The sequence below is a fragment of the Coffea arabica genome, chromosome 7c, assembly GCF_036785885.1.
Source record: "Coffea arabica cultivar ET-39 chromosome 7c, Coffea Arabica ET-39 HiFi, whole genome shotgun sequence".
Taxonomy (NCBI): Eukaryota; Viridiplantae; Streptophyta; class Magnoliopsida; order Gentianales; family Rubiaceae; genus Coffea; species Coffea arabica.
This window is the reverse complement of record NC_092322.1, coordinates 16,553,295-16,614,242: the sequence shown is the minus strand read 5'-3', so window position 1 is coordinate 16,614,242 and position 60,948 is coordinate 16,553,295. Positions and strand designations below refer to the sequence as shown.

At 34.7% G+C, this 60,948-nt stretch overlaps 3 protein-coding genes across 15 annotated transcripts; all 3 read left to right on the top strand.

Annotated features, from left to right (window-relative positions):
- Positions 1-1,404: 1,404 nt before the first annotated feature.
- On the top strand, positions 1,405-14,738 carry LOC113700050 (probable LRR receptor-like serine/threonine-protein kinase At5g63710). Of its 5 annotated transcripts, XM_072058284.1 has the most exons (12): positions 1,408-1,731; positions 2,410-2,673; positions 3,232-3,405; positions 4,373-4,502; positions 4,605-4,676; positions 5,328-5,471; positions 5,660-5,731; positions 5,832-5,897; positions 6,736-6,806; positions 6,895-7,038; positions 9,309-9,650; positions 12,346-12,657. In XM_072058284.1, exons 3-12 carry the CDS (start codon positions 3,294-3,296, stop codon positions 12,561-12,563), a joined length of 1,371 nt encoding a protein of 456 aa, XP_071914385.1. In that variant the 5' UTR covers positions 1,408-1,731; positions 2,410-2,673; positions 3,232-3,293; the 3' UTR covers positions 12,564-12,657. The 5 variants fall into 5 exon arrangements, with proteins under 5 accessions (XP_027076276.1, XP_071914385.1, XP_027076275.1 ...); XM_027220475.2 differs by lacking the exon at positions 2,410-2,673 and having other exon boundaries at positions 1,405-1,731; XM_027220474.2 differs by lacking the exons at positions 1,408-1,731; positions 2,410-2,673 and adding an exon at positions 1,825-2,234.
- A 3,258-nt stretch (positions 14,739-17,996) lies between these two features.
- LOC113699368 (uncharacterized) lies at positions 17,997-26,062 on the top strand. Of its 9 annotated transcripts, XM_072058281.1 has the most exons (5): positions 18,006-20,408; positions 21,054-21,111; positions 21,196-21,267; positions 22,075-24,986; positions 25,119-26,062. In XM_072058281.1, exon 1 carries the CDS (start codon positions 18,160-18,162, stop codon positions 20,080-20,082), a length of 1,923 nt encoding a protein of 640 aa, XP_071914382.1. In that variant the 5' UTR covers positions 18,006-18,159; the 3' UTR covers positions 20,083-20,408; positions 21,054-21,111; positions 21,196-21,267; positions 22,075-24,986; positions 25,119-26,062. The 9 variants fall into 9 exon arrangements, with proteins under 9 accessions (XP_071914384.1, XP_071914382.1, XP_071914381.1 ...); XM_072058283.1 differs by lacking the exon at positions 21,054-21,111 and having other exon boundaries at positions 17,997-18,241; positions 18,818-20,408; positions 21,196-24,986; XM_072058280.1 differs by lacking the exon at positions 21,054-21,111 and having other exon boundaries at positions 22,559-24,986.
- Positions 26,063-52,638: 26,576 nt separating this feature from the next.
- On the top strand, positions 52,639-58,743 carry LOC140010574 (protein FAR1-RELATED SEQUENCE 12-like). The gene is made up of 6 exons (XM_072057865.1): positions 52,639-53,170; positions 53,375-53,439; positions 53,575-54,078; positions 55,397-55,462; positions 55,547-55,678; positions 58,654-58,743. The coding sequence occupies exons 1-6, from the start codon at positions 52,639-52,641 to the stop codon at positions 58,741-58,743; spliced, it is 1,389 nt and encodes a 462-aa protein (XP_071913966.1).
- Positions 58,744-60,948: the final 2,205 nt, after the last annotated feature.

Here is a 60,948-nt window from a genome sequence, read left to right as displayed (position 1 = left end):
AAAATATCCATATTTTGATGGCATTTTTGTCCAAGAATATCTGAATGGGGCCAAAGTATTTCGTTGAAAATGTTGGAGGGGGTAAAGTGAAACTTCACCAAAAGTTGAAGAGAACTTATTGCGATTAATTGTTCTCTCATCCATACTTGTTAGCATGTTAGAAGCATGGGTCATAAACTAGTTATTGGGACAATTCAAGGATACCAAAGAGGCTAAGATCATTAAAAAGTAAACTTTTTTTTTTCCTGCATCCCATCTTGAATTCTTGTTGTTTTCTTCGTGAATTAAAAATGCATCATAAATAAACTAATGATATTAATAACAATATGAAAATAAAAGTGTTACTGCTCAGAATTTTCCTCCCAATTGAGCAAGTCAAGGCAAAATTGGTACACCTATTTTTACTGCATTTAACACTTCATAAACAAAATCATTTCATTGCAAACAGAATCCCTTTTCTAACTGTCTTGCATTCAGTTGTTCACTAGAATTAACTACAATCACAGTATAGTTCTCAAATTAGTAAAATTTTCTTTTCTTGATATGAATTTCTTTGGATTTGAAGTTTGTATTGGACTTTCAATGGATGACACTTTAAAATGATACAAAATATAGTGAATTACAAAATCTTGTTTTGTCTACATTTTATTACTAGTTTTTAGTGAATTCAAAAGCCTTGTAGCTTTCAATAACTAATGTGACATCTTAAAAGTTTTGCATTGCATAATGCCCCTTTATGCGTAGGATAGTGAAACAACCAATACAAATATGGCATCTATATCAATAATGGATGCTTAGACCTTGGTCATCAAAATTCTTCTATCTAAAGTAGTCAACCCTCAATTTCCCATCTTAAGTGTCCAACAATTTGAGGTGGGCTTAATGGAGAAAGCGAAATTAGAAAGAACTTTATTCAAGTTGTGCAAAGTTGTGCATAATTTGATTTGACAGTAAGCACTCAGCAAGGCTACATTTTCTTCTTTTTCTTTTGTTTTCTTGACATCGAAAAAAGTCTAATGATAAGAATAGGTTACGAATTTTTAAAATTAGGATAAGTTGTAGACTTTAATGGGAAGTACAACGATTCTTGTAACAAAAGTGGAAGCTACATTTCTTCCAAGGGAAAGTGTTGGAGCCTTATCTGTGTTGGCTGAGAAAAATTGCCTCTGTTTGCATGAAAGGAAGGGGAAAAGAAACCATCGAAGAAAAAAAAGAAAAAGAATGAAACAATTGGCTTTGCTTTAAAAGGTTGCTTTCGTTGCCTAATTGGCCTCCATGGTCATATGTGACGTTGACAATTATCTGTTATAGAAGTATTGGTGCATGAATAGACTCTGTAATGGAAAGAATGTATTCATGCTAAAGATGATTCTGAGTCCTTCAATGCTGTTAAGCATCTGAATTTAGATATCCAAAAGGTATAAATCAAGGGAACAATTTGTTTTTGTATTAGTAGTGGGATTGTCATTCAACACCAACTCATTCCCAAGTAGCCCCCTCTGAGCCTCAGCCATAAGCACTACTCAGCCATTGGCCTTTTCAGAATTTCCCTTTGCAATTTCAATTCCCGACTTTTTCTTTTTTACTCCTTTTTTTATGAATGCTTTGTGGGTCCCAAACACTAATCCATCAGCAGTTTCAGATAATCTTTCCATGATGTCTCTTATCAACTCTTCCATTTTGTATTTCTTAATGAGTCAGTCTGAACCTGGACAAACATGGCTACTTCAGGTCTGTTTTCTTCCTAATCCTTGTTAATTTGCTGGACTTTTATTATTGGCATTCTTGAGCTTTCTTTTTGGCTGGATAATATAGTTCCATCTTTTATAATGTAAAAGCCCATAATCGTTTTGTAATACTTTATGTTTTTTTTCCTATGCATGACTTGTATTATTTTAGTTAGTAGTGACGCCCATCACTTAGTGTTGGAAGCTGCATGTCAGTTTTCTGGCATTTGTTGCTCCAGTGGCTCTTCCCTGTGTTCCCCAGTTGAATCTTTTATACACATGGTTTCATTTATTTACTGATGTATGTCATTTTTTAGGGTAGGTCTGATCCCTTCATTTCTTCACTTTTCTATCAAAGTGCTAATGCATGTCATTTTTAGCACTTTGATAGAAAAGTGAAGAAATGATGGAATCAGAGGCTCTATTCAAGTCAGTGTGTGGTTTTGAATGTGTGAATGAAGGTTTACAATGTTTTTGATAAGCCTTGTTCCTCAGCAATCTGCCTTGGTAAATGCTTGCTTGTTAACTTAACCAGGATCCGAGCTGTGTGCATTTTTTTTTTTTTTAAGGGTGGGCGGGGGTTTGAGACTTGATTATGTTCGTCCTTTCTTTTGGTGTCTTCCCTCTAATTGCTTTTTGGTTTATTCTAAGTGTTTCTTCCTGATTGCATTTTACATGGCAGTAAATAAAAAGGTTGCGTATCTCACAAAGACAAGCATAAAAAAGAAACACAGATCTGCAACTACTCTTAGTACTCTTTTCATAAGGCAGTTGATTAAGTAGGGAAAGTTCAACATGCTGCTTAAGCCACGAATTCAGCTCAGAAAGGGAAAAGAATTGGCTTAGATGAGGAACAGATGATGTTTGTGGTCAGCATAATCTGAAAGAGACTGAGGATACTTGTCACAGTAATCCATATATGTTGGCACGGGCAACGGTACTCAGGGTCATGGTCTAGTCTTTCTTGTAAATGAAATCATTTGTACATGGATTATGTTATTCACTTTAGCTTTGATGGAAATTATGTATTGATTGTCGAAAGACGCTGTCCTTTTTCAGGTGTAGACATTCATATATCCCTTGTTCCTAAGGTCCAAGCAATATTTGAAATTTGTGAACATCTCAGAGTACAGATTCCTATTATAAGTTCTAGTGATCTGGACAATCTGAGAATGTGAACTCCTATAATCTTGACTCAATTAATTATCAAGCACCTGAATGACTGTTGTTGAGTTATGAATATATCTCATTTAATTCAGAGATGGCTTAAATGTGTATTTTAATTGACATCAGTGGAAAAATAATGAACATTGCTGTTGTGTGAAATACTAGATAAGCATGATGCAAATAGTTACTTCAGTAATAGTTTGCAAAAGAGGTGTAAGCATGAGCAAAGTTCTATGATGAGCATCAGTGTTTTTTGTTCTTTTTTTTTTCTTGACAGACTTTTTACATTTTATTGATCCATGTTGAAACATTCTGTTTGAATCTTCCTTTACTACAGAATCTCCTAAACGAGGTAAAGGATCAGCCAATGCGCCCTCCTTGGAAGTTAGAACGGGTCACATGAGTAGGGCCTTTTTCCTTTGGTATTCACATTTGGAGCTACTGGCCGGTTTCATATTCCTCCTACTTTTCTCCAGTGGCACTTACTCAACAAATAAGCCTGATGTTGAAGGTATGTCTCAATCTGTTTTTTGGCAAAAGATTTGTAGTTTTATGAATGGCAATGATGTAAGCAATGCATTGTTTGGTTCTTATGCTTGGACTGCTGAATTAGAAACTGCAGGATCATTTTCTGATACTCACCAATTTGGATATAACTCTTGCTAATCGCAGCTTTGGCTTTCTTTCAATCAAAACTTTTGATGTCTTGTTTCTGTCCTAGCATCAACAAGTTCATACTTTTCTTTAAGACTCTTTTTCCATTAGTATATTCAATAGAAGGGCACATATCTGCTTTCATTTTATGAAGACGCAGCACCAATTGTCCATGGCATCAAAATTATGAAGAAGAAGAAGAATGCTAGAGAAGAAGCAATACAGTTGATTGATATGTGATCATTTTTTACTCATCCTTTGATGCGAACCTTCTGTCCTTACATAGAGTTTTTTTTAAAAAAATATTTGATGTTAAATCTCTAGTGGAAATATATGAAAGTTTTTTAAATGTTTGTGCACTTTGAAATATTGTTGAGTTCTTCTATAAGATGAGAATAGAGGAGAATTGAGTGTTGATATTGCTTCCACAATTCACCTTTCATCCAGGATTGAAGCATTACATACAAATGTAACATGCTCAGAAAAAGTAGCATGAAGATCATAACAGCTAATAACCTGAAATTGGGATTGAAAAGCATAGGTCTAATTATTTTGGACAAGACAAGTTCTAATAGTACCAAATTATGTGTCAAAATTTTGATCATGTAATGATCAGAAAATAGAATGCAGCTTGGGTTTAACTGATTTTGTTGCAATGTAACAACACGTAACCTTATCGGAGTTATTTCAGTAAAGAAAAACCTTGTTACCTATATCCTTCTTATATCAAAAGGTCCTGCATTCTGGATAAACACAAGTTTCAACCTGTCAGCACATTTTCATTCTTTGCTGAGAGATAATTATCATTTATGCTAATGTTTCAGGTGAAGCTTTAATGGAATTCCTAACAGCTTTGAATGATTCCAATAACAGAGTTGATTGGGATTTCCATTTTGTGAGCCCTTGTTTCAGTTGGTTTAATGTTACATGTTTAAATGGGAATGTCGTGGCTCTGTAAGTTTTCTGCTTTAAAATTGTTATTAGTAATCTAACGTTTTATTCCTAGTTTCAACACTTTTCTCTATCCACTTACTTTGTGAACAATATGCTGTTCAGGAGCCTAGCTTCTAAAGGATTTTCAGGAACTGTCTCGCCATCCATAACCAAACTAAAATCCTTGGTTACATTGTACGTTTCTGCATCTTAGTAAAGTTTCCACTATGTTTGTATCTCTCTTAGTTTTGGAAGCAAATGTTTTGTTTGGCAGTTTCTACTTCTGTAAACTTTTATCTTGATTTAAGTGGTGCTGCTTCACTAGGTTTCTATTTGCTTGTGAAAATAGGCATTTGTCATGCATGGGACTGATTTGATAATCTCATAAGAAGGGACTGGTGAGGTTTGTAATCCTAGGGAAACCTAAGTCCTTTATCAGCAACAATGCAAGAACTTAAGGAGACATCCTATATTTACTTTGCCCATATTGGAAGCATGGCGAAAGTGTTGTCTTAGGTCATAGTAAGTGATTGAAATCTTTAAGGGTCAAGGACAGAAACAAAAGAGTATTCTTGCTCTTGCTATGCAGGGACTAATCAACAGAAGTTGTTCCAAACTCACTAGAAAATTCATATGTTGCACCAATATCAGAACTGCAATTTTGATGCTTAGTAGGGTATTGACTTAGTTAAAGGAAGTGGTTAAATTTTTTTATTAAAATAAGTAATTAAGCTTTGATAAGTTTGAGGGAAATTATTTGCTCCTTGCTGGAGTTTAAGAAAGATAAAGATTTCATTGTGTTTCACATTCTATTGATGTAACTTACATGCCTCTGCAATCATGCAGGGATCTGCATGATAATAACTTGTCTGGTGATTTGCCCGGTTGTCTTAGCGCCATGGAGAATCTGCAAAATCTGAATCTTGGACAAAATAAATTTATTGGTCCTATACCAACCACTTGGGGCCAATTTTCAAACCTTAAACATCTGTACGTCAGGCGCATTTCTTCTTCAGCTGCTGTTAAACATTCAAGAACTCCCTACTTCTCTGTTTTTGCTTTCAAGATCTTCAGTAATTTCTTCAATTTTGCATATCTGTCTTATGTTGAAAATTTTCTTGCAACGTTGTTCCCCAATTACTAATTGTGCTGAACATGTAGTTTCACCTCTACATCAGGATACTGAAGGAAAACCGCTTAAGTGGACCCATTCCAGAGTCACTTGTTAATGTCGCTAGCTTGATGCAATTGTAAGTAATTTTTTTGAGATCTTTAACTTCTCTTTTATTGTATGTGCAGTTTCTTTTCCTTTTGATTATTCGGGTATCACCTGCATTTATTGGATTGTAGGGATCTCTCATCCAATGACCTAACTGGAAGAATTCCAACTAAGTTGTTTTCATTGCCCACATTCAAGTAAGTTACCACCAGTTTATTTTCTCCTCTCGAATTCTGACGACTAGGTTTCCATGATCATCATTTCTCTTCAAATGTTTACCTCTGACTGTTGACTCCTAAACTGCACACTAGCTTCATATGGTCATAACTGGAAGTTTTCGTGCTTCTTTGGTTCATTAAATTTAGAGGTAATCAGGATTGTCCTTGACTGTTTTAATGTTAATCCTATCCTGCGATTCTCCTCTATCAGAACATACAATGAAGCCTTTCTAATGATATTGTTCCTCAGATTTTGGTTTTGGTAGGGTATGTGAAAAACATTGGTCTCTGGTTTTAAATTAATTCTCATTGATTTTGGCATAGAAATTCTCAGCTATTAATTTAGATCTCAACATGTTAGATTTTCAAATATTTAAGCTTCAACTTCCTCATGTAAGTGGTGAACTGAAACTAGTTAAACAGTTTTACCTGTCACATTTACAATGGCCTCCACAGCCTCCACTTTATCATAAGTTTCCAACTTCATCTAACAGCTAGTGCTCAAAAATGTACGATAGATTTTAGTCAAGAAAGAGAACTACCAGGAATGCTCAGATTTGACGAAAGAGGACGAATACTTTACCTTGATGGGTTATAGAATTGAAACTTACTTTGCCTTGCTATTTGGACATGATGTACATGGAGAGTATCAAAAGAGCTTAATGTGTGCAGCATTGTAACCATATCATTTCCAAGCATTATCAGGATATCGCCAAAAATTATTATGTTTTTTTTCTCATACTGCTGAGAATTCTTTCTTGATGTTCTGTTCCATTCCCTCCAGTGGTTTATTTTTTTCTTATGGATTATAAATCAGTTTCACAGGCACACATCTTAGTTGTGGCACAGCTTTCCAGCAACCTTGTGTTTCAAGTTCTTCTGTTCCAGGTGTGGCTATTGGTTGTATAAGTTGGATTCCTTTCATTATTTGATCATATTTTTGGACTCATGAAACTGATCTCTCGATTTTCATTAGTTTCTGGCAAGAAAAAGAGGGTCCAAGTTGTAATAACTGGTGTTACCTGTGGTTTATTCGTTCTTCTATTGCTGGGGGGTGCTTTTCTACACCAGTTTCATAAAGTACGGAAGTTCAAACATGATGTATTTGTCGATGTTGAAGGCAAGTTTTCAATTTTCCATTTTTTCAGATTAAATTTTAAATAATCACTGCTTTTGGCTTACTTTGTTAATGTTGTATCTAGTTGTGTCTGCTCCAACTTCTCATACCAGGAGCAGAAATGTTTCTTAAGTAGGCTTCTAGATTTCGAAACCAGATCTTGAGATGTCAATATATTATAACAGATGGGAAATCTTGAACCATTCAGTCTTGGCTATTCCAAACTGGTGGTTGTGGGGATGGCTTTGTAGTGTAAGATAGGTAAAAAGTCTAAAAACTTCAGGTTCAAGGGGAAAAGAAGTGAAAGAAATTGATAAAACGTAGTGAAGGAATTGCCATGACATGGAACGTCTGTGATGAAAAATTAGCTGTAGCGGAAAAGTACTGCAGAAGTCATTTTCTGAATTTAGCTTTTTTACTGGATTTGTAATGCAGAAATTTCAACTCAAGACCTTTAACTCTTGGGGCTGCTATCCCAGTCTTTGTAGTCTTGTAGCCATTTTGCCCCTCAAACTCAAATTTTACATATGAAACATCTAATACACGATATCTCGAGCCAGTTTCTGGAAATAAGCATCATGGTGTTTTGCTATACTTTTATTGATATCTTCATAACTTTACAAGTACAAGAAAAGGGGGCAGGCGGTTGGCCTAAAACCAGTAAACAGAAAATCAACTCCTAGCTAAAAATTGCTAACAGTAGAAGCTATACGAGGATGTAACTAGGAATGTTGGGTTCTGCACAAAGATTTAAAACTTCTTGTCAGGTCTTGAAGCCTGTCCAACCAGATTCCACTTGTCTCCCCATTTCTTTAATCTGGTCACCTATAGAATCAGGAGGATAAACACAATTCTTAAATACTTATAGGCTCCTGTAATGCCATGAATAATGTAGTACTTACTGCTATTAAACTTCCTGTAAAGTAAAATTTGAAACTTCTGCCAAGCATGATATAAATCCTGTGGAAAACATTTAAGATGGAGTTGCAGAATAGAATAGCTCTATTAGACATTAGTCTACATCATGAAGATGCTTTAAAGGAGATTTGGATAGTCATGAGCTTATTTTTTGTATGGTATCCGAAATCTAGAAATCCAAAGATGTGTCACAACTGTGGAGTTTGTTTCCATCCATCAATGGTTATTGGTACCTAAATAATATACAAAGAGATAAGCTTCAAGATTTTTGTGAGTGTGATATTAATTTGAGCCTTTAACTGTTAAAAAGTACATGAATCATCTAAATAACATGTAATTTAAGTAATGCCACACTTAAACAAGATATCACTGCAACATCCTGGGAATATTCTTAATGTATCTCAATCTTTCAGTCTCACATTGTGATCCTTCCCCTTCCTGTCCCAGTTGCAGCCTGCTTTCAACTTGACTACAATGTAGAGCTGCTCTAAGCTTGGTAATTAAGCCAAGGTTAGATGCTATCCTTTGTCAGTGGCCTACATTTGGTATTAGCAGAGCTTTGGAGCTTGTCTACTAAGGACAAATGACACTTCTCAAATTAGTTTCTTAGAAAAGTCAGGTACTCAAAGTGAAATAAAAACTCAAATCCAAATAAATCATCAATTGTAGCTTAAAAAAAAAAGTGATTTGAAGTGTTAAAAAGTGCTATCAGTTGTGCACGTGCAGGAGACAACACTTGGCCTGTGATCGTTTCAGACTTTTGTGATATCTTTTACTTGAAAATCTCGAGAACTTTCATCTAGGAACGTGAAATCGCAAGTTAATGTGCCATGTACTATAATATGAGTCTGTTGATTGCATGTTCACCTAAAATTAGCTTGAATATGACTATATACTGCTGCTGAAAAAAATGAGCACCACCAGATGATGTAAACATTAATTTTTCCAACACAGCATGCTTTTTTGATTCATTTTTGTTGTAGTTGTGAATTAAGGTAGTACAGGAATTTTCCAACTTACCCGCCATAAGCAATAAAATAGACAAAATACCAATAATTATATAATTAGATAAACAAACAGAGAAGTTCACTTATAACTATCTGTTTATTAAGTATTAGATGAATCATCCACTATGTACAGCTATAGCCAAATATTCATACTGCTGAATATGCATTTAAGATTTGTTTACCAACAAGCAAGCATTACCTTCCCGCTTAAATTGACAATCATTTGTGGATAACAATCTCTTCCGTTTTAATGAACTTTCAAACTGGCATTTATGACTTCAGGTTACTAGAATATATTTTGGAAAGCTTTGACTCAATGTCCGGCATTTGCATCTTTTGTCTCTTCAGGTGAAGATGAATGCAAGATTTCGTTTGGACAACTGAGAAGGTTTTCTTGGCGCGAAATCCAGCTTGCAACAGACAATTTCAGTGAGAGCAGTGTTATTGGACAAGGAGGTTTTGGAAAAGTTTATAAAGGCATGCTTTCAGATAACACAAAGGTTGCTGTGAAACGCCTAACAGACTATCACAGTCCTGGTGGAGAGGCCGCATTTCTTAGGGAAGTTCAATTGATAAGTGTGGCAGTTCACAAAAATCTACTCCGGTTAATTGGATTTTGTACCACCTCTTCTGAGAGAATCCTGGTTTATCCTTTCATGCAGAACCTCAGTGTGGCATATCGCTTAAGAGGTATCTTGTACAGTCTCTCTTTCTTCATTTTTCATGGATGTTAATACTTCAACTTGCCTCCCTTAGTCTGGATAACTAATATTTGACTTAATGGATATGAGAAATGGAACTTCATTTGAACATTGTTTGTGGATGCGTATTTATAGTAAAAGTTGCAAACAATTGCTGCAGTTCTACGGTTTGGAGGAAATATTTGCTGGCAAGTGCGGGCAAATTTGTTACATTTACTTCCCCAATTCCTAAATGGAATCAAAGCTGCAATGAGTTTGAAAGTTTAGAAGCTTTCTAGCCCACTCTCTTGCATTGCCATCAAATTATTATGTTACATGTATAGTCGTGGTTATTGATTTTTTTTTTGTTAAACTGAATATGACTAAAGACCAATTTTTCAAGTGTGCACTTCCCCTTTAACTGCCAACATTAATAGCCTCTTTACCGGTATATGTTATAAACTGTTCTTGTGTAGGCACTGGTATTCTTCCACAGTTTAACCAGAAGAAGAATGCATTGATTGTTTTGTCATCTGAAATTGATGTCAATATTGTACTCAATTTAATATTCTCTGGACATAATTTAAAATGGTTTTTCCAGGAGACTTTCCATTAATTTTAGTCGTTCTACCCATAAATAAGTCAACTATTGGGTTTAGTTGCTTAATTGGACTAAATTTGATTATGAATTCTTCAATATTGTTACTTTTTTGTTGCTAGATTGCAATAATAATTTCAAAAGAAAGATACTTATTCCATAACAACTGTACCAATTCGCTGAACTTTCTACTGTGCCAGCATCTGCAAAAAGAGAAAGGTCTTACTGGCTCATCAAATTGTTCCCAATGAACTTTGTTCTAGCCTAGCAAGTTTAATCTCTATCTTTCTTTTCTTTTCTTTTCATTTTCAAGATATCGTGGAAGTTAAGATGTAAAGTGTGAGGGGCTCATGTCAGATCAGACTGGACAGGGATAATTGGTTATGTATTCAAAAGTATGGAAAAGGTTGTGTATGTATTTTAAAAGAAATTAGTTGAAGTAATTAAGACTGCTTTCTCAGAACGATCTTAGGAGCAATTTCTAGAGCTCTGCCAAATGTGTTCTGGTAAAGTATCTTATGCTTGGAAATGATGGATTATTACAATTAGGTGTGGAAGAAAGGAAATATTAAGTAAGATGCCTAGTGACCTATGAACAACGTTGAGAAGTGATATTCTTTTGTTGTTCTGCATGCACTGATGAGCCATGGGATCATGTGTTGCAGAGAGAATGGTGTTAAGAATGACAAGGCTTCTTGCTCATGCTGGAAGCTTCTTTTTGTGTAATAAGTTTTCTGGAGAGTTCAACAAGCCCTTGTAGAATTGTTTCCACATTGAGCTTACGACATGCTTTTGGTGTTAGAATCGTTTCATATTCAGCTTAAGTTCACCTTAGAAGTATGCATGGAGTTCAGATGCCTTTGAAATTTGTACTAGTAAAAAAAAAAATTAATTAAGCAAATGTGAGCGACGAAATAAAAAAAAAATAGTAATATTGGGAATGAAACGAGGAGTTTCATGTACCATTTTCAGACTTGTGATTTCAAATAAACATGCTAATACATGAACTTTTTGTTCTGTGATTGGGATAGATATTGAAACTTGGAGATATAGTACTGAGAGAAGTGAAAATGTGTAAAGGGTGCCCTATGTTGACTCAATGCCCATTGAGTTGCTATCTTACCCTTCTGAGATTGACAATGTCAGTAAGACATTGTATTCCCATTTCCAACTATTTGAATAGGGTACTGGGAATTTAAGGACAAGTTCTTTTTCTTGTTTTCCTTTTCTCATAAATGTTTGAAAATGGAATTTGAGGTTAATTTTTATGTAAATTTTACTGACATATTTTTGATAGTTATACAGTTGCTATCTTTCTCTTTCATTAAGTTCTCAGTTTAGAGGTCTTATAGTTAGAATCCCTTTCTTCTGATTTATTTCCTCCACTGACATGAACCCCAGTTGAGTCATGAGTGAATCGACAGTTACTCATCTCGTGTTTTATGGAATCAACACCCTTTTGATCTAAACCTGTATTGGATCTCAGCATGTTAGCACGTTAAACAGTAAGCAAAGTAGTCTACATTGAAGAGGAAAGAGTTTGAGTTTTAGCTGGTGATAAGCCGGATGAAGGTATGGTTGCCGTCGCATCATCATGCCCCTTGTGCCTCAGGAGACAGAGTGCTAAAATGGCCAGGATAACTGATTGCTATCCCTCAAGTTTACAATTAGTTTCTGTGCTGTTGTCTTTTTTTTTTCGCCTCTAACAATGTCTGTTCAGTTTTACAATGCTTGAAAGTCCTGTTCATCAAACAAGATGATGTCTTACAAAAACTTAATTTATATATGGAACAATGAAGATTCCTTTCTAATAGCTTCTCATTTTGTAGAAGTATCCAAATTGTTTATATAGAAGAATACATGAGAAAGGAAAAGTTCTTAAACAAGGATGCAAGTATAAATGGAAATCTTTTTACTAGCGTCTATCCTCTGTAGCAGGTTTCATTTTCTGTAGAATTTTGTGACAATACCCGTTTATATTAATACACAATTAGTTTGAAGGATACAGAGCAATTGTTGTATTTGCTAGTTATTATTATGCATAACCTGTAATTCTATGAATGACTTATCAGTACCTGTTACGTATCTATTTTTTATCCTGTGATAGACCTCAAACCTGGAGAGAAGGGATTAGACTGGCCTACTAGAAAAAGAATAGCTTCTGGTACAGCACATGGCCTGGAGTACCTGCATGAGCATTGCAATCCGAAAATCATTCACCGGGATTTAAAGGCTGCGAATATCCTCCTGGATGATGACTTTTACTGTTATGTTCCTGTTATATTCTTGTTTGTAATTCATGATATGACAATTATATACGGGTAGAGTGTGAATAGAGAAAATGAGAAATAGGCCAACTCCTTGATTTATTCTTTCTCAACACCTTTTGATAAATCTTACGCCCCTAGTTTGTGGGAGATCTTGCAATGTTTTTTTAGCAAATGCCGTAATGAAAGGGGTGAATTAGAGTTGCTGATGCCCAAGTGCTTCTTATACGAATTCATGGGCATAAACTTCAACAGGTTAGGAGGGGTGCAATTGAGGTTGCTTTTTGGTTAGGTCAGTTTATAAGAGAGGCAGTAGATAATATTGAGTGGATTGGAGAAATTCCTCCCTGTTTACAATCCGTAAGGGATTTGGCTAGATTGAAATAATGAGAACCAGAATTATTCTATCAAAAAGAAAGCGTTGGAACATTTATAATTCGCCTGTTTGATCAATTTATTTAACATTATTCGTCTAAGTTTTTCTTACTTTGACAGAGGCAATGTTCAAGGTTTTCTTGAAAGGCAACTCAATTCAGTGTGTGCTGCTCTGTGTGTGTGTGTGTGTGTGTGTGTGTTTTTTTTTTTTCCCTTTTCCATTGGATTTTATTTCGTCCAGTAGCCTTAACTTGTGACGTGTGTTTCTACCTGTTGTATTCCAGGTTTGAGGTTTTTTCCCTTATTCCTGTGTTCTGCCTTATATTTATTGGGTCAGTAGCCTTAACTTGTAAATTCAATATGGTTAATTGGATTTAATTCCTCAAAGTGGAAGTCAGCCAAGAGTATTATAGCTTTGTACTACTCGGGATTTGTACTAATTTAACATCCAACAGAATTCTGAAGCCATAAGAATGCCCTTGCCTTGGCTGACTTCAAGTAATCAAGAATCGTCATTAATCCCCTAGACGGAACAGGTTAATGGAAGAACTGTCATTAGAAAGAACAGGATAGACTAGTACGGATAGAAAGCTTAAAAATCATTTTGTGCAGTGTGCAAGTAGATCTTATACTGAGGAGCTGAAACGTGGAATCTGAGTTGCTTCTGGATTTCCTACTGTGTTTTTTCTAATCTCAGTGTTAACTTTCTTCCTCTCAGCTTTTAGTTCTCCAAAAGGATCACCTTACACATCCTTGCAATTGACATCTTTTGTGGCACTAAGTCTAGATTGTACCAAATGCTGTACCATGTAATAGTTTGTATCTCTAGCAACAACCGAGTCCAGAAGACCTCGATCTTGTACTTTTCAAGAATAAACATCTTGTGCAAACAAAATAGCACGCCTGGCTTTTTACTCACTGTTGGAAAGCTTTGTCAGGCACCACCTTTGAGTCACCAACTTGTCAATTACAAAATGCGTTACAAAGAGATTAGAAAGTTTTATAAGCAGACACATAGATGAAAGTATTTAGACCTGTAAGGTTGTTAAGGAACTATCCATGTATCTGTTCCAAACACAAATGGTCTCAGTTGCAGTGCTGAGCAACTCTCCTTGCTATTTTGATGAAATATGTGCTCAAACTGGTCAAGAAGTTAGTGTTCAGTTGGATTTCATCCCTGCATGCTACTAGCTATTTTGCTTCTCCATAGATTTCGGTGTGTCTCCAGACGCTGAGATTGATGAGGGTTGATTACAAGTATCTTGATAATTCTGGTCATTCTCCAGATCAAGAAGTTGCTGAGAGAAAAAAGGCTCGAGGACATCGTGGATGAGAACTTGCACACTTTCGATGCCAAAGAAGTCGAGACAATTCTTCAGGTTGCCTTGCTTTGCACCCAGAACTCACCAGAAGACCGTCCAACGATGGCAGAAGTTGTAAGCATGCTGCAGGGAGTGGGATTGTCTGCAAGATGGGCAGAGTGGGAGCAGCTTGAAGAAGTTAGAAATCAAGAATTCTCCCTCATGTCCCATCAGTTTCTTTGGGCTGATGAATATACACAAGATCAAGAAGCTATTCAGTTGTCTCAAGCAAGATAAGTAAACAAGATCACCAGTAGCCTGTGTACCACATTGGTGAAAAATCTCTGTAATTCCATAATATCATTCTAAAGCTATTTCAGGAGTAAAATTACCCACGGCTTGGAACAAGGGTTCTGTATGACTATAGTTACTTCAGCATATGAATGGCAGGTTGTGCTATGCATAACATATGGATAATCTAATAGTAGGATTTTCCTGCCTACAGCTGAAGACTAATATATGTTTGATATGCAATTTTGGTGGATTTTCTTGAAACACATTGCCGAGCTTGAAGTAGTCTTCTTAGGATATATATATTGTTTAAAAAAAACATGGATTAACCAGTGGTCAGATTCTTGTTCTGTGCAGGACACTCTATATCTATTTATCTATTACTATTATAATCATGTTTCTTTCTTGAATTTGAATTGTGTGTGACTCTATATCTATCTGTTTTCTGCTACATAATATATCATCTTACTTCATTCTTTATTGATGCCTAATGTACCCCCATTAATTGAATTTCTTATTCTCGATTGTCAGCAAAAATCCCATTAAAACATATAATTCTTCCAATTAATAAAAAGTACATGTAAAGACTGAACTATCTTCAGGTCCTTTTTTTTTTATCTTATAATTTCTCTCAAATTATGAACCATTATCAGGCAAACCATTGTTTGGCTCTATGCATCAACTGTTGCCCATGTTTAAGTTATGATCCTTCTTAGGTTATATAATTCTAGACTAGATCCCTATTGATTTTTTGCTGAAATAGTTGAGAAAATTTCCATGCTTAGTATTCAAAGAAAATATTATAAATTGACCAAACTAAAGCAAAAATATTTCTCCAAAGTAGTCCTGAATAATATTACTGATTATATAACTCACTAATGGAGTCATATGCTATGGCGTTACAAATCCAATTATGTTTTGTTTTTTTCTTGCTGAATCTAGCTACAAGAGTTTTAGTGACAGATAAGTTGATATTATCTCAAGGATTTCAAGTGCCTGATCATAATTCTTTGAATGTATATGCTTGCTATACTTTATATCAATCAATTTAGTTAATTTGTTCATTAGCAAGTTGTCTTTACATCAATTTTTCTTTCTCAAGTTGATTAATAGTGTTCCCATTTGTGTGCTGAGATTACTCATGAATTCTATGAAGCAATTATCTTTAACTACTAGGAAGCCTGTTTCAAGATTGAATCATTAGCCCTACCATAATAGTTGTAAATGGAAAAGTACAATTACCCCTTTTCAGGCAAGAAAGCAACTCTGAGCATTTAGCATGGACGAATTTAGAATTTATGTACTGATTATTAGGTTACAAATTATTTAGGTTTCGAGATATCTTTTTATGTTATCTTTTTCCTTGGTCAATTCTAAATTCTAATCATTTTGAAATATTTTAGCAATAGATTGAAGAAAAAAGAGCAAGGGTTGATGAGAATAAAAAACTTAAAGTTACATTTGGAGTCAAATGCATGCATATAGACAAACCAACAAGCAATCTTTTTTTTTTTTTTTTTGACAATTAGTAAAAGTTAATCAAAAGCTAAAATCTGTTTGAATTTGCTGTTTTTCCAACAAACTATTTTTGTTTGTGGGATCTACCATAACAATCTCTTAAAACAACTTAAAAATAACTCCAAAAACACACAATCTCAAATATACTAAAAATAAAATAAAATAAAATAAAACCTAAACCTTTTTCTTCTTCCACATACTAGCACCACCTACCACCGCCAGCAGCCACCGCCAACCTTCACACTCCCCTCCCCTTTGTCTAGTAAATTGTCTGAAAATATTTAAGGCTACCTTTGTCTAATAAATTGTGTTACATTCTACAGCATTCCACAATTTTGGCTTTTATCCCCCTATCAACTATCATTTAAATGCCTGTATGTTTGTTTGGTACTAAACATTTAACGATAAAGGGGTGAAATCAATTAATAATCTTATCTGTACTCTTCCCAAGCTATTTTGCTTGCCAGGCTTTGGGTGTCTTTCACTAGCAAACAAGTTTCCATGCACCCATTCTGACTTTGAATTTTATCTGTTTATATGAGTGGGAAGAACACACCCTCAAGAGTTGCCGATTTTTGGGGTTAAATTTGAGATTAGGTTTAATTAACTAACTTCAAAAGTCTGATAAAAAAAAATAGGACAAAAAAAAGCAAATGATTTTTTAAGTATGTCAACTAATACATTTTTATGCTTTAATTATAAAATAGAAAATGTGAACAAAAAGATGTTGGGAGGACAAGGAAGTCTAGTAAGTGTGGTGGTTAATTTAACATGATAATTGAACGTGGAGATGTTGAGTTACAATTAATAGATAAAAAAAAACATTTAGTTACACTTTTTTTTTTAGAGTTACACATTTTTTTAAACACCAAAGCTGGTAGAGAGTTTATTATTGTAGTAGAGATGTTAAGGCCAACTTTGCTAAGCATCATTATTGGTCTGCATGGGGTTAAATACTTTTGGCTACCTTCCGGTAATTTGCTTTTTAATATGAAAAAAAAAAAATAAAGAGACACAGAGAGAGAGAGAGATGTAACCAAGGACTCAACTCCTCTGGTTTGGTACCATATAAGTGACTCAACTCCTACTACATGAGCCACATTATGGCCCAAAAGAAAATCCTTAGGAGAGATTAGGCACTAATGGGATTAAGAGAAGGAAGGTATCATAATGACTATACAGATCTTCAAGAATTTCATTTTGCCAAAAATCAAAATTCTATTTACAACTAATCACACCCTAAACTTCAAACCCAATGCTCGCACCTTCTCAAAACAAAATAATCTAGCCTACCATCAAATCTCCAAACATGTTAATATCTTAAGAATAGAGAAGGAATTCTATCTCTATAATAAAATCACAACCAACAATTGTCGAGTATAAAAAGAAGTATAAATGTACTTATTAATATCTTAAAAAGTTTTTTGGATGGATGATAGACAAATTAGAAGATTTACCAATTTTAGTCCCTCTCCCTCTTTTGACCAATGATTGCATTATTTGTTCCATTATTATTCCGTGCCTCTTCATCTCTTTTTTTGTTTGCCCATGAAATCAAAATTTATTTCAATGATCAAATCTAATCCTTCAACTAAACTTGAGATTTAAGAATTCCAAAGAGAAGAAAGGAGAAACAAGAATATACAGTAGAATTTGAGAGATCACTTGTGATATGATTGGCTGCAGTTATAAGTAATGGTTGGTGGTAATTTGAGAGTAAGTTATAGGAGGAAGTGATTGATAGATGAGAACGAAATGACAGTAAGTGAGAGATAATCGTCATTGGTTATAACTTGTAAATAGGATAGGCGAAAAGGTCAGGTTTCTTTTTCCTTTTTCAATCTCATTTCATTATACAGTGAATTATCGATTAAATGAAGGTCATTACAGTCATTTTATTGTCACAAGAGAGGTCAAGGTAATTTATAAAACCTGAGGGGAGCCGAGTGAAATTGTCATAAACCTCAACGGAGGTTTGTGAAATTACCCCTATTTCAAAAGCGAAGAAACCGATCAAATAGTCAAATACTCCATTAGATTTCGCCGCGTATCCATGATTTCATTCGAGTCATTCACATTTGAGATATATGGTCTGATGAACCTTGCCAAGCTAAACCGCGTGTTCATTCATTCACATTTGAGAATCCTCCTCAGCTGTAGAAGCAGAAGATGATGGCGATGCAGAGAAGAGTTTGTTCTGCCATAATTCTTTCCATTGCTCAGTCTCAGGAAGCAGCAGCAGCTTCATTAGGTACCACTGCTACTGCTAGGTGTACTACTCTTGCGTCATTTCTCTTTGCATTCCCAAACCCTAAAGCCCAATTAACTTTTTATTCTGCTGTTAGTGGCAAAGTTAAGAGTTATCCTGGAAAAGCTCTGAAGTTTCAACCGGGATTGAGGAATGATATTAATAATGTCGACAGTCTTGATGATGCTCTGAGCTTGTACCGGCAGATGGTCCGGATGAGGCCTCTGCCTTGTGTTATTCAGTTCAATCAATTGCTGGACCGTATTGTTAAGATGAAGAATCATTATGTATCTGCTATTTCCCTTTTTAGAGATATGTGTGTCAAGGGCATTCCTGCTTATGAGGCCACCCTTAATGTTGTGATTAATTGTTACTGCCTCTTGGGTCGAGTGGATTTGGGGTTTCCTGTGTTGGCTGCTTTCATGAAGCGTGGTCTTGTTGCTGATGTAGTCACTTTTAGTACTCTACTCAAAGGACTCTTTCGAGAACATAGGGTCCCCCAGGGACAAGAATTGTTTAAGAAGATAATATTCGAAAAACTTTGCAAGCCTGATGAAGTTATGTTTCTGATTGTGATAGATGGGCTCTGTAAGTTGGGGAACATTCAAATGGCCATTGAATTCCTGAGAGTCATGGAAAAAAGAAGATGTAAGCCGCATGTTAAAGTGTTCAATACCATCATTGACAGCTTTTGCAAAGATAAAATGGTTGACGAAGCTCTTGCCCTTTTGCAGGAGATGATTGAAAAGGGCATTCCCCCAAATGTTGTCACTTACAGTTGTTTGATTCAAGGTCTGTGCAACTTAAGCAGATGGGAGGATGTTGGCAAGATCTTTTCTGAGATGAAGGTTTATAAAATTATTCCAAATGTTATTACTTTCACTATAGTGGTGGATGCACTGTGTAAGGAAGGGCATATAGAAGATGCTGAAGAGGTATTCCAGATCATGATCCAGCAAGGTCAAAATCCCAATCTGGTCACATACTGTTCCTTAATGGATGGGTACTGTTTACAGAGGCGAATAGATGACGCAAGGAGAGTTTTCAATACCATGGTTGCTAGCGGCCTTACACCTGATCTCCATAGCTATGGTATTCTAATAAATGCCTATTCCAAGACCAAGAAAATGGAAGCAGCCATGAATCTCTTTCGAGAGATTCAGCATAAAGGTTTAAAACCTAATATTGTTGTTTATACCACTGTCTTGCAGGGGTTATTTAGTTCAGGAAGGTGTCTTAGTGCACGAGAAATTTTCAACGAGATGCAAGCTTCTGGCATGAAGCCTGATTTTCATACTTACTGTGTGGTGTTGGATGGATTATGCAAGACTGGACATGTCGACGAAGCATTGCAGTTATTCCATGCAATGGAAGCTGATGGAACAAATATTCACATTGGAATGTACAATATCATGCTTGATGGGTTGTGCAAAAGCAGGAGGCTCGATAGCGCTCGAGAACTTTTCAACAATCTCTCCCTTAAAGGATTGGATCCTGATGTTAGAATATACAACACCATGATTGCTGGTCTGCTTTCAGAAGGTCTGCTCATCGAAGCCAAAGAGCTTGTAAAAAAGATGGAGGGGAAGGGTTGCCTGCCAAATGATTTTACATACAATATTATACTGCAAGGACTCCTTAAGGGAGGTCATTATGATGATGCGATGGTCTATTATGAAGAAATGGTTCATAGAGGATTCTTGCTGGATGCATCTACTTTTTCCATTTTACTTGATTCATCTGCTGAAAATCAGAACAATTCTTCTCTATTAATGTTGATGCTGAAGATTGATCCTGATTGCAAGAAGCTTATGGATGGGGGACAAAGAGGACCTTCACATTAGTTGCAACATGTTGGTCCTGCTATTTATTTTGGCCCCTGAACTTTAATTTGCAGGAACTAACATTATTTAGGTTTGAATTGGATCCTGTTGTCACTTATCGTCTTTGATGCAACTGAGCCTTAAAGGAGATCTCTTGGTCATATTTTGTGAAACACCTCCACAGTCTTTAGTTTGGTGGAGAAGCTGCATTACTTAGGGAAGTTCAATTGACAAGTGTGGCAGATCAAAGAAATCTGCTGCCGTTAATTGGATTTGTACCACTTCTTCAAAAAGACTTCTTGTTGATCTTTCCATGGAGAACCTCAGTGTGGCATATCACTTAAATGGTAACTTGTACAGGTCCTTTTTGTTCATTATTCATGGGTGTCAGCAATTTAGCTTGCCTGTCAATTTTACTTGGGATGGCTAGTATTTGATTTTATTGGAAATAAGAAACGAAATGGCATATGCAAATATAGTTTGTGACTTTGAATTTCAAGAGAAGTTTTAAGCTGCATTTCTGTAATTTCAAGAAAACTTTTTCTAAGATAAAATTGTTACTTTTATTTTAATTCCTAAATGGTGCCAAAGGTGCAGCCAGTTTGAAAGTGCAAAAACTTTCAAGAATAGTTTCTTGTTTTGGATTCACGTTTGAGGTGCCATGAATAGGCATGGTTATTGATTTGTTTTAACTGCGTTTGACTAAACCCATACTTTTTAAGTATGATCCAAAAAAAGTGTTCTGATCACTTCCCTTTTAATCGTAAATGCTGTACTAAATTGTACGGACATTCAGTAGAAGTGTAGCAAAAATATCGTTCTCTTGCAGTAACCTTGAATAGTTCATCCAAGAAACTCTCTGTCCTTTTTTAGAAAAATCCAGGTGTTTAGTTGTTTATTGACAATAGGCTTGATTATGGGATTCTTTAATATTAATATTTGGTTGTTCCTGAGTTGCAATAATAACTAAAGAATAGGTTTTTATTGCACAGCTGCTATTGGGTCACCATCTGCAATAAAAAAAAAAAGTCTTACTGGCACATCACAATGGTACCAAGATATTTTTTCTAGTCTAGCAAGTTCCATATCTATCAATATTTTTTTTTTTAAATCTTGTTCATTTTGGTGGAACAGGGGAGCAGTGGAATTTGTATCGCAGACTGAAGATTTGATGTCAGCTCAGACTTGATAGAGACAGCTTACTAGGTATTGAAACATATGGAAATAGTTATGATGAATTTTACATGAAAGGAATTGGCTGAAGTGATCAAGACTAATTTTTTACATCAGGGAAGATTTTTTAACTTCAAACCATGTCTTAGATAATGTTAGTTTAAATTGAATTGTGAGAAAATTAAGGGAAAGTCTTAATTTTAATTTATTTTATTTTATTCCTCGGTGACAAACATTGAATGACAAGTCTTGCATTGAATTTTATGCAAGAGATCTGTTTTACAACGGTTCAAAATCATGTTTATTAACTGTCCTATGGACAACTTAATTATCTTTTCTAATAGCTTTAGAGGAGGATTCACAATTTTGTGCAACAACATCCAAATTGTTAGACCGAAAAACTAATCTTGTTTCTGGATGCAGGAAAAAAGTTTGTGATAAAAGCTTTCTGTAAATGGGATTTTTTGTAGTTGCATTTATTTTGTGTAGCTGGTTCAGTTTGTGAAGAATTTCATCACAATATTCATTCCTACAGTATGCAGTAAATTTGAATTATTTACTGGAAAGATACAAGCAATAGAATGGAAATAGTGAATGTTTATCTTGAATACCAGTAACCATTTTTTGTTTGTCATAAAATTCTTTGACAAGGTATTATTGGTCACTGAGGTGGAATTGGGAGATATTCATTGATTTTGCTAGTTATGATTGGGCATGATCTGCAGTGATATGAATGACCTTTCAGTAATTGTATAGTATCTATTTGTGCCTGTGATAAACCTCAAACCTGGAGAAAAAGGCCTGGACTGACCTAGTAGACAAGAATTTCTTTTGATACAGCACATGGCCTGGAGTACCTGCATGAGCATTGCAATGGTATAATTTTCACCCTGATTTAAAGCCTGGAAACGTCCATCTGGATGATAACTTGGAAGCTTTCTTCGGTGGATACAAAATTATCAGATTGCAACTTAAATCCAGGGAACTGTGGGACACATTGCCCTTGAATAGTTGTATGTTCCTGCTGTGGTCTTATCGGTGCATTAATGAAATGGGTAAATACCTTGATTAGTGGTGTTGGAATATTTGAACTAGCTTAATTGATCTCTTTATTTAGCTTTTTTGACAAAGTTTACACTGTTGTCAAACTGTTATTATTAATCTTGAGTGATTGCAATTTGCAAACTAATCTTTGTCTTTGGTGGACTTCGTTTCTTCGTTAGTCAATTAGTAGGTCTTGGTTATTGAGTTGGTTGCCTCTAGTTCCATTTCTAATTAAATTGGAAAGTCTCTTGCAGTGTTTGACTAGGTTGTTTTACTGTAGCTTATGTTTATATCTACTGGGGCTGCTGCAATTTTTTCTGTACACCATAGAGCCTTCATGGCACCCACTGAGTTGCACTGAAGGAAACCCCAATCTTGATGAACTTCGGTCTAACATCCAATCCAAAGCCAGCTTTAAGTTGAAAGGCATTTGTCCTGAGATACCGGTCCAAACCATTTTGTGAATTGGATTGTGGTTAGTCGTTGGACCAAGTTCATCTAAATCTGAGCTGGAATGGATGTGCATTGCTTTTTTGGAGAACTTCGTGCATTTCTGCTCGTAAGTATGTGTCCGCTAGTTGAAACTAAGTTGTTGAATGATTACTTGTCCAGGACATTTGCATATCTGTTGTTTATCTTTCCCAATTCTACTTGATTCTTCTTTCGTTTAGTACTGCCGTCAGTTATAGTTTGTCTTTGACCATGGAAAGGCAGAGTTTGTGTGTGATTGTGATGACTGATATTCATCCTGCAAGTTTGGGGTGTTTTCTTTTTTTTTTTTTTTGGGCCCCCTTTTATAATGGGAAGAGTTCTAGAATTGAAATCTTGATGCATTTCGGTGGTTTATTTTATTATCTTTATTTTCATATGTTTAAAAGAGGCTAGGGTCATAAATGTGTCATGAAATTCACTGGTTTCTTTTGGGTAGGAGTGAGCAAACGGTGCATATTCGGTAATTCGGTTATATGAATTCGGTAAATTCGATTATTGGACTTATGGAAATCTAAACCGCTTTCAAATTCGAATTGAAAATACCTGAATTCATTCAATTCCGAATTTGAATTCGAAAACGGTAATGAATTCGGGTAAATCGAATTCATTTTTAAAAAAAATTTGCTGAATCCTTTAATTGCAGTTTTCGGCCTAATTAAAATAATAAGTATTATAGTTATACTATATAGTTATGTATTATACCTATACTTAATTAAATATTATCTAATTCTAGTCATGTATAAAATAATAAGTATTTTGGTTATGTTATGTATTGTTGTATATTTGTATTATTATAGTCATATAACAATTAACAAATACTAAAATAGTAGATTATACATCATTATATATTATTATTATCATAAGTACATGACAATACCATATACTAACTATTATTAATAGCATTTACCTACATAATATAATAATATATTAGTAGTATATACTAATACTAAACCAATTCTTTATAAACGAATTCGAAATCGGTTATTACTAAATTCATAATTTCATTACCTATTTCATACCATATTAGAATTCGGTGAATTCGGTAAATATTGCTTTTGTACCAAATTATCAAATACCCAATTTCAAATTATCAAATTGAATTTGAATTCGAGTATGAATTCGGTACAAACCGAATTTGCTCACCCCTACTTTTGGGAATGTCTTGAACGGATTCAGCTTTCGTTTAAAGGTGGTTGTCTGGATGTCCGTGAATCCTCAGAGTTTGTCTTTCCCCTTGTTTGCAGAAGCTATTGCTTCTTTTCTTCTTTAGAGGATTGAATAACAATTTGACATCCTGATTCCTGTATACTGCGAATGTTTGGCATTCTGGCAACTAGATCTGTTTAACTATTTTTGGAGGCAGTTGCCATGCTTAACATTATTTCTGAATTCTCAACTTTCCAAGATTGCAGAGTATCTTCAAATGCTAAGGCGCAGGAAACATGCAGGCATAAAGTGTGATTTTTTTTAAGCTCAAAAAAAGTATGATTTTTTGATTTAGTTTGTTTTATGAGCAAGGTTATAATTTGTTATTTTTCATACCTTAACCGATTTGGTGAATTTAAAAAGTCTCAACGTGATTTTTAAAGAATCACAAATCAAAACAGCCATCATCTCCCTCCCTCCCTCCCTCAAAAGGATCGAAAGTGATGCTCAACCTCATCCTTGGTGAATCAAACTTGCATCCTGTAGGTGAAGAGTAAACTCATGAAATATTTTAGTGTATGTATTTTGTAAATGAATTTACTTGGACCAATACATGATTTTCTTTTAGGGTTCGTTTGGTTCCCCATAGAATTGGGGTTTAGAATTGGAATTGGGGTCCCAATTCCAATTCTTCAGTTTGGACACCGGCAATGCCAGAAAATTAGAATTCAATTTGAATTCTACGAGCCATCAATTCCACAAATTCAATTCTTTGGTAAGACCTAAGAATTACAATTCCAATTCCATAATTTCACCTCCTATTCGGGTTAGTACGCGGATCCTAATGGGTAAAAAATTAAAATCGGGTCAACTATGTGAGCAGCCCTCTCTCGCGATCTAATTAGTCACTTTTCCTCAACCGCAAGTGCTTCTTCTGTGCGTCATCCCCTTCACCGTCACCCTAACATTTTGTCTCTTCCACCACCGTCTCCGGCATCGCTCTGCCACGCATCTACCCATCACTTCAGCAATCGCAAGACTGCTCCGAACTGGGTTCTTCAGTCCGGAAGGTAACAACTAAAAGCTCTCCTTTGCCTTCGATTTTTAACTTTGCAGCATTGAATATTGAATTCTGAATTTCTTTGACTCTAACGGCTATGCCCCTTTCGTGCTCTGATGGCCAGTGATTTGATGTCTCTCAGATCGTACCAGTGAATCGGCCCTCTCACCTTACTTCAGTACTTACTACCTGCTTTGGTAATTTGGATGGGGTGGAAGTCCCTGGGATGGCATTTTTGTTTTTGATGGCCTTGCATGATTTCAATGGCTCGAGTCTTGCCTTGATGTTTGCCTCTGCCATTCATAAAGTTTAGTTTATTAGTGCATGGTTTCGGTGGTAAGTTTGCCCTTCGCTAGGTTTTTCATAACTTACTTGGATGCACAGAGTGTAAGAGGAGGAGTAGATTAGTATTTTATCTTACTTGGAAGAAAAAGAAGAAGGAAATTGGTCCAGAAACTGATCAAATCACTTTTATGCTGCCTGCAACAAGAGTATTTTCTAACATTTAGACTAGACTGTTTTATGATTTCATTCTGTAAGGGAGGCCTACCTCATCGAAAATTTTGTTGAGAACTTCTTATGTTACATGGTCACATATATAAACTTAAAAACTTACATCGAACCAAATGCTTTGGGTCCAAAATGGAAGATAGGAAGGTGTGGAAAATACAAAAAATCAGATTCAGTTTACCATGTACTTTTAGGAATTGGCATTAGGTTACTGAAATTTTGTCATTACTCCCTCAACCATTTAAACATTAAAGGAAAGAAATTGGAACCGGAGGCTCCACAATGTTGTCAAATTTGGTGCCCAATTTGACAAAGCCGGTACATCTACATGTTGGTAAACAGAGGAAGGATCATGGATGGTTTGGACTCAGAATTCTATATTGATACTCGTCCAAGCATGAGTGATGCTGAGGACGCATAGATTACTGTTATCGTTTATTGTACATGTTAGATAATGTAGTGAATTTGGAGAACCTTGGCTTCCAGTCAATAGATAAGTCCTGTGTATGTACGTTGTCGCAGTTATTCAACTAGAGTTTGATATATAGATGTATGCTAAAATAGTTTTACCAGCAATTACCAAGGTCTTTTATGTTTTAACTGGTGCTTGAGACTTCTTTGAAGTTGTTAATTCACATATGCATGAAGGTCATTAAGTAAAAATTTGATTTTTGCCTGCAGCTTGGATGTTTGGCATGCTTTGAGCACTTAAATCCACTTTCTACTGACTTATCCTTTGTCTTCTGCATTTTGAGTGATTTAGTAATCTCTCTTTCTGTCAATGTTCACTTGAGCTCTTTGATATATATGGTCTCTTTTTGGGGGAAAATGAACGACATCATACTACTGCTTGAATGGATATGGAATTCAAAATACAGGGGTCATTACTGACTTCCAGTTTGATTGGTGACAGAAATTGGAACCGGAGGCTCCACAATGTAGTCTTGTTTCTAGAAAGAAAGCTTTGTCGGGACTTTTCTGTTTCTTTCTTTTGTTGCAGTGTGCTGGATAGATTTCTAAAATTGAATTGGATAGATTTCAATTGTTGAAGGGTATTGACTTACTTATGAATGACAGGACAAAGTATGACACTTTTTCTGGTCTCGGAGATGACTTAAAAAAGGATTGGCTATTGATGCACATTGGTAATTGATTTTTTTTTTGGGTAATCTCCAGTTGAAGTTGTTTTTGTAGAAGAAGTTGAGCTGATTGCTGGAAGCCCAAGTAGAGCAAGTAAAAGTTGTTACTACTCCATCGTGTATCCATGACTTTTTAAATTCTGATGAGTTCTTTTGTCATTTTCTTGTCATTTATTTTTAAGAAAATGAAGAACATATGGAACAAATAGGAAAAGTTCTTGATTGATTTTCGCCGTCCTGCTTAGTTGAATTCATAAACTCTGCTAAGAATGTCTGAGATCTTTATTTGTGAGTCAGTCCTGTGCCTTTGGAAGAATAAACCTACTTGTGTGAGACGTAGCTTGCTGTTGAGATGCTGAAATTTGTTTGCATTATCCATGGTATTCACCAATATCTGATGTTCTTCATATCTAGGTACTTAAGGTATTGACTTATGGACCAGCATTCTAAGTGCTGGATGTGTCATACCATGGAGCTTGCTGTAGGGTCTTTAGTTGGGGAGCAGAGCTGTATGCTTTGGGGTCTTCCTTTTTTGTTGCTTCTTAATTGAGATTGTTTCCTTTGTCTGTCAAGTAAACTGAATTTATTTGTTGAGAATGTTAATTAAATTGTTTTACAAACGTACTATTTGAGTTAATTAGTGACTAATTCACTGTCCAATATTCTACCATGTTTTAAGAAATATGCTAGTGTCATTGGGGATTTACTTTTAAGGGGGTGAGGTCCAATTTTGGTTGGATGCCAATATCTATACCATCTGGAAATGTTCACCAAAGAAATTGATATGAGAGTGGGAAAAAATAAATTATTAAAGGCACAAATTGGTTCTTTCTTTTAAATCTTTAGTAAAAATTAGCTAAATGTAAGAAAAAAAGAAATTATTATATAAAAAAGAAAAAAAAAGAAAAATTTTATGTAAGCAAATGTTTCATGAAAACAATTCTAATTCCTAATGAATTCTTCTCTCATACAAACAAAGAATTTGAAATTTCAAATAAATTCCGTATCAATTCTATACATTTCCCAAACGAAAGAATTGAAATGATTTGGAATTTTAATTCATAGAATTCCAATTCTATAGAATTTCAATTCTAATTCAATTCTAATTCTGTAGAACCAAACGTAGCCTTAGTCTTTTTGGGGTCGGGTCTCTCATGGCACGCCTCTCTGCCTGCCAAGCTTCCTTTCTCCTCAACCTTGGAGAGGCAAAAATTAAGACGACCAAAAAATAATAATAATAATCAACCGTTCAATTATTCATTTCCTTTATTTTATAATGAAATCAGTGAAATTTCAACGGAAAAACAAGATATAATTCAGAATGAATTTAAGTCTTAAGAAACTTCTGAGTTATGGGAGTGACTCAACCAATGAGTATAAGCTCCATTATCATTTTAAAAAGTCAAAACCTTCTAATTTTCCTTGCCACATATAGTCCGAATTTTTGCTCTATTCTCTTTTTTTTTTTTTTTCCATTAACAAGGTAGTCAATACATGTATCTAAGATTATTAGCGTTGATCAAGTGATTAAAAGAGTTCTTGTTACTAGGTTCAAGAGAGTCAGTCGGGCTTTATGAACTGTACTACCCAAGGTTTAAAATATAAATGGGGCTTTCGGGTTTTCGGGCTTTGTAACTCATCATTTAATATGAATTTGGGCTTATATTGGGTTCAATTCAAACTCATTATTAACTGCATAATTATATATAATATATTAATATTTAGGAATTATTATGAATTTGTATATAAAGAACTACGGTAAAATGTAGAAAATCTCCTTGAAGTTATGCGAACATAAAGAAATATCTTATATAGGCTATAGTTTCAAAACATACACTTCGGTACTTCATGATTTGGACTAATTTAAAAAAGTGACAGAAATCGTCCAAATAATGAATTTGGAATTTATGTGCTTCTTTTGCGAGTATTTGTATTGAAAACAAACAAATTTTTAATTGATATACTTTTACACTCATAGAATTATAATACAGAATAGTTCCCATGTGATTAAATAAATCTACAGAAAAAGTCCCTTATAATTTTAAATCATACAATCTAGTACCTCGTAGTTTGAACTAATGTGAAAAATCGACAAAAATCATTTAAATTGACGAATTTGAGGTTGCTCAACATGCAGACATCAAGTATGATTTTTTTTAAGCTAAAAAAAAAGTATGATTTTTTTTCTTTTGTTTGTTTTACCAAGTTGTTAAGTAAGGTTATACTTTGTTATTTATCGCGTTTTAACCAATTTTGTGAATCTAAAAAGTCTCAACGTGACTCTTAAAGAATCACAAATCAAAGTAGCCATCATCTCCCTCCCTCCCTCCCTCCCTCCCTCAAGAGGATAGAAAGTGACACTCAACCTCATCTTTGGTTAATCAAACTTGCATCTTGTAAGTGAAGTGACTCAACCAATGAGTATAAACTCCATTATTATTTAAATAAGTCAAAACCTTCTAATATTTCCTTGCTATATATAGTCTGATTTTTTGCTCTATTCTTTTTTTTTTTTTCATTAACAAGGTAGTCAGGACATGTATTTAATATTATTAGCATTTGTCAAGTGGTCAAAAGAGTTCTTCTCGTTGCTAGGTTTGGGAAAGTCAATTGGGCTCTATGAACCGTTCTTGACATTCCCAAGCTTTAACATAAATGGGGTTTTTAGGCTTTTCGGCTCATCATTTAATATGAAATTTGGGCTTATATCAGGTTTGATCCAAGCTTATTATTAACTACTACATAATTATATATAATATATTAATATTTATGAATTATTATGAATTTGTATATAAAGTATTAATATTTTAATGTTATAATATGTATAATTATATATTATATATATCATTTAATATGCAATTATATGTATATTACATATAATTATACATGTGAACAGGTCAAGCCTTAATTGGGTTTAAGCCTAGTCAATAACATTTCTTATTAGATAAAGTAGGAGAAATTCCACTTTGTCTCTTTATATTGTCCCCTAACTCTGTGAAGTGATTAGTTATGCTCTACTTTGAACCAAAAAGACATACACTATGAAATGAAGTATTATTTGAAATCAAAAGAAGAATTTTAGACTTTGTGTGCATAAAAATGAACCAATGATGTTTATTTGCAATCGCCTTCAAAATTAAGAGTGTACATAGTGCAATAAGGAGATATGCAGTTTTGATTCTCAATATTTGGTACTTGTGCGATTTAAATCTGTAACATTTCAACGAAAGCAAATCTGATCTATAATATTTGGCATTAAGTATGGTTTCTTTTTTAGTCCCTATGGTTTCATCACAAACAAATCTGAGCCTTAATGTTTGATAGGTGTCGAGTCTGTGCAATAATAAATGTCTGCTCAAACAAAATATGATTTTTGTAGATAGTGATAAGCAGGGTCGTATCCTCAGGAACTGGGGATATTTGTTTCTTTAAAGTTCCAATTGGCAATGGGGGTTTTATCGGAATCAAGCTAAAAACAATTAAGCAATTCAACCAAAAACAAACAATTAACTAATACGAATGTAGACAGGAATTAAATAAAAAATAGATAAATTCTAGCCAAGGATACAACTTCTCAGACGCAATCCATTCATCCGATCATTGATGCAATGGAGGTTCACTTAATTTGTTAATAGATTAGTTATAATCGCCAACAAACTCTGATGACCAGTTTTTCCTTAGTTTATTGATAACCAAGGCACGACCATTAATTATCCCTAATCAGGAAGCACTCCTAGGTACAACCGTAGGAGTTAATCCTCTAATTGCATTAAGAGTTAGAAAAGCCTAACCCTAATGAATAACACGCTACGAGGGTTATTTAGATCAGATCGCATGTTTCCCTAGTATGTATAAACGCTAGTTGCCACTGATATTAATCGATTAAACAATTACGAATTTAATTGATTAATTTAGCAGGAGATTAACAAGTTATCTTGAATATCGGACCCTTGACATCCAATTAACAAAATAATCTCATAAAAATTCAAATAGAAAATGTATATATATCAATAGATTAAGGAACGCATGAAAACTAATTCGATCTCACAGATATTCGGGACTGCATCATTGCGTTGATCCTTCACTAGATGAAAAACTTAGCCACGCCTCATAAAAAAATTTTCATGCAATTTAATTGATTTCGAAAACGTCTCCTTTTCTCTAATACAAATCCAGAATAAAAACTGTTTTTCTGTTGGCCTAATAGCAAGAACGGAAGAAGCCAAAAACAAAGAAACGAAGAAACGGGACCAAAAAAACAAAAGAACGAAGTTGTCCTTAATCTAAACAATCACCAGCCTTTTTTCTAGTTGGGCCCCTCCAAATAAGGAAAAAAAACAATTTGTAAAGCACTATCAAATGTTCCTTGTCTTCTGTTTCCTAATACTTAAAACTCCCTAATACTAGTAAACTCCTAGTCAGCAAAAGGAAAGGACTCTGTTGTAGCACAATGTGGCGCCAGATTTGTAAATATCTTGGAAGCTTTCCACGTGCAAAGCATTCTCTCAAGAAGATCTCCCTTTTTAGCACTTTTCTGCTCCACTTCCTGAAATTAGGTCCAAATACCAAATATAAGTATATGTTAGCATTTAAAACAATATCTGGCAATGGCAAAAAGGGAAATTAACCATAAAATTAATAACAAATTACGCCATATCAATTCTCCCCATACCTAAATCATGTTTGTCCTCAAGTATGAGAACAACTAAACTCAAACAATGGTCAGCTCTCACGTCATCTATTGCAAAGCTGTGCTTACACCAAAATCAAGGTTCAGTGGATAAGTGTCAAGACACAATCCTCCTAGTTAGCTCCTGAAATCAGACTTGTCCAATTCATGTCTAACTCGTCTAGGAAAGCAAAATATTAAACTAGCAACAGTCAGCAATTGGTCCAACTGGCAACCAAAATTTCAACATTGGAAACCAAGGATCAGCGGGCCAACATAATCATATGCTTACATATTTTTTACATTTGTTTCTTTTCTCTTTTTTTTTTCTCTTTTTTTTTGTTTTCTTTGTTTTTCTTCTCTTTTGAATGAATAAATGCTTAGTCCAAAGTTATTCAAGTCTTTTGACGTGAACCTTGACATTTTGTAGATGAAAGAGCCCAGTTACTCAACATTTCACCACTTCAGGACTACCTACTCATAGATATCGTCATTTGTTGACACAAGAATCAACACTTGTGGTGAAAACTCTCGGTTACTGGGTGACGACACTAGCGGAGTATAGCTATATGTTATTCACAACAAAACACCAAAATACCAGACAATTAAAGATCATAATCCATGTCGTCTCCTAAACATGGAGAACTAAGATCAACAGTCGATCCATCCACACAACAGTTGCTAGGAAAATATTGACATTGCCTAAACAAGTTAACCACAATTTGCACAAAGTCATTAAACTCACGGTATTCACCAAGACAATATACTCAAGCTTGCAACCGAAGCTAAATTCACAGAATAAATCACATTTAGCAATAGAAGAATGAGTTGCCAGGCAATTGTTGATCACAAGATAAGTAGTAAGAAAAGTAAAAAATTAAAGAGGCACCTGTCGAATTCCCCTCACACCTGAATGTCACGTTGTCCGCAATGTAACAAATAAACAGCAAAAGCAAGAAGAAGGACAACGGAATTTCTCTGAAATCATGGGGATCGTGGTGGGTCACATCAGTGGGCGAGTGCGAAAAAGGAGGTGGAAAACCCGTGTGGTGCAAAAATGCTGCTAGATTCTGCACCATATGGCCACATTGGCATCAATATTGGTCATCCGAGCCTCCAGATTTTGAACTTGTGTCCGGAATTGGTGCCAGTCATCAGCCCCTGGGGTTGGAGGAGGCGGGACAGAAGTAGACAGGCTCGGATCAGTGCTAGCAGAGGAGGAACGGGCAGAAGAGTGTCGAGAAGGGACGCGAGTCGGCCCCGAGGGGGTAATCTCCCACCCGCCATCACCCTCCCTGACCATACCCATCGTTTACAAGTAAAGAATGTCTAAGAACTCTATTTGACAGGCTATATACAAATCATGATTAGAAAGATTAAGCAAATACAGATTAATAGTCAAATGGGTAATATATGACCCAAGAATCAAGGAGCGCTTCTTTTTAGTCAAAACAGACTTGAATTGAGAAGCGAGCTAGCACCTCAAATTAATCTTAATGTTGTTGTGCATGCACCAAATAAAGAAGAATTTAGATTTAGACAAAATTTTCGAACTATCCCACTTACCCGAGAAATTATAGGCCAAGAAACGTTGGATGTAACGAGATGTCGGGTCCTTTAGATAGGAACTCTTGGACTGACAAGGGTCGTAATTAGCACCGTCGATGGATATATCCTCCCAAATATATCCATAGCAGGAGAAGAAGGGTTCTACGTAGTCACAAGCACTCTCAGCATATTTACGAGAGTCTGTGGAGACCCTATCAATGAAACCAAAGGTCAGGTTAAAATCAGTAATTCAGTGATGGAACTCCTGACCTATTAACCGAAAATGGATGACGTTTGGGGTAGAGACTGTATAACCGGTGGGAAAGTTGAACTCAAATGTGGCATAAAACTCCCTAACCAACTCAACAAATGCTGGACAGTCAACAATATTAGCATAGGGGCGCCACCCAATAGTTGTGAACAAGCAATCAAAGTCAACCCTAATATTCAGAATACTCATAGTGGCGGTGTCCAGAAATTGATAGAGGATAATCCGGCGTTCACAACAAACAGCATATCGTTGCTTGTCGGCGGCCTTGGTGAAGGTCAAGTTACCTGCAAAATATGAAGGGTCGGAAATATGGACCCCCTTCTGCCTACCAAGGCAAGCTCGCTTGCCCGAGAAAAAAGGGACGTGTGAGGGATCAGAGGCAGGAATAGTGGGTTGGATTGGGGTAGGCTGAGATCGAGAGGTCCTAGACCTAGAATAGGGCTTTGGTCTCACCATTGTCGCTAACAGACAACCCAAGCAACATAAACAAAATTGCTAACAGATAGAGGAACAAGTAAATGCAAATCCATAGAAATCAATATCCTGTAGTGCAGTCAACAATCAACCCAACAAGCACTGGTATCTCCTAGTTGAAAAGGCAGAAGCAAAAGTAATTCAACCAAAAGCGCAACAGAAGCTCTAATAGAATCGGTAAACTCCCAAACTCAGCTCTCAGTCGAGAGGTAGATGACCCCAACAAAGCAATTGAATGCAACCAATTTTAACAAGTAAAACAACTGTTAGAGGTATCTCTCAAATATCAACTCAATCAACAGGAATTGTAACGCCCACAAAAAATCAACAGAGGATTGACAATCTATTGAACAGACGAATCAAAGAACCCAGGGATAGCACTGTGTTTATCGCAAAAATTAACGAAATAAAGGTTGTGGTCTCTAAATTGAATCGTCAAATACTCCCATAAACCAATAAACTAAACAAATGCCCAAGCCAATCAACAGTGTAATCAATATTCAGACAATCTCCATCAATGCAATTTAACGCAAATAAATTCTAGTAGAGGACTCCTTTATTGAGTCCAACAACCAAACCCAGCAATTGATGCTCCAAATAAGCAGGTAATAGGTAAGAATGGTACCTCTACCGTGGTGAGAGAGAGAGAGAGCTAGTGGCGGATCACGGCGAGGCCAGGAGGCGCAGCGTGCGACGAACTGAGCAAGGATGGCGTCGTGTGCTGGCAGGCTTGAAGGCTAGCGGCACGCAGAAGGAGAAGGCTGCGGTGGCATGTGGTGGAGGGGTGCGAGGAGAAAGAGATGCGAGGGAGGCGGCGGTGGGTCTCGGCCTGCGGGTGGCACGCGGATAGCAACAGCGGCTCTTGGGAGCTACTTTTTGCAATTTAACGCGTGCCCTTCTCGCCTAGGCACGCCATGATTCCATTTCCTGCCAACGTCACGAAATGTTGAGGTTTTACCAATATGGAATGAGCACACCAAGTTTTGGAAAAGTAATCTGATCCTGAGGTGATTTTTTTTTGCAAATTAACACTTTCCCTCCTTGCGTAGGCACGCCAAGATTCCTTGGCCTGCCTACATTTCAAATATGGTGTGGGTACGCCAAGATTGGTAAAAGTCTCCTGACCATGAGGCCGGGACTTATAAGATTAACGCGTGTCCTCCTCGCGTGGCCATGCCAAGATTATCTGTCTTGGTCACAATTGAGGAAAATATCAAAATCAATTAGTACCCAAGTGAAAAACGACAAATTTAAAGTATTGAACAATGAAAAAAATAAACAAAACTAATATTTGGGTTGCCTCCCAAAAAATGCCTCTCTTTAACGTTTTCAGCCAGACGTGGCCCAAAATTCGCTTAAACTAATCAAGTTGGGTCTTTTAGTTGCATCATCTCCACTCGTTCAATTGGAAACCTTTCATAATATGGCTTGAGACGGTGACCATTCAGCACAAAATTTTTCTCCGTTTTCAAACTTTGGATCTCCACTGTATCATAGTGAAAGACATTAGTCACAACAAAAGGACCGATCCAACAAGAACGTAATTTACCTGAAAATAGTTTCAATTTCTAGCGATACAGTAGAACTTTTTGCCCTCAGACGAATGTAATCCTAAAATTTGTTGGTCATAAAACATCTTATTTTTCTCCTTATAAATCACAGCATTTTTGTATGCTTCATTTCGAATTTCCTCCAACTCTTGTAGCTGCAACTTCCTTTGAGTTTCACCCTCCTCAATGTCCATATTGCATTGTTTGACTGTCCAAAATGCTCTATACTCAAACTCGACTGGAAGACGATATGGTTTCTCAAATACCAACCGATAAGGGGATATGCCAATAGGTGTCTTGTACGCCGTTCTATATGCCCATAATGCATCTTCTAGTTTCATACTCCAATCCTTTCTATCGGATCGCATCATTTTCTCTAAAATCGACTTGATCTCTCGGTTCGATGCTTCCACCTGACCGTTTATTTGAGGATGGTAGGATATGAAGAGTTTATGCAAGACACCGTATCTCCTAAAAATTGCCGCAATCGTCTTGTTGCAAAATGGCTATTCCGATCACTTATAATGGCTCACAGCATCCCAAAGCGGACAAAAATATTAGATTTGACGAATTCTGTAACCACTTTAGAATCATTAGTATGGGTGGTCTTTGCTTCCACCTATTTCGAAATATAGTCTATTGCAAGCAATATATACAAAAAATCAAAAGATGAAGGAAAAAGATTCATAAAGTCGATACCCCAAACGTAAAAAATTTCAACGAAAATCATTGGGGTTTGAGTCATTTGATCCTTACGAGAGAGACTTCCTACTCGTTCACATTTATCACAAGACTTACAAAATGAGTAGGCGTCCTTTAAGAGGGTCGGCCAATAGAAACCATTCTCCAACACTTTACGAACCGTTCTCTTTGGTCTGAAATGACCTCCACATGCAAATGAGTGACAATAGGTAAATATTGAGTTAAATTCATTCTCACTTACATATCTTCTGATGACTTGGTCGGCACCACGCTTTCAGAGGTAAGGATTATTCCAGATGTAATACTTTGCATCACTCTTCAATTTGTTCATCTTTGTTTTGGGCCATCCCGCAAGGAACTTGTCAGTGACTAAAAAGTTAACAATATCTGCATACCAAGGTAGAAATAAATTAACAGAGAATAAATGCTCATCGGGGAAAGCTTCTCTCAGTGAGAGGTCGTCCTCGACAACTTGTACTCGACTCAAGTGATCCGCCACTAGATTTTTCGCCCATTTCTTATCTTTGATCTCCATGTCGAATTCTTGTAGCAACAATGTCCACCTTATCAGTCACGATTTTGCATCTTTCTTGGTCAACAGATATCGCAACGCTGCATGATTAGAAAATACAATGACTTTAACACCTAATAAGTATGGCCGAAATTTTTCTAAAGTAAAAACAACAGCCAAAAGCTCCTTTTTGGTAGTTGGAAAGTTCAATTGAACTCCGTTCAAGGCTCGAGACGCATAATAAATAGTATGAGTTGCTCTTCCCACTCTTTGACTCAGCACTGCGCCTATCACATAATCGCTGGCGTCGCAAATGATCTCGAATGGTAGATTCCAGTCGAGGGGTTGGATAATAGATGACGAGGTCAATAGATCTTTCAACTTATCAAACGCCTCCATGCATGTTTCATCAAATGCGAAGGTCACATTTTTTGGTAAAAGTTGGAACAATAGTGCGCCAATTTTCGAGAAATCTTTAATGAACTTTCGATAGAAACCTGCGTGACCCAAAAAATATAACGCACTTCCCGCATACTCGCGAGATAAGGTAAAGTAGATATAACGTCCATTTTTACCTTATCAACCTTAATACCCCTAGAGGATACTACATGACCCAAAACTATCCCGTGTTCGACCATAAAGTGACATTTTTTCAATTAAACACGGGATTAACTTCTATACACCTTACTAAGATTAATTTCAGGTTATCTAGATAGTTATCAAAACTTTCACCATATACGCTGAAATCGTTCATGAAAATCTCAATAATCTTCTCAATGTACTCCTAAAAAATGCTTACCATGCATCTTTGGAAGGTGATAGGCGCATTGCACAATCAGAATGGCATTCGTCTGTATGTAAATGTTCCAAACAGGCACATGAAGGTGGTCTTCTCCTGGTTCTCGGGTGCGATAGCAATTTAGAAATAATCTAAAAATTCATCCAAAAAATAATAGTAAACTTAACATGCTAATCGTTCTATCATTTGATCAATAAAAAGAAGAGAAAAATGGTCTTTTTTTGTGACCGTGTTTAATTTCTGATAGTCGATACACTGCCGCCATCCAGTTGGCTTTCAAACTAGCATGAGCTCACCCTCTTGATTTGATTCTACCGTCACCCCTGTCTTTTTCGGGACCACCTGTATTGGATTCACCTATGAGCTATCTAATATTACGAATATAATTCCCACATCCAACAGTTTTAGAATCTCTTTTTTTACGACCTCCATCATGAGAGGATTTAACCTCCGTTGAGCCTGCTGCACGGGTTTAGCACCCTTTTCGAGTTGAATCCGATACATACACACCGCGGAGCTAATTTTTTTGATATCGGCGATGGTGCATCCTATCGCCTGTTTATGTTCTCTAAGAACTTGAATTAGTTTGTCTTCCTGAATTTTTAATAAACCCGCGGAGATCATCACTGGAAGTGTCTTCTTTTCACCAAAATATGCATATTTCAGGTGTTTCAGCAGGGGTTTCTATTTCAAAACAGGTGCCTGCACCACAGATGGAAGTAACCTTTGGTGAGATTCGAGTGTGAAAATAGACGCGAGGTCATATCTTATTTTCGTGATTGGCAACGATTGCAACGCTCTAATCACACATTTTAGCTCTTCACTCAACTCTATCCCAAAGGTCATATCTGACTCGAAGTACTTAGTCAATGCGACTTCTAACTTATCCCTGCCACCAATTTCAAAAATCTCCTGTATCGCAGGGTTAATAGCACTTACAGAGAAGACAAAGCTGAAATTTGAATTTGAAGGATATTTCATGATTTCAAAGATGTTAAAATGAACGATTTCGCCATCAAATTTCATGGATAAAGTACCCTTATTAACATCAATTTTAATCCGGACAGTGTTCAAAAAGAGTCTACTTAACAGTAAGGGTGATAAGTCAGGGGAGTGATTATCATCCATGTCAAACACATAAAAATCAGTTGGGAATACCAATTTATTAATTTTTATCAAAACATCTTCAATCAACCCTTCAAGGTAGGTATTGGTTCGGTCAGTTAGTTGGATTATTATCCCAATTTCTTTTAAAGGACCAAAGTTCAAAGAAGCATTTGTGGACTTTGGTATGACATTAATCGATGCTCTTAGGTCTAACATGGCCTTTTCAATCAAGGTCTCACCTATTCTACAGGAAATAGTAAACATACATGGGTCCCCGCATTAGGTGGAAGCTTTCTTTGTAAAATTGCTAATACGTTCTCCCCCTCTATAACTCGTTCATTTCCTTTCAACCGCTTTCAATTGACACATAAGTCTCTCAAAAATTTTGTGTATCTGGATACTTGTTTGATCGCATCTAGCAGGGGAATATTAATTTTCACCTTGCAGAAGATCTTTAAGATCTCTTTCTCCTTGTCCTGCTTCTTTGGTATCTCCAACCTGCTAGGAAAGGGAGGTGGGTTAGTCTAAATCGTAGTGATTGGGTCCGAGAATACCTTGAGATCTTTGTTGCATCTGCCTTCCTCTTCAAACTCTTTCTCATTTCGTTCCTCGTCCTTGTCCTTAGGAATCACGAGTTCGGATCCTCGAATTTTCTTTCCACTCTTTAAGGTCATTGCGCTTACATTTTTCGGATTTAATTCGGGTTGAGATGCCAACTTCCCTTGAACTTGGGACTCCAAACGGTTGATCGTTATTGCCATCTGATTCATCTGATTTTGCATTGATTGCATCTGGCTCATTTGATTCCTTATGTTCTGCAGTTTGAAATCTGTCTTTTGCTGATGTTGCGCAATACTAGCCATCAATTGTTTCATCATTTCTTCCAAAAATAGATTGGAGCTTGGCGGAGGAGGTGGTGGTCGAGATTGATCCTGCTGCTGGTACCCTTATTGTCTACTTGGTATAAAATTAGACTGCCTATTCCCTCCATAGCTAAGGTTGGGATGATCCCTCCAACCAGGATTGTAGGTATTCGAATACGGATCGTATTGCTTTCTTGGCGCGAGTGCGTGGCCAGCTATGTTTACTTGTTCTGCATTTTCTTCTTGAATCAGCGGATACATCTCCGTAGAATGACTCAAGGCAGTGCATACCCCACATACTTTGACTTGTGGAGCATTTCTCACAGTTAGTTGTCGCACGAAAGATGTCAGTTTAGAGAGTTGCTGTTGGATAGAGGGCGTTTCTACCGCATTCACTCTACACGTCAGGATATCCTCTCTTGAACTAAACTGCTGTGAATTTTTAGCCATCCCTTCAATCAACTCCCATGCTTCTCGAGGAGTCTTGTTCATCAACGCTCCCCCATTTGCAGCATTGATTATGTTTCTATCGCTGAAGAGTAACCCCTCATAGAAATACTGTATGAGTAGTTGCTCACTTATTTGGTGTTGAAGGCATTTAATGTACAACTTTTTGAACCTCTCCTAGTACTCATAAAGAGACTCGCTTAGGTGTTGATTGATGCCGCATATCTCTTTCCTTAAGTTGGCAACTCGAGACGCAAGAAAGTACTTTTCTAAAAACTTTTTCTTCAACTGCTCCCAGGTGGTGTACTGCCTGGAGATAGATAGTATAACCAATTTTTCATCGCATCCTTAAGAGAAAAAGGGAACGCTCTCATTTTAATTTGTTCTTCAGTAATTCCAAGGGGCTTCATACTAGTGCAGACCACGTTGAATTCCTGCAAGTGCTTGTGATGCTCTTCACTTGGAAGGCCATGAAAAAATGATAAAAGATGAATCAACTTAGACTTCAACTCAAATGGGGTATTATCATTCAAATTAGGGAAAGTGATGCATAAGGGTTGTTGATTTAAATTAGGTGCAGTCAACTTTCTTAATGTTTGTGCATTCGCCATGGTGACTTCCACTTGGTCTGAATCACTCAAATTATCACCACGCAAATTTGTCGACTTAACCTTTGGATTAAGTCTCTTAGATGCAACACTGGATTGCTCCTCTCTGAGCTGTCTAGTCTCTTTCTTACTTTGGTGCTCGATTTTCTCTACTTCAGGGTCAAAAATCAATTCGCCTGTACGAGAAGAACGAAGCATAAACTAGAAAAATATCAGAAAATAAAAACAAGAATGAACTTAAATAGAAACAAATAACTAACGCCAATCCCCGGTAACGGCGCCAAAAATTGACAGGTGTCGAACTTGTACAATAATAAATGTTTGCTCAAACAAAATTTGATTTCTGTAGATAGTGATAAGTAGGGTCGTATTCTCAGGGACTGGAGATATTTGTTTCTTTAAAATTTCAATTGGAAATGGGTTTTATCGGAATAAAGCTAAAAATAATTAAGCAATTCAACAAAAAACAAACAATTAACTAATACGAATGTAGACATGAATTAAATCAATAATAGACAAATTCTAGCCAAGGATATAACTTCTCAGACGCAATCCATTCATCCGATCATTAATGCAAGGGAGGTTTACTTAATTTGTTAATAGATTAGTTATAGTCGCCAACAAACTCTGACAACCAACTTTTCCTTAGTTTATTGATAACTAAGGCACGACCATTAATTACTCATAATCAGGAAGCACTCCTAGATATGACCGTAAGAATTAATTTCCTAATTGTATTAAGAGTTAGAAAAGCCTAATCCTAATCAATAACACTATGAGGGTTATTAAGATCAGATCGCACGTTTCCCTAATGTGTATAAGTGCTAGTTGCTACTAATATTAATCAATTAAACAATTACAGATTTAATTGATTAATTTGGCAGGAGATTAATAAGTCACCTTGAATATCGGGCCCTTGACATCCAATTAACAAAATAATCTCATAGAAATTCAAATAGAAAACGTACAAATATCAACAGATTAAGGAACGCATGAAAACTAATTCGATCTCACAGATATTCGGGACTGCGTCGTCACATTGATCCTTGACTAGATGAAAAGGTTAGCCATGCCTCATGAGAAAATTTTCAGGCAATTTAATTGATTTCGAAGGCATCTCCTTTTCTCTAATACAAATCTAGAATAAAAACTATTTTTTTGTTGGCCTAATAGCAAGAACGGAAGAAGCCAAAAACAAATAAACGAAGAAACGGGACCAAAAGAACAAAAGAACAAAGTTGTCCCTAATCTAAACAATCACCAGCCTTTTTCTAGTTGGGCCTCTCCGAATAAGGAAAAAAAACAAAAGGTAAAGCACTACTGAATATTCCTCGTCTTCCGTTTCCTAATGCTAGTAAAACTCCCTAATACTAGTAAACTCCTAGTCAGCAAAAAGAAAGGACTCCGTTGTAGCACAATATGGAGCCAGATTTGTAAATATCTTGGAAGCTTCCCATGTGCAGAGCATTCTCTTAAGAAGGTTTCCCTTTTTAGCACTTTTCTGTTCCACTTCCTGAAATTAGGTCTAGATACCAAATATAAGTATATATTAATACTTAAAACAATATCTGGCAAAGACAAAGAGAGAAATTAACCATAAAATTAATAACAAATTACGCCCTATCAATGTTTCTAATTTGAAGTAGATTTAGAATAATTAATGGATATTCGCAATTACTAAGGGAATCAATCACGTGTAATCACATATTTATTAAATTTATTTTTTTAATAAAGAAGCAAAATAGGGGTTAACATTGAACAAAAAATAACTTATGTGATGGTACATGAGTAACTAATCAACCAAAAATTCTACAACGAGAAAATTTATTAAACTATGTGCAAATATTCTGCAATAGACTATTATAGGTTATTTTTCTTGGGAACAGTGGTCACAGAGAATGAAAATGAGTTCTAAATTGTTGAATTGAATGCTCTAACTCATTTTAATGCTGTAATTTAACAAATTTCTTTTTTTCCTAATCTTTTACTCCCTCCGTCCCATTGTTAATGTCATGTTTCACATTTTTCGTTGTCCCAAAATTAGAGTCATGCTAAAATTTTTCCTTTCCACGATTACATTTTTACCCCTGTTGTGCACATGTAAAAAAGTCCCAAGAAATTTAACAGGACCCACCATTTATTTTCATTTAGAGAAGTTAGAAGAGTGTGCAAGACAACTCTCCACTTTATAAGGCTATTATTGATGCGTGTCCTTAACGTATGAAGAGATGCATTTGATTGAGATGGGGCCCAAAGAATTATGACTCTTTGAAAAACACAAACTTTAGTTGACTAATGTACTTCCAACAGGGTAAATTTGGAAGTAAAGCATCAGTTGCCAATAATAGTCTACTATACATAAAAAGTTGCAATCCTAAGAAACATCTCTAAATTTGGGACGGAGAGAGTACTAGTTTATTTATTAGTACATGGGTTATTAGTCCTTAATCTTGTTTAAAGTTAGTTGGGATTTTGTTTCCACCAAACTAAATGTATAGAATAGGTCGATATCTTTAGTAAATCAAAGTCATCATTTAATAGCTATTTTGCTTCAAATTTTTTTTGTACAAATAAAAACTTAAAGATTTAGTTACGATTTGAAACCTAACTTTCTATCTTTATCCATGGACCCTTTACTCATATTTATGGGATGGGACTTTGAGGCATAAGAATTGCTCAAAAAGATAATCAGAGCAAAGCTTTGTAAACCCAATGAAAATATGTTGGGGATTGTAATAGATGGGCTCTGTATGGAAAGAAACACTCGAACAGCTATTGACTTCCTAAGAGCAATAGATAGAGGAGGAAGACCTTGCAAACCTAATGCAATTGTGCGTAATACCATCATTGATAGCTTGTGCAAGGATAAATTGGTCGATCAAGCTCTCGCCCTTTTAGAGGAGATGATTGAGAAGGGCATTTACCCGAGCATTGTTACTTACAGTTCTTTGATTCAGGATATATGTAACTTAAGCAAATGGAAGTTAACAAGCTCTTTTCTGAGGTAAAGGATCATAAAATTGTTCTAAATATTATTACTTTTAATATAGTGGTAGATGCACTATGTAAGGAAGGGCACATAGAAGATGCTGAAAAGGTAGTCCTGACGATGATTCAGCAAGGTTATAATCTCGATCTGTTCACATACAATTCCTTAATGGACAGATTTGGCTTACAGTGCCGAATACATGGAAAGTCTTTGACACCATCGTTGCTACCAGTCTTACACCCAATCTCCATAGCTATGGTATTCTGGTGAATCTCTTCCATGAGGTTGAACATAAAGGTTTAACTCCTAATATCGTTATTTATAGACACTGTATTGCAGGAGTCATTTGGTGCAAAAAGGTATCTTAGTGCAAGAGAAGTTTTTGATGAAAAAACTGCTGGCATGAAGCCTGATTTTCACACTTACTGCTAGAGAAGAAACACCTTGAGAGAGTCTACCAAAAAAATCAATATATAAGTCAAGAACCAAACTCTGACCCAAAAATTTAAGCTATTAGGTCTCAGACTCTTACACATTAAGTGCTCTTACTCCATCTCTCGAACCAACGTGAGACATAATTCTTTACTCATAAACCTAACAAATCTCTCCCTTCATGAGTTCCTTACATTAAATCCAAATTTACAAGCTCTTCTCCTAACCCACTTTAATATTCAATGCAAGTCTATCTTATCACCTAAGGTTACATCTTCTCTCAATCATAGACCCACTCTTCTTCAATATCTAAATTGTATTCTGGATCTCTGCCAACCCTTGGCTTTTTAGTCTAATACCAACCGAATCCCCTGCCAAACTCATGGTGCACTTGGTCCAATACCAACCAAACTCTTTAGCACTTCAGTCCACTATTAAAAAGAGAATTTTCACCGGTCCAACTCCGAGAAGAATCCACTTGTCCATGAGTAGCTCAATTTCACAACCTGAATCTTTGATATCACTTGTTTGGGAAGAAACACGCAACGAATCTTCTGTCTCACTTTTTATTATATTGCTATTTCTCCTTCATAAATATCATGTTTTAGTTCTTTTTATTTTCTTAAGTTCCAATAACTATAAATTCAGTAAAAAATAAATACAATAGCTTTAAAAAAGCAATATATAATAGAAAATTAAAAAATGCAGCAAAAAATTCATAAAAAATCTCATTTTTTATGCATTTTGATTTTTTGAGTTTGTTAAATTTTGTGTATTACTAAATTAATAGTTATTGGATTTTAAGGAAACAAAAAAGAACTAAAACATGATGTTTATGAAGGAGAAATAGCAATATAATAAAAAGTGGGACAGAGAATGGCACAGGATGTGGGACAGAAGATCCGTTGTGGAAGAAACATCTCGAGAGAGTCCATTAAAAAATCCAATATGTAAGTCAAAAACTCAACTCTAACCCAAAATCTTAAACTATTAAGTGTCGGACCATTACTTACATATTAAGTACTCTTTCTCCGTATCTCGAATTAATGTAGAACATAATCCTCTACTCATGAACCTATCACTTACTGCATCATGTTGGATGGGTTATGCAAGATAGGAAATGTCGATGAAGCATTGCAATTATTCCATTCAATGGAAGCAGTCCAGATTGATCTTCATATAGAAATATACAATATTATCCTTGATGGCTTGTGCTAAAGTGGAAGGCTAGATGGCGCTCGCGATTTTTGACAATCTTTATATTAAAGCATTGGATCTTGATGTCACAACATACACCACAATGATTGCTGGCCTGCTTTTGGAAGGCCTGCTTACCAAAGCCAAAGAGCTTGTTGAGAAAATGGAAGAGAGTGGTTGCCAAGCAAATAGTGTTATGTACAATGTAATTCTGCAGGAACTTCTTAAAGGAGGCCACTATGTTGACGCAATAGTCTATCATGAAGAAATGGTTTGTAGAGGTTTCTTGCTGGATTCATCTACTTTTTCCATTTTACTTGATTTATCTGCTGGCAAACAGGACACTCCTTCCCTACTTATGTCAATGTTGAAGATTGATCCAGATAGCAAGAAGTTCCAAGATGGGGGATAGAGAGGAACTTCACATTAGTTGCTGGAACTAAGACTATTTATGTTTGCTTTTGATTCTGTATTATCTTATCATCTTTACAGCATATAAGAAGTGTTACAGCTGAGCCTTATAGTATCTCTCTTGGTCATTGGTCATATTTTGTGAAACGCCTCAAAGTTCTTCAGTTCTGGTGGAAGAAGCCATGGACTTTAAGGAAGTTCAATTGATAAGTGTACTAGTGTACCAGTTCACAGAAACTTGCTGTTGTTAATAGGATGTGTACCACTCTTCAGAGAGACTTCTTGTTTATCCTTTCATAGAGAACATCAGTGTAGCCTATCACTTAAAAGGTAACTTGTACAGGCTCTTTTTCTTCTTTTTTTTCATGGGTTTTAGTACTTCTCACTTGCATGTTATTTTAGTTGGATAACTAATAGCTGAATTAATTGGAATTAAGAATGAAATTTCATCCGCAAATATAGTTTTTTTATTCAAATTTGTGGAAAAGTTTAGTTACAAGCTGCATTTTTATAATTTGGAGGAAATTTTTTCTTGCAAGTAGGATGCAACCAGTTTAGAAGGGTAAAAAATTTTTAGACCAGTATCTTGGTTTGGATTAAAATTTTGAGGTCCCATGGATGGCCGTGGTTTTTGACCTTTTCCACTGCATTTGACTGATGACTAACTTTTCAAGTATAATCCAGAAAATGTGTTCTGATCACCACTTGGGATTCTCGGTGACATGTTTTTTTATACCAATTCAATGCCACCTATAGTATTGCGCCAAGTGTCCTGTTATTATTTACACTTTAATTTTCTAATAATTCAACTTGGTTTGGTTTAACACAAGCGTAAATAATAACTGGACACTTGGCACAATATTATAGGTGGCATTGGGTTGGTATAGAAAACATGTCGCCGAGGATCCCAAGTGTTCTGATCACTTTCTGTTTTACTGCCAACTGAACTACAGAAGGATCGTTAGTGGTAAACCTTTCAAACCTGTATTTTGTAGGCAATGGTAAACTTTCAACAGTTGTATCAGTATAAGAACTCATTGAGCTTTTATTATCTAAAATTGATGTCAATGCTGTACTAAATTGTATAGATGCTAAATAGGAATGTGGCGAAAATTCTCTCTCATACAATAAGTTGGAATAATTTGTCCCAGAAACTCTCCGTTCTTTTCATATTGTTCTCCTGATAACTACATTTACTTGTCTGTTTAGTTGTTCATTTAAAATAAACTTGATAATGAATTCTTTAATTTTAGTATTTGATTGCTGCTAAATTGCAATAATAACTTAGGAAATAGCTTTTGTTGCACAAATATACCAATTCATTGAACTTCTGTTAGGTCACCAACTGCAATGGTCAATATAAAAAAGGAAAAGAAAGAAGACTTACTGGCTCATCAAAATGTTGATAATACACTTTGTTCTATTCTAGCAAGTTTCATATTATCGTTTCTTTTTCTTGTTCTTTTTTGGAGAGCAGGGGAGGGGTAGAAGCTTGTATGGAGTGTGAAGATTTCACGTCAGATAAGACTGCATATAAACAACCAATTAGGTATTAAAAGTGGAAAAAAGTTATGATAAATTTTATGTAAAAGAATTCAACGGAAGAGATTAAGACTAATTTCTTAAATCATTCTTGTGAACAATTTCTATGGCTTTACTAACGATACCCTCGTCAAGTATGTTATGCTTAAAAATGATGTCTCTATTAGCTGTGGAAAACGTAAACTGTTTAGTGGCCCTTGAAAAACATTTGAGAAGCAATCTTTTGTTGATCTGCCATACAGCGCTGCTCTATGCAGATTTTATTTGTGTGGTTTTGTTAATGCATGCACTAGTGAGCATGGTTCAAAGTCACGGTCGCGGTCGCGGTCACGGCCCGGAACGTTCCACATCGGTCTCGACATATCGATCGCGGTCTCGGTGAGACGCAAATTTTAAAGTATTTAATATTCTAAAAATTGTTAATAATATAAAAAAGGATGCTAAATAAAAATAATTAAAAAATAGCAAAACAAACGGCCAAGTCAATCCGTCGCGGTGTGATTCGACTGATTTCTCGTCTTGACTCGGGATAACTCGGAGTGACTCGACCGAATCAATCCGTCGCGGTGACGACTCGGTCGATTTCTCGGCGAGTCAAGTATTTCGGTATCGTTTCGTCACGGTATCGTATCGGTAGGGGCCGAGACGGTGACGACTCGGCCGAGACTTCGAACCATGCTAGTGAGTGATGGATCATCTGTTGCAAAAACAATGACAGTTGCTTGTTTTTTGGGTCAAGAACGATAAGTTTTCTTGCTCATTTTAAACATTTATTTTTGTGCCCGTGCCCTAAGGTGAAGATCTCAACAAGACCTTGTAGAAATGTCTTTTGATTGAAGCTGCGATATGCTTTATCAAGGTAGAATAAGTTCCACTTTCAGTTTATCTCAGAAAATATTGTTCTTCCACACAGTTCACATGCTTGGAGTTAAGATACTGTTGAAATTTTGTTCTACTCTAATTGTCAATTTAGCACATATAAGAGACGAAGTTAAAATAAAAATAAAAATAAGAAAATTGTGGAAATGAAGCTAGGATGCTCCCACATCTCAATGTCAAACTTCAGCAAAAGCAGGCTACTTCTCATTGAGGATGTAAGATTACAACACTGCTTGAAATAATGATGGCGAAATGGTTGTAAAAAAGGCATGAGTAGCATTTTAGAATTGAATGCTAACCTAGACTACTTTAGAATTTGAATAATGTGACTGAAAGGCAGGTCTCATCTGTTGTGGAAGTGAAGAAAGTTTACTGATACAAGATACAATGTTGGTTGGATGTTAGCACAAAAAATCAGGCAGCGGAAGATATCAGGGGCGATGAATGAAAACTTCAAGAAAGGTGCAAATAACCTTGAGACTTTATTGGTTCATCAGAAACGGTGATGGCTGCAAAATCAAGACGATACGTAAGCCATAAACAAAACAAGAATAAGAACTTGCAAAACGCAAACGAAAATAAAACCTTGGAGAGGCCAATGAATTTTATTTCTCATAGGTACCAACTTTCTCTCAGATACAAACGTGGGCTTCAAGTCCTTAAATAGATAAACATAACCATAAATCATATTCTAATTATAATACCAAAACGTACTCAACCCTATTTTCTATATCAACTTTGACACGAATTTTAAGGGAAAAATCCTCTTTTCGTCCCTAAACTTTGAGTTAGGAACACATTTCGTCTCCAAATTTTTAGATGCATTTCATTTAATACATAAATTAATTATTTTTTACAATATTTAGTTAAAAAACGGCAACTTACTTAATTTGGATGAAGAAAGTCACGTGTTGGCACACGGCCGATAAGTAAAAATAATTTTTCAGTCAAAATTAACGGCCATGTCAATTTTCTCCATCCAAATTAAATTTTTTATTATTTTTGAACTAAATGTGGCCCAAAATAATTAATTCATGTATTAAATGTGGTGCGTCTAAAAGTTTGGGGATGAAATGTGTTCCTAATTCAAAGTTTAAGGACGAAAACTGGATTTTTCCCCAAATTCTAATCTAGTTACCAAATAACAAATCAACTTCTAAAACTAATAAAATTCTAAATAGCTTGGTTTAATTTTTTTGACAACATTGCCTTCTTTAAACCAAGATTTTCATATAATTGGGTCTAATGCCATCTCTAGCTTGAATAGCCTTTGCAAGTTCCATCGCAACGTAGACAATGTATAACTCCAATTTTTTATTATTCCTCGTCTTCATCCTCATACGTAGGAGTAGATTAAACTTGTACTTCACATACAATTTGTTGCTAATACTGTCTTGTCAAAGAATTCCTCCATATTGACTCATTCACTAATGAAATCACCATGGTTTCTCACATGATAATTATTCACACAATTTCCAAAAAACAACAAATCATATCTTTCCTTTTGCCAATAATTTGCACCACAAAAATTTGCAATTCCACAACTTTTCATAGGGTCCATTTGGATTCCTTGTTTTTGCTTTTGTTTTTGAAAAACTGTTTTTCACATTCCAAATGCTACAGTAAATGTGTATTTCCAAAACAACTCTAAAAACACATATCCAAACATTATATCAAAAACATATCCATATGTATATTTCAATTTGTATATTTCAATTATGTATATTATATATATATATATATATATATATACTATATTAATATAAATTGAAATATACAAATTGAAAATTATATATTTATATATTATATGTTATATAAATATTTATATACATTAATATTATACATAATATTGTATATTATACATAATATAATATAATATAATATACATAATATGTAATATTGTATACATAAATGTATAAATATTTATACATAATATATTATGTACATTATATTACAATATACACATTATTAATGTATAATATTATTATGTACATTATTGTGTATAATAATGTATAATATATATTATACATAATATGTAATAATGTATAAATGTATATTATGTATAATATATTATATTATGTATATTATATGATATATATAGAATATTATGTATATTATACAAATTGAAAATTATATATTTTATATTTATATATTATATATTATATAAATATTTATATAATGAAATATACAATAAATATTACAAATTGAAATATTATATAAACACCATATTTATAATATTATAATATTTATAATTAATATTAACGTATATTATATATATTAAATATTTATATATTATATATTCATATATTTATTTATACATATTATAATATTTTATTTTATTTAAATTGAAAATATTATTATATATTTATATAAATATTATATATTATATAAATTATATATAATATATTATATATAATATATTATATATATTATACATTTATATAAATGTACATTTATACATAATATATATTAATGTATATTTATAATATACATTTATATTATGTATTATATATAATATAATACATTTATACATTTATATTAATATACATAATATTAATTTTATATTTATACATAATATAAATACATTTATACATTTATATTAATTATATTAATACATTTATACATAATATTAATATATATTTATAATATATTAATTTATACATTTATAATAATATAAACTTATACATTTCTAAATATATTTATATTATGTATTATATATAATATAATACATTTATATATTTTTATATAAATGTATAAATATATTTATTTATAAATGTATTATAAATGCATAAATGTATATTTATATAAAAATTATAAATTATAATTTATAATTTATACATATATATAATATTCATTTATATTTTTATACATTTATAATAATATACATTTATAAATATATTTATATTATGTATTACATGTAATATAATACATTTATAATACATTTATATATTTTTATATAAATATATAAATATATTTATTTATAAATATTTATAAATGTATTATAAATGCATAAATGTATATAAATATAAAAATATAAAAATTATAAATTATAAAAATACTCAAAAATTTGTTTTAAAAATACCTCTAAAAATAATTCAAAAAACATCTACAGTAAAAGTTTTTCATATAGTTTTTAAAAAACAACCCCAAAAACAACTAATTCAAATGGACTTGTATTTCAAAAACGAAATGCTACAGTGCTGTTTTTGAAAACAACCCCAAAAATAGCTAATCCTTGACTTTTAACTCCGTTTGGTCTGGCCGTTAAGGGTATGAAAAATTCAAAATCACAATGTGAAAATAAACTTTTGGTACGATCGGCGGGATTTAAAACTCTTTCAACTTAAAAGAGGTGGGAAGAAAATGGCGGTAGTGGGTTTTCTCCGAACACAGTACATTGTCGCTGTAACTCCTTCTGTTCTTCTCCTCTCAACAAATTATTTTGCATAATATAGACATAAATCTTTGTTTTCTTCTCTTCCAACTCTTAAATAAACCCTATCAAAACGGGCATCTTGTCTGAGGTGTGCACAAGATAATTGTGAAGATCGTTGCAGCAACAATACACGCCAATTTAACTTGTAGATGACTGAGATAGATATTCATGAGTAACAAATGCATAGCCGAGACTTGTGAGCGGCCCATCTGAAATCCACTGCATGGTGAACTCTGTCCAAGGTAAATACTAATATTATATGTAATTTGATTGTAATAAATGTGTTATCTAGTGAATCATGATTTGAAAATTATAAGAAGTATGTCATTATCCTTTTACAGAGAATGGTTAACTTGTACAATAAAGATCCCGTACAAAATTTCAAAATATAAATGAGGATGTGTACAAATAAAATAACATAAGCGTAAAAACAACTTAACAATGTGACCAACTTAAATAACTACGCAAACGGTATAAATGACAATGTACAGATTTTGAGAACTCTGTCAAACCTTACGCTATGTAAAAGTGTATTTTACATACATGCATTTGTTATGTTACAAGTTGATATAAAGGGTGTACACATTATTATAAAGTGTGTGCATATGATTGTAAAGTATGTAAATACTGATATTATACATAAATTGGTTATAATATTTGTTTGAAATGAATATATTATATAGTGAAATATGCTATGCAAATTATTAGAATTATGTGATTACCTATTACAGAGAAGATACATATCCATAAAAATTATTTTACAAAATGTTGTAAAGTGTGTACACGTCGTTATAAAGTATGTACATATGTGAATACAAATAATTAAGTGCTTATGATGTGAATAAGAAAATAAAAAATAAATACAAAAGTTTGTCCTGAAAAACAATAGCAAAAAATGCTTTTGTCGAATACAGCACAATGGAGGAAGCATTGTGTCCTAAGATCAGCATGGAGTTTCAGTCAGAAGATGAGGCATACAACTTCTACAATAGATACAGATTAGTTGTTGGGTTCAGTGTTTGGAAAGACTAATTGAACAAGGATAAAGACGGTGTAGTTACATCGAGAAGGTACACATGTTGCAAAGAAGGTTTCAAATGACAGTACGAAGGAGATGTAAAACCAAAGAGAACTCGGGCTGAAACAAAAACCGGATGTGAAGCTAAAATGGGAATAATTTTGAACAGAGAAACAATGAAGTATTAGGTTCGAGATCTGGTAATCGAGCATAATCACACACTACACATTCCAGAATGTGCTCATATGATGCATTCGCAAAGAAAAGTAAGTATTTCTCAAGGAGTTCAAGCTGAGATTGCAAATGATGCAGGAATATCCTTGAAACAATCCCATGAACTCATGGGAAAAGAGGCAGGTGGATTAGGCAATATTGGCTACACTCGTGATAACTTAAAACGCTATCTACGAACAAAAAGAGAGAGGGGATTAAAGTATGGTGAAATTGGTGCAATGCTACGATACTTTGAAAAACAAAAATTGGAAAATTCGTCATTCTTCCACGCAGAGCAGCTTGATTGTGAAGAACAAATTACAAATATATTTTGAGTTGATGCATCAATGCTGATGGATTATACCTATTTTGGGGATGTGGTTACATTTGACACCACATATAAAACTAACAAGAAATACAGACCATTGGATGTATTTGTGGGATTCAATCAATTTAGACAATTGGTTATTTTTGGAGCAACTCTATTGTATGATGAGACTATTGAATCATTCAAGTGGATGTTCGGTACATTTGTAGAGGCAGTTTGTGGAAAGCACCCAAAAATCATCTTCACAGATCAGGATGCAGCTATGGCCGCTGCAATTTCAGCTGTTATGCCTTCAACATACCATGGTCTGTGCACTTTTCATATTAGAGTCAATTTCATGAAACATCCTGGAAACTATTACAAGGATGGTAGTAATCTCCCATATAGATTTGTTGAATGTATGTATGAGATAAAAGATGAAAATGAGTTTATCATGGCCTGGGATGCAATGTTAAAAGAACACAAGCTTGAAACAAATGAATGGTTGCGTGGCATTTATGTATATCGAAAGAAATGGGCAAAATGCTTTATGAAAGGCGTCTGGACTGCAGGTATGCATAGCACACAACTAAGTGAGAGTCTAAATGCTTCCATAAAAAAATATCTGAAACTTGATCATGATCTAGTTCAATTCTTCAAATATTTTAACCGAGTTGTGGATGAAAAAAGATATAATGAACTAAGAGTTGAGTATCATAGTCGACAGAAGCTGCCAATGTTGGGATTGCAATAAACTCCCGTACTGATCGAGACAGCTTCTATATACTCTCCATGCATGTTTGTTGCATTCCAGAATGAATATGATGAATCCACTACAATGGTAATTTTAGACTAAAAGCATACTACAATGCATGTGGAATATAGTGTTAGTCAGTATGATGGAGAAAGGGAGAGAAAAGTGATATTGAATCCAATAACTAAAGACATTACTTGTAGTTGTAATCTTTTTGAGCAGGAGGGAATCCTATGCTCACATGCTTTAAAGGTGTATGATATGGTTGGAACAAAGTTTATTCCTAATCAATATGTGACAAAGAGGTGGATAAAGAAGGCAAGGTCTGGAGGCAACGTCGATTGTAAGGGTAGAGAAATATCATCAGATCTATCTCTCTCTATTTCCCATCGATATAGGCTATTAGCACCCGAAATGGTAAGACTTACTACCAGGGCTGCCATGTCAGAAGCCGCTATAAAGTTAGTCAGTAGCGTAATGTCTGAATTGTCAAAGAGAGTCGAAATGCTATTTTGTGGAGAAATAGATAAAATAACACATAAGAGTACATCAATGGATCTATGCAAGGAAATACAGGTGCAGAATGCACCTGACCACTTTGTGACTCCAACGGGTTTGAAGAAACGAAGTGGCAGAAAAACTAAAAAAGTATTACGTAGTTGGGTGGACAGGTTTCATAGGCAAAAGAAGAATTCTAGATTGTCTAAGGCAAGCACTCCTAAGATGGTTAGTACTGAATCATACTTTTGGACTTACATAACTATATCATTTCAATTGACTCTACTATCATAAGCCGACTCAGTTGTTGTATATTTTTCTCTTGTCAGTCATCAAAATCCTATCAACCTATCCAAAGCCAAACATCAAGCAAATGTTTGTCATCGAATAATTCTGTGGTAGTAAGTAGCTATTTTTATACTTTACATAATGTGCATTATAGTTCACTGTTAGTTATTTAGTTGTTACAAATTAATGTTTTACTTGTACACATTGGTTATTAAGGTGTACATATTAGTGATAGGATGTTCATCAAATGTTATTTATTTTTGACATAGTAATATCACATTTTATACATATTAGTTGGTACACATTACGGCGATTTCTTGATTTAATAGCATTTACATGTTGTTTTATGCGTACAAACTGATATATATGTTGTACACATTGATTGATACTATGTACAACTGGTTATTTTGTTTTGAAATATCATTATTGCATTTGGACACATGATTACACCTTTGGATAAAATTTTTTACAGATTATTAATTTATTTGCTCATATTTATTTTTTAAACTATACAAGTTATAATTATTTATCACCCATTGTTTAGTTTTAACATCGTATTATTATTCTGGTACACTGTGTATATTAGTTGGTATACAGTACGACAATCTCTTGATTTAATAGCATTTACATGTTGTTGTTTTATGTGTACAAATTGATATATATGTTGTACGCATTAATTGATACCATGAACCACTGGTTACTTTATTTTGAAATATCGTTATTGCATTTGGACACATGATTACATCTTTGATCAAAATTTTTTACAGATTATTAATTCATTTGCTCATAGTAAGTATTTTTAAAATCATACAAGTTACAATTATGTATCACCCGTTGTTTAGTTTTGACATCATGTTATTATTATGGTACACGGTGTATTTTATCTTGTATACTACAAACCATATCATTTGAAATCTATTGCATAGTTACTTCAATCTAATGCATTGGTTATGTGTTATATTCATAGTAGCCCATAAGTTTGTAGTATAACTTTACAATGTATTCATTTATGGTCACTTATGTACTGAATTTTGATTTTTGTTTAGATTACTTTCGGTTGATTTTTGTTTATATATTGTTAATTCAGTTAAACACGTTGTTATATATTATGTACACATTTGCATTATAATTTTCGTACATCATAGCATCTTAAATTTTGGACATAATGTGTATTTAATTTTTATAAATTAGTTAGTTTATTGTTATATACAGTTAGCATGACTTTGCAACTAATGTAATGTGCTACTCATGATAACAGTCATTCAGTGAATCAAATTTTGGATCATCCCCAATTATTCACTCAGATATGCAGTCTTGTACGATGGTAAGTGAGATATTGCACTTGTGTGGATAATCAAGATTTTGGACAAATTTACAGTATATTATTCAATACAATACTTAATGGTAGCCCGGTGAAACTGGAATTACTCCTCAAATACTGGGTACTCATAATATCCGTATTCAAGATCGTAACAATCTCCCACTTTTGATTCCCAATGATCCTGTGAGCAAGACAAAGTACAGCTCCGAATTCTTAATGGTCAGTAATTCTTTGAAAAGCTCATTATTTACAGTTATTATTTAGAACTATTCTAACCTTGTTACAAGACTATTGTAGGGCATGCTTTTATGAGCACTGAATATTTGATTTAAATAATTTATTACTTGTTTCAATGATTGCCAAACCCCATTGTGGCCTCTGTGGAAAGGTCAAAGAGCAGTACTCCCATACATATAAGCGATGAAGAAGTGCAACTACCTACGATATAAATGGGTAGAAGCTAATTGCCTTCTATGAATTTATATGCTAAAATGATGTATCTTGTGACCCTTTTGAAACTGGATTGAAACAATGTAATACTAAAATGATAGTTTTACTTTTATATTAGATAGTAGTTTGAAAATTGCAATCAATGCATAATAGTTTTACACCATTTACTTCTATTCAATTGATTACAAGAAATTATATATTCATCGTGGTGTCCCAACCCTGTCTGCCGCAAACAAAAAATTGTACATGTCCCAACAGTAATGAACTTTGCTCCCAACACAAAATTCTATATGTCCTACTAGTAGTAAAAACTTCATAACTAATGAACTTTGCTCCCAACAGTAATCCCAAAAGGGGATAATTCTACACAACACCAGTACAAAATTCTATGCAACACAACTATAAATTACTAATTATTTGTCAATCATTTATTACAACTGATTTTTTCGTCAGGGAGGGATATTTAACAACTCAAGGATGGATTCGGCCCATTCGTTATGCTCAGTTGCAACCAATATAGACACATATCGCACTCGATATTTCCACATGTTATCCTATCCAAGCATTGAAATAATCAGCACCACATGGTATATATAAGTCATCATAAAAATAATTGCTACCAAAAAATTTCTATAAATCAAAATAATATATATACCTCCGTAATGCGTATGCCTAATCTTCCAATCCAGTGCTCCAGAAATTTCATTATGAACACACCACAATCATAGCTGAAACACGAGGTATACATTGTCATGAGAACTAGATTGTAGGACATACAAGTTTTACCTTACCATCCTAATAATATAATCTAGTATTTAGTTATATTCCAAGATAGAATATAAATAAACTCTTATTTACAGGACATATACCTATTGTGTGGAGACTGTTGAGGCACATCTGCGACTTGCAATATAAATCCCTTGAAATTCACCGACTTATCAAATTGTTTTGCCATTATTAATCCCAAGGTTCGCTTCTGCAATATAAAAATATACTCCCTCCGTCCCAATATTAGAGACGTTTATAGGGAATGCAACTTTTTATGTACAGTGGTATCATTATTGACAGCCAAACCTTTGTTCCAAATTTACCCCGTCGCAAGTACAATGGTCAGCTGCACTTTGTGTTTTTCATGGAATAATGATTTCGTGGGTCTCATCTTAACCAAAAGCATCCCTTTGTATGTTAGAGACGCGCTATTATTGGCCTTATAAAGTGAGAGTTAGTCTCACGTACTCCTCTGACTTCTCCAAATGGATAATAAATAGCAGGTCCCACCAAATTTATTTGAATTTTCTAGCACATGCGCTATGAGGGCAAGGACGGAACATTAGAAGGAAAATAGTGTAGCGTGATTCTAATTTTGGGACAATGAAAAAGGTGAAACATGACATTAACAATGGGACGGAGGGAGTAATCTTCCTGATTACACTTTCACACTAGTTATATAATTTAAAACCATGGAACAGATGCATTAAATAGTGTTTAGATTTCAAGCTATAAATAGTGTTTAGATTTCACCAGTCGTCGTAAGATGTTATCTCTCGAACCCGTAATGAATCAACTCGTGAGTCAAGGAGATGAACAATGTATTGTGCAATATCAAATGAGTATACAAATCAGTGACTTTTGTTCACCATTGGAACCAGTATTTGAAAATATAATGTGTTAGACTTTACAAATGCAACATATTTGATATAAAATAAAAGGTATTTGATCCAGGAGTTATAAGAGATTGATCACGATATCGGCATTTGCTAGACTTGAAACATTATCTGCTCTTACTTTGAACCACTTGTTCAATTGCGAATATAGGTCATCATCAGACATGTTCTCAAATCGGTCTACACGTTGAATGGCAACCTGCCCAGCAAATCAATGAAATTGGATCGAAAGTTATACGATAGTTAAAAATTGCACGAGCAATTCATACTATTTATTAAACTCTGGCATCAAATTTTCTAATAAATTAACAATAAGTGAAATTGTATATGCATGGTGTTAGTTGGTGGTAAAAAAATTTGGTCATTATACTTACAACATCACATGGCTCGACGTACGCTTAACCTTCATCAGTCTTTTACTCACATCATTATTCAGTAACCTTGCATACATATCAATGACCTAAAAGAGGGGTGAGTATAACAACAAAATTTTTTAGCATTCCAAAAGTTGAAACTATCTCCACAACTACAGTAAGTAAATTAGTCAAATAAAAAAATTTTTCTTTTCTCGTGGCTTACCCTATCTGATACCCAATGCTTCTCCCACAAGGATTGCATATCTCTTCGGTTAAGGCTAAATTCGAACATAGATACTAATATCTCACTACATTGAACATTGAGTCAACAATTTTAAGTTCAATTATAAATGAATATGAATAAAAATAACATATAACTCCGAATATTATCGCATAAAAAAAATTTTATCCCTCATCTCCCTTGTCTTCCATGTGAAATTCGCAATCTGCCAGCTACATTGTGTCAAAGTAGCCTGGATTTGGAGCTGATAATCAGTAGACCTCATGAGGGTGTTGTGCCTTGTCGTCCGTAATGTCTTGTGCATTCGGCCATGTTCCGTATTTATATTAAGTCAAGAATAGCAAATTTTTCAGTAATGATAAATTTTCATATCATTTACAAAGTGCAATAACAAATGAAAGCAAAATTTCAACTACAACATATATAACTTGCCTTCGCACTCTCTTTTTTTATATCTAAACCGACCCTTCCATTGTGTTGCAGCACATAGCGAATGGTGCTCTACTACAGCTCTTGATGGGGAAGTTACGCCTGCATCCAAGCAATGAACTTCTACAATTCTACTATCCCTAACATCTTTCATGACATTGGGCTACTGCAACTGGTGTAATGCTGTCGCAATTGCCTTGGCATCATTTTTTTCTTCTTTTTCTTCGGGCTTATTTGCCTCATCTTCACCAAAATCCTCATTCCTATCCCCAACACATGTCTCGTCTTGGTTGTTTTCATATTCAGATTTGTCTGTATCAGAATCTATAACAACATTTGCCTTTTAATCATGGATCATTCGCTTTTTTGTCTTTTTTCTTGTAGATCTAACGACTGCCTGGAAAGATGATGGTATGGCACTACGTTGCGAGCACATGATACTTGATATGTTAATTACACTTTGTTGGCACTCGATTGCTTTCCGCTCGGCATTTGCTGCTTTGCATATAGAGTGGCTAGATGAACCTGAATATACAAAAATCAATGCAATTAATCCTCATATTGGTACAACTTCGGACATATTTGCATTCGTATTAGATTTAATTTGTTATCTTACAGCAATTTCTCCATGTCCATTATTCACCATCTGGCTAATCACATCCGGTGGAAGCTCATTAGCTTCCTCTTCCTTATTTTCTTCTCTGTCCATTTTGTTTGACCCCACCTTTGTGGATAAAAAAGTATATTGTAAGTTTCACAAAGTAGTTAACCGTATAATATAATGTCTTGCCAACTCAAATTCCAAAAATATCATTATTTCAGCAATACTTATTGCTTGACCCCATTTTCTTCTCTGTCCATTTTGTTTAACCCACCTTTGTGGACAAAAAAGTATATTGTAAGTTTCACAAAATAGTTAGCCGTATAATATAATGTCTTGCTAACTCAAATTCCAAAAATATCATTGTTTCAGCAATACTTACTAAGTTTCCTTTACCAAATTTTCCAAGACCACCCAATTCAAGTGTTTCTCTTTCCATTATATTGGCATCAGTCCATGTTTTTGCTATAGGGCAAGTCCTACGAATACAATGATTGAGTATACTTACTCGATCATAATAATGTAATTGCAAAATAATAACAACTTACCCTTGTTAGATATAATGAATAAATATAAGGTAAGATCATCCAATAGTTGAGATTTCTTAACTTACCAGCAAAAATAGGATGCAATCTCCAACATTTTTATGGGCATTACTTTGCATATTCAATCATTTTTGCATAAATTAGCTCTGACGAGCTCAGCCCAATTAAATTTTGCTATTTCTGAAATTGATTGTAAACTCTCCCATAAATTGGCTTTAATTTCAGCTCGTATTGTTGGAGCAAGCAAGCACCCATATGTAAAAATAACAAATAGTTGGTAGGAATTAGCTGTAATTAGTCTAAGAATACAGCTATGTAATTAGTCTAAGATAGCTGCTGTAATTAGTCTAAGAACACAGCTATTAGTCTAAAATAGCTGCTGTAATTAGTCTAAGAACACAGCTGTATATAGTCTGTAATTACAGACTATATACAGCTGTACATGGCTGACCATTTAACCTAGTTACTTGTATAAATAGATCAATGAAATATATGAAAAATGAACTTTCAGCATAATAAATAACTTGGTATCAGAGTTTTGGGGTTTTTCCTTGCTCTTCTCTTCTCTGAAAATTCCAGCCATTCTTTCAATAGCCCACACTGCTGAAATTTCTTCTCTAAAACACTAAATACATCACAATATGTCAACCAAACCTGATGTTGAATCTCCTAACAGCAAGAATCTCTCCACTCTAACCATACAAGATGCTTCTTCTTCCATCCACATTAAATTGGATGGCACTAATTATCGCGTTTGGTCCAAGATATTGGAGATGCATATTGCTGGAAGGAAAAAATGGGCTATATTAATGGAAAAAAGGCTGCACCAGCAGTAGATGATTCAAGTTATGATGAATGGGAAGCTGAAGATTCTCTTGTCAAATCTTGGCTTATTAGTTCAATGAGTGATAATCTGATATCTCACTTTGTACAATGCGGCACAGCAAAGGAAGTTTGGGATGCAGTAAAAAGAAGTTACCTTGATGTATCAGATTCCTCTGAAGTTTATGAACTAATAAAGAAGACTTTTCATTTACAACAAGATGGTCGGCCTCTAGCAGAATATTACAACGAATTAAACTCAACATTTATGGAGCTCGACTATCAACGGCCCAATGACATGACATGTGCTGCTGATATTGAAAAATATAGAAATCGTATTGCCGAAGATCGAGTGTATATTTTTCTTGCTGGGCTTGATAA

Coding starts and splice junctions, on each gene's coding strand:
- LOC113699368 (XM_072058280.1), top strand. CDS start 18,160: ATGATGGCGATGCAGAGAAGAGTTTGTTCTGCCATAATTCTTTCCATT.
- LOC140010574 (XM_072057865.1), top strand. CDS start 52,639: ATGCTGATGGATTATACCTATTTTGGGGATGTGGTTACATTTGACACC. Junction 53,440..53,574: donor ATGATGAATCCACTACAATG/GTAATTTTAGAC, acceptor CTTTTTGAGCAG/GAGGGAATCCTATGCTCACA. Junction 55,679..58,653: donor ACAGCTCCGAATTCTTAATG/GTCAGTAATTCT, acceptor ATTGTGTTGCAG/CACATAGCGAATGGTGCTCT.
- LOC113700050 (XM_027220474.2), top strand. CDS start 2,183: ATGAAGGTTTACAATGTTTTTGATAAGCCTTGTTCCTCAGCAATCTGC. Junction 2,235..3,231: donor TTCCTCAGCAATCTGCCTTG/GTAAATGCTTGC, acceptor CCTTTACTACAG/AATCTCCTAAACGAGGTAAA. Junction 5,732..5,831: donor GTCGCTAGCTTGATGCAATT/GTAAGTAATTTT, acceptor ATTGGATTGTAG/GGATCTCTCATCCAATGACC.